Source organism: Neltuma alba, unplaced genomic scaffold (assembly GCF_004799145.2).
Source record: "Neltuma alba isolate B1F8T4 unplaced genomic scaffold, ASM479914v2 tig00006098_pilon, whole genome shotgun sequence".
Taxonomy (NCBI): Eukaryota; Viridiplantae; Streptophyta; class Magnoliopsida; order Fabales; family Fabaceae; genus Neltuma; species Neltuma alba.
This window is the reverse complement of record NW_021634348.1, coordinates 1-68,270: the sequence shown is the minus strand read 5'-3', so window position 1 is coordinate 68,270 and position 68,270 is coordinate 1. Positions and strand designations below refer to the sequence as shown.

Below are 68,270 nucleotides of genomic sequence, written 5' to 3'. Positions count from 1 at the left end.
TTTAATATTTAATTTAGTTCTAGATAAATACCCCACCCACTTTATCTCTTATAGTTATCCATTTTTCCCAAGGTAGCTTTATTGTAGCAATTGGATATATTAAAAGTTTCATCAAATGATACTTTTAATTAATACACATGATTAACAAAGTGTATTTTAGAAAATACGATACCTATTTATTTTAAATAACTAACTTAACTAATGTTTTTAATCTACTCAAATCAGTCAACTAGTTATTATATTAAGGACCGAGTGTGATTATAATATTGAGATTTTATATTTAAAATTATATTTAATTGTTAAATAGTTCATATACTAGGGACTGAGAAAATAATAATAATTAACACACGCACAAACGCGCCTTGACTTGCAAATATGCTGCTTCGGTTGTGGCGGAAACATCCATGGTTTGGATGGTCACCATGTGATTCATGGCGTGGAAAGCGAGAGCTCAGAAGGAAAAAGGGGTTTGGAAGATGAGTTAAAATATTGTGATAAATATAATTTGCGTATTATATTCTTATATATAATATTATCTTTTAATTCAATTGCATTGTCAGTATGCCTTAGATTGATTCGGATGCAAGCTGTAGAAATCAAATTCAATTATAATAGGTGGTGATACCAAATGGAGTTTGAATCTAATGAAAAGGTTAATTAATCTTTAGTTCTTCACATTGTGATAAAATAACATTCAAAATTTTTAATGGAGGGTGGTTTTTAAGGATAAATATGAAAATATATAATACTCCTCCGGTCTTTAATATAAGACTCATTTAACTAATTTGATTAGATTAAGAAAGCTAGGTAAGTTAGTTAATTATAATACATGTGACATATTTGTCCTAAAACACTATAATCATCTTTCTTAATACTCTTATCCCTCTTCTACATGATTATAGTTGAGGGAGTATCCATAAGAGTAATTTAGAAAAAACTGATAAATATGAGAAATGGGTCTGATATTTAGAACCAAAACCAACTCATCAACAATTGGGTCATATATTAAAGACCAGAGGAGTAAAATATTATGAAAGTAAAATCTATTTAGGGTTTTCTTAGTAAGTTACTTTTCTAGTTGTAAAGAATTGATGCCTATAAGTTTACACCTTTAATTAATTAAACAATACGACTTGTGCTATTTGTGATTAGTTAAATGTCATAGTGTCATACTGATAGTAAAGTTTTTTGTTTTGTTTTGCAGAATAAAAATTCCTATTATTATCATTTACTTATTTAGATGTTTCCACACACACACACGACCCAGAGAGTTTAGATCACATTAACCTAGTCTATTTTTATGGCTCGCATTCCCTTCATTGTTTTTTTTTTTTTGCCAACCATTGTTTCACGCCTTTTTAGTTATATGATATATATATATATATATGTGTGTGTGTGTGTGTGTGTGTGTGTGTGTGTGTGTGTGCAGTTATACTATGAACTCTTTTATCTATGACTGGCGCTTATATATAATACACATATTTCTCTAGTGCTATTTGCAAGGGAGATAAGCTTTTTGCCATATTTTAAGACATGTATAAGTAATATGATTTTTTTAGTGAAACACATTGAAAGTGAATTATTAAAAAAAAAAGTATAATATTACTTATAGTTCTAAATATAAAAGCGATCCCAATATATTGTGTCTATGATATTTATCTATTTGCCCTTAAACAATCTTTATGATGATTGCAATAATTATTTTAATACACATGATTTATAAGGATATTTTTAAAAAAAATGATACCGATTTGTTGTTCATAATGAACAATTGACATAACTAATTTTTCTTAATATTGAAAAATTATTTATCTAGGTTTTATATTAAAAATAAGACACGATGCTCCGTACAAAACAAGACAGGCGAGGCCGATGGGAGGGTGAAGTTAACATTTACCTAACAGGAGTTGGATTAATTGATTACTTGAAACAAAAAAGTTGGATTAATTAATAGAATGGGAGGAGTCGGTTGAGGAGAGTAAACATGTATGGCTAATAAATAAATTAGTCAATAAATACGGCACAGCATATCTTTGAAAAAAGAATGGTACATATACATTTGTGTGTCAATATTTTGTGAAGGGAAGCATCTCCAGATGCATTCCATCTGCAAAAACACGTTCCAATCCTCGTCCCCTCTGTGGTAGTTGGGATGTTATGTCTTGAAAACATTTATGAAGGACGATTTTAAAATGTCATAATAATTTTCATAAAAATGAAATATCAATAAGTTTTACCTACGTACTTTTCTATATGCATATTTGATATGATTTGATTAAATAAGTGTGTAAAGACAATAAAAGCATCTATTATGAGTACGGCTAGAAAGTTAACTATTTACCTTCCTTTGTTTAATATAAAATTCAGCTAATTAATTTGTAAAGATTAAAAAATTAAAAAATTACTTAATTATAACATACATTACAAGATTTTTTTAAAAATATTTATGTATATGATCAGATTATACTCTTCTGGTTCTAAATGTAGGATCTATCTTATAGTGTGATTTACACTATAAAATGAGTCTTACATTTAAGACTGAAAGGAATATGTTTAGTTTATAGAATATGTTTAGTTCATAAGTTAGGCAAATAATTTTGAAAAAAACGATAAATATAAATATTTTAAAGTAAATTTTAGTTTTTTTAATATTTCTAAATTAATCAACTGATTGAATTTGTGTAACATAGAGATGACACATAGGTATTAGTCCTATTCAGAGGGGTTAACTATGAGATGGAAATGACACGTAGATATTAGTCCTATTCAAAGGGGTTAACTATCACAGAAGTGGCACAGTGGTATTGGTCCTATTGATGGTATTGGTCCTATTGAAAGGGATTATCATTTAATCTGAGCAAGCGTACATGGGGGGAAAAAAAAATCAATTCGAGAGTTATCCCTGTTAAACTAATAAGATTAACTCTGGGTTTCTGCTTGGTATAAGGGGAATGAACAAAACAGGAGGGAAATTTTTAATGAGTTTAATTAAAATAAATAAATTTAAAAAATTTTAATTAATTCTTCTTACCTTTTTTGTTTTACATATTTTTTTATTAAAATTTTATAACTACACTCTTCCAATCTTTCCAATTCATTAAAATTTTTCTTTCCTTGCTTTCTGGCTTTTTTAATTTTCCTCACACCAAACACAAGATAATAAAAAGCGCGTGACAAATTAGTATTTAAATTATTTGAGAGATATGCTCATTTATTATCATGTTGTACCTCAAACAAAAAGTTAGACGAGTGTGCAAGGAAAATAGAGGGCTGAGAATACCAGAATTTGACTATTATTGAGAATATGAGCCAACCCAAAACTTGCAGTTCGGGCGGCGAGTTGGAAGACAATAAGATAAAGGATGGGAGTCAGACTAAATACAAATTGTTTAAATTAATTCTAAAATTTGCAAATACAAACGTATAATTTAATTGATATAAATATTCCAAAAAAATCAAGTATAAAATAATGTTTTTAAGTTAGCTGGCCACTGCAACTCATATTATAACGACCAAAATAAAAGATAAGAATGAACGAGAGCCAGACGTTGCAGTGCAGATAGGCGGCGTTCCATCTGGAGAAGGAGCCAATTTGACACTGCTGGGGATAATTCTGTTTCCGATCTTAATTATAAATAAGATCTTATAATTAAAAACGGAGATAATATATTATAAATATTTTTTTTTGTTTAAGACAAAGGGGCAGCTAGGGGAGCTTAGCCGGTAGGAAGAGCCCACGAATGAGCAGAGAAGCCGAAGATGACCAGTAAGGTGAGAGGATGAGAAGCATGTGCAGCGATGTGGATGGCACGTGTCAACGTCAACGGGAGTTGTCTTCACGTGAACGGTGGGTGGATTTTAAAAATGGGAAGAATAGATAAGAAAGGCAGAAACAGCATCTGGAGCTACCAGGAAAAATTGGGGCAAAAAAAATAGTAATAATAATAAAGGCATCTAGAAAGCGGAAAGCTGTGGTCCCCACTCCACGTGTCAGGATTATGGACATAATTGGCTGCCCTTCACTGAGATGACACTTCGTGTCTTTTACCGGAGGCGCCGTAACGGGGCTGCCTCCTCCATACACCACCATCTTATAGTTATTTATAGTTTCATTATTATAGAGTGATAATATTTAACAATTGTAAAAGTAATTATTATTTATTTTTAATTACTCCATATAATTATATTTCACAGACGTTATTATTATTTTTATACATGTTTTTTATAAGATTATTAAATTTAAAAAAAATAAAAATGCGGTTGAAAATTTCTAATTAATTTTCTTTTTTATTTTTCCTTCTGTTAAAATTTTATGATGTCTATTTTTTTAAAAAAAATAAAACTGACTGAAATATTCCTATCACTCCCTTCAACTTTTCTCAATCAGAATAGAAAGTTAATATAGGCCGTGGACCTATTTCATCTCATTTATTATTACTATCAGGTATTAAATAAATATGGACACATTTTTTAATAAAAATTTGGATATTAATTTATTATGTTCAGTTTGTCTGTCTTGAATATTTACTTCATGTATGTTAAGTCAGGCCTCACGTATCTGAATGTCCGGACCAAATTAAATTTTTATTATTAACATTTTACACTGTCCATTTTATATTTCCACCACACATTTTAAAAAATAATAATTAAATTAAGTTATCTATATTCGTTATTTTATGTTTTCTAAATATACACAATCATATGTTTTGTGTTTGAAATATTATGATTTAATTAGAAATTCACATAAAAAATAATACAAATAAGTACACAACTATATATAATTGAAAATTTTGATATAAGACTACACTTTTAAAATTCCAGTCCTTGAAAAGTGAAAACACTCATTACTCATTTTCATATATTTAAAAAAACATTAAATTAATAAAATTTTTAAAATTTTTCTCTGTATTCACAAATGATTCTCACTTTTAACCGAGAATTAAATAAATGTAAAATTAAGCAAATCAATAAATACCTTACAAATCATTTATATTTAGGACAAAAATGTTTTTATAATAAGTAATAACACCGGAGTGGTCCCTTTTTTTTTTTTTTCATTTTCTTCTTCACCAACCAGTAATGTTCAGAATAAACTTACAAGATTATGAGAGGATCTGAACGCTTCGGAGGAAAAAAATGGGGGAGGGAAAATTGCAACGACCTCAGGACTCAAAAACCTTTCAAAATAGAATGGAGGAAAAGTTCTGCTCTTTTCTGTAATTTTGAATTTTAAATTAAAAAAATGGACAAGATAAAAAAAGAGAAGGTAATGGGAAATCACATGATCAAAAGAGGCTGATAGGAAAATTTGATTACGATACGTGGAACTATATGATGTATACGCGTTTTGGATATGGTGTTTTCAATATCATAATACCCCTGGCATTTTAAGAACAAAAGCAAATAGAAAGCCAGCCAACAATCATGGCTTTTTGTGACGAGCATGAGATGTTCTAGTTGACGCTAAAAATGTTTAGATAAAAAAAAAAACTATAATTTTAAGAATAATTTTATAATAAACGAAGTAAATATCATAATTTGAAGCTGTATAACAAAAATTTGGTTAATCCGTGAGAATCACCGACATTAACCCTTTTTATAAATTTATTTGGGTAAAATAAATGAAACAAATTCCCTCCCTCCCTCCTGTATATATTTTTGTATTTCATGTCCGATATACTACTTTCGGTCTTTAACATAAAAATTAATTAGTTAATTTAAAAATATTAAAAAAATTAATTAAGTTTATTATTTGTAATAAAAATATGTTTTTTTAAATAGTCCTGCTAATTATGTGTATTAGCTAGTATTATCATTTAATGAAATTTTTAACATTTATAATCACTACAAGGACTATCTTGAAAAAATAGATAAATATGAGAGACAAAAATGATTTGAGTCTTATATTTAGTATCAAATTGGATATCAAATTAACTCGTATACTAAGGATCGTAGGTAGTATTAAGGGTTAATATAATTTTTGACCGCTCTAGTTTGTCCTCATTCCTGCTTTGTCTCCTCAAATTTCAAACTATAGTTTTTGGTCATTCAATTTTTTTTCATTTAAAACATTAGACCACATAATTTAATAAAAACCTGGACCACTTGACACGTTAAATGACTAAAATCTATAATTTGAAATTTAAGAGACTAAAATTAAAATAAAGACAACTTGAGAGAGGAAAAATTATATTAACCCTAAATACTAAAATAAAAAAGTACAGTATATATAAAATTCTGCTGTTGAATAAAACGTGTTATTGCCGGCCCAAAAAGAATGAAACATGTGATGTAATGCAATAAACATCACCTACGCATCCAAAACCCCCCCCCCCCCGGGGGGGCCTGAATCACTTACCCATCCAGTTAAGTATTGCGTCTTCAATATCTACTAGAAATACTTTATAGTCTTGAATCTGTTTTAAAATAGTTCTCACTCTAAAATTCGAACGAAGTAATAATTATTGTCAGCTCATTTTTTTAACTCTTTATTATTGGAAATAATATATGAAAATATCTAGGAAAAAAATAAAACGACAACGACATTTTGATGAACTATTTAATACTCTAATTTTTAATTTTTACGCGTCTTTCTTGTCCAATAGTTTTTCAGACCCAATTGTTTGCCTGTCGGGTTTAGGCTTTTTTCTATACCACTCGTTTGTATCTGCTTTAATTTAACTTCATGCTTGTAATCATTTTTAAATACTTTTTCTGAATCTTATTATAAAGCATTTTCAATTAATTCTCATGTACTAAAGACGAAAAGTCTAAGTGTTAAATTTTTTCAAGTTTACTCCTATTTAACCGCAGTGGATAGAAAAGCACGAGGTTCCGCGTTTATTGGCACTGAACCTTGATTGACAACAACGGCAAAATTGAAAAATTACAGTGAACAAGCTGGTTAATGTTTTATATTTAGAATCAAAAATTGCTTTCAAAAAATACCCAATAATAGGTGTTAAAAAAAGTAAGTTGAGATAAAATTCCGTTCATACAGTTATTTTAAATTTTATAAACTATGATTAAAAAGTTACTTCTCCGTCTCTTATTATAAAACCAATTTAATTATACTATGTAATTAAAAAAATTTAAAGTTAGTTAGAAGTAATAAATATTTTAGAAATGTACATTTTTCTTAAATATACTCTTATTTGTAAATGGATAGATATAAGTAAGAGAATAAATGCGAGAGAATGTATTAGAAAAAGATAATAAGTAGAGTATGTTAATTAAGGGTAAAATAGGTAAAAATATATTTATTATTTAGATAGATGAGAATTTTATTATAAAATTAAACCAATTTTTTTGGCCGGAAAAAGAAAAACCAATTCACAAAATTAAATTTTATAATAAAAAATGGAGGTAGTACAGTGCTATTCCAAATAAACCCCTAAAAAGGCAAAAATGCAGCCATTTGGCAGCAAAAAACCACATCATTTCTTTTCTTCGATGTTAGTGGGCCCCATTGCGGACTTCACCATCTTCATTTAAATTTAGTTTAGTTTTCCGCTGCCGGTCTCCCATCAAAAGGGTGTTAAAAAAAAAAAAGGGAAAATAAAGAAAGAAAAAAACCAAATGAAGTACACGCCCAAAAAAATCCATTCTTCTCGAGTTCTCCCGGTAATCACAAAGGATATCTGGGGTGTTTGTGCTCCGACAATCAGCTAATTTTATTTTTTTCCGTTTTATTAAAAAAAATTTTCTTACATATTTATTTACTTAATATAATCAAAAATTATTTAAAATAATATATTTGGTATTTTCATTTGATATGACATTTTAATTTGGTTTTTTATTTTTTTATTCCTTAACTTTAAAATCGTTAGAATTAAATTATGTTTTTTAATTATTACGATTGCATTAAAAATTAAACTTCATATATTAATATTTAAAAATATCTTATTACTATTTATATCTCCATGTTAGATTTTATTTAAGATTTTTACATTACAAATTAAAGTAACAGTGAATAAGCTCATCGACCTATCCTGATTCTAATGATCAGGATTCAGGAAATTTCCATAAACATTAAATTTTTTGTAATATAGAAGCAGCAGGATTAACCTGAAACTTTTTTATATATAAGAAAGTATTGTCGGAGCTTTAATATTTTAATACACGAAAAAGTCTGGCAAAAAAAAAATAATACATGAAAAAAGTAAAAATAACGAGACTTTCGTGAAGAGTCTTTTTTTTTTAATTAAAGCCTCCCGCTCGACTCGACGCCTCTCTGTCTCCCCCCACTCCCCTCCTTTTCCCACCACTATATATGCCCCCTTCCTCTTCCTTTCTCTTCCCTTCCATCTAAGCGCGCTTCCCTTCTCTCTGTCTCTTCACTCTTCTTTTCTTTCAATCCAGCCCATAATGGAGCTTGCCAACCAAAAGAGCAAGCGACTCCGCCATGACTCAGAACCCCACTCGCCCGAGTCCAAGATTGCCAGAGTTGACTCCCCCTCTGATGTCAACCCGGAAGACCCAGCCATGGACTCCTCCGTCGCTACGGACATCCATGACGACCTTCTCGATATCCTTGATGAGACGGATAACTTACCCGAGCGAGACCCTACCATGCAGGGCCTCGACTCCGTAATCAAGAGCTTTGAGGAAGAGATCCTCGCTTCGGGTCCGGGCTCCGTCATTCCTGACCCCACACCCGAATCCGGCGAGTTCCCCGTGCAGCTGGGATACCTCTTGGAAGCTTCCGACGACGAGCTAGGGCTGCCGCCGTCGGTGACGCCGTCAGAGGATACGAAGCCCGAGAGCGAAGAATTGAGCCAGGTGGGCTCGGACGGAGTTGATATGGGGGAGTTATTGGGGTTTGAGAATGATATAGAGAAGTACGAGTCGGTAGGGTTAGGAGACGGAGAAAACGAGAACGGCGGTGGTATTGTGAGCTTCGACGACGGGTTGTTGGATTACCCGGACTTGTATGAGGTGGTGTGGCGGTCGGAGTCGTTGCAGGCTATGTGAAGGAAGGAGGGTTAGGGCGTAGCGCTAGGTTTGGTGGGCATCATTGAACTGAGTACGGCAACATGTAAACTGGGGAAGACGATGAAACCACAGAAACATGGACTGTAGATGGTAGGTGTGAAAATTTGGCGAGATGTTCTTTGTAGCGCAGGAATCAGATTCAGATGTTGTGCCATTCGTGATTTTTTTTTTTTTTGAGACTTCGATGGAGCGCTGATGTCTTTCTTTTTATTTGATTTTAAATTTTAAATTGAAGGAACTTAGAACTTGAGTTAAACAAAGATGGGCCAGTTCAATAATCCCATATTTGTTTTAACACATGCTGCACCGGATTATCAATGGCCCAAAAAATCCAGTGGGCGATCAAAGTGTAATGCTCTGACCACCAAGCCGGGAAACCATAAAATTAAGTATTTGATAAGTAACCAAAATTTGAAGATGTGTATATGTACGGAAGAAAATATTGATGTGTAACTATTGTCACCTATAAGCTGTAGTTTAAGTTAAATGTTTGATGTTTGATTTTCTCATACGTTCCTACTCATCATCAATTGCTTATTTTTGAGAATCAACAGAGCAAACGCAAAGAAACACTAATTGTCAAAAGCAAATTTGGAAAAGTTTTCAATTTGCATCCAAAAACTATCTCTAAACAGAGTAAAGTAGATAATAATGAACTGTGTTTGAGACGGAAGATGGCGCATTTCACTTCAAATGCTCTGCGAATTGTTTGGCTAACTTTTGGTAACATAAGATGCTGCGCTTCTCAAAATAAAAGGAGAAGGAAGTCTTATCCTGTTTCTTCAAGACGAGGGGATTTGCAGGCATAACTAAAATCCTCCTCCTTTCCCCTTCAAACCAAATTTAGTGAGACAATATTAATCCCTCTTCCCTTCCCATCTCTTCCCCTACCCTTTTGCTTTTATTAAACCAAACACTGTGTAAGCAAGCTTCTTTTATAAAATATCAAGTTACTTGTACACTATAACTTCAATGAGGTGGTATTTCCCGAGAATTTTAACTGAATTTTCCTATAAATCCATTTATGATATATGAATGTTTTTTATTTGTGCAAAATTTCGTTAAAAGCAACCGTTTGAAAATTTTATCCGCGAGAGGAACTTGAATTTAAGTAAGTGCAACTCTTTTTTTAATTATGTACACCATGTTTCAGTCATGTGCAAAAGACTTTAATTTTTAAAACTTTTACATGCACCTGAGGACATTTTTGTGTGATCAGAAAAAATACTTATACATTTAGAATCTTTTGACTCATGAACTTTTTAAACAAATAAGTTTAATTTTACACATAAATATATTGTATATTAGATTATTAGGCATAAATAATACTACTACATTCTGTTCTTAATATAAAACCTAATTAACTAATTTAAAAAAGTAATGAAGTTATTAAATTATTTAATTATAATATGTTACATGATATGACTAAAATATTTATATACATCATTAGAATATATAAATTGACAATAAGTCATATTAATTTAGGAAAAAAAGAGAGATAAATATAAATATTTAAAAATAATTCAGCAATTTTTTAAAAGTAATCAACCAACGGTAAGCTTAAATTTAAAATTTGGGAAATAACTAACGTACGGACGGCATCTTGTGATGTGATGAGATTAATGGTAAGAGGCTTTGTACAATGGACAGTAGAATGGTACCACCCGACTACAGTAGTGGTGATAAAAGCAGACTCTGTATGGTCTATGCCTTGGGGATCTTTAAAAGTTCTTTGCGCTTCAGAAAAATATCCGCGACCTGTGAACGCGAAAATGACAATTCAGTATGATTTAAATGCACGCAGACCATTAATCGTCAACATCCTCGACATCGAACACATGGGAACGAGGAAATGATCGCCAATGTTCGTACCTTTGTAAGAGTATTATTTGATGATAATTTACTTTATTTTTAATATTAATTCATTTTATCTTTACATGGCTATATTCCCTCCAGCCTTGTATTCTACGATTAATCACTTCATAAATTAAATTGGCGGCCATATATATATATATATTAGTAATTTTGAGACAGAAATACAAGGAGGGAGGAAGGGGCTGATTTCCCCCCATAGCAGCACTATCACTTTGTCGGGGTCAATAATTTTACTTGTAACGAAATGCTAAAATACATTCTTGGACTCTCGGTTGTAAAATTCTAGATTCATCCCTAGTTATTTTACATGAAAAGTTATTTTAATAATTTCACCGTCTCTTTAACTTTGGTGGGAAAATTTAAAGCGTCTTGTATGTAGAATGAGATGAAATAGATGCGATGAAGGCCACCTGCCGGCCCATTCATATGCATGCCACAAAGAGTTTACTTATTTGAAGATATAGGCCGGAATACACACGCACACATACATATATTCATTTCTTATAAAAAATAAATATTAATTATAGTGGGCCTTAAAAGCATTTCGATTCATTTTTCTCAAATTTGTGGAATATAACAAGATATTACATGTTTATGGTACTTCATCAATATCAACATCGGTATAGTCAATTCTTTATACTACATCCAGTACTTAATATAAAAACTAATTTGACTTTTAATTTCATTCTAAATATAAGATTTTTATTTATTTTATCTCTCATATTTATCTATTTTTTCCACTATAATCCTTGTAATAATTGCATATGTTGAAGGTTTCTACACATGGTAGTTCTATATAATACACATGATTAGCAAGGATATTTTAAGAAAGATAACACCTATTTATTACGAATAACTAACTCATTAATTTTATTAATCTACTTAAATTAATTAACTAGCTTTTATATTAAAGACCAGAAGTGGTGTTATCAATATCACACATCAACATGTGTGCGTGTGTGTATCAACTATCAACGCAAAGTGTTACGTGATAACACTACTAATTAACAGGCACTTTTTTTCCTCATCTCCACCCATTGGATCGGATCCACAGCCCTCTAATAATCTCTCCCATCTATCATCAAACTGACTCGTATGTTCAATGCAGAGATATCAGATATCAAAAGTATCCATCGTCATATAAACATATCCTCCATTCTCTGAAGTCTGAACAGCCTATAACTTATATGGTACTTTAGATCTCCTCTCATAAAAGAGTTTCTGAATTCTAGATCATGTATTATCAAAATAGGGGATTGATGTGAGGGTTTTCTCCTGTGCGAGGGTGTTAAATTGTTCAAATCAAAAAGCCTTCCGGTTCTAAATGTAAGATAATTTTAAGAATTTTGTCAGGGCTCAATTCATTTCATGTCCACTACCTGATTCATCTTTTTCCTAAAATAGCCCTAATTAATGCTCCGCCTTCCCCGCTTAAAATAAACGTGTTAGGATGACTCCAAAAAAAAAACCACAAATTTTTTATATATTAATAATTATATATAATTAGTTTATTTTTTGATAAGTTTGTTTTTCAGGTAATGACTTCTGAGGTCTGGCCAAAAAAAAAAAAGGTAATGACTTCTGAGGGAAGAGACGCATGCAATACAAATCCTTCATATATACAGGGACACCACCACCGCCTTTTTTTTTTTTTCCCCCTTTGGGTATAACTCAAAATATCATCAAGTTATTTTGGGTTTGAAACTAATTTCTCTCAGGTAAAAAATGTTAAGGTTAAAACCCTCTCAACAAGTATACATCTTAGGATTCAACCTAATATTTTTCTTTTTTACGAGGATGAGACTTGTTGCTACGCTACCACCACCTTTATTTGTTCGTCTTCCAGCTTCTTCTTCTTCCAGATCCAAACGCATGATCGCTTGAGACTCAGAGAATCCAAAATTTGAAATTTGAAACACGGAGATTCAATGTTAACTAGTAATAATGATGTAATTGGCTTAACTTAAAGGAATCAATTCAGTCTGCATAAAGAAACGAGAATCAATGCGCGAAGCCACAAGTAGAAGGAGAAGAGATGCTCGTTCCATAAAGAAGGCATGCACTATCTCTTTGTTTCGTTTGCATGGCATCTATGCATAAAGAACACAAAAGAAGAGGCCAGAATAAAGTGTTCATCAACTAAGCTGCATCATTGCCTTTGTATAATTCATATGCAAGAAGAATTTGATTCTGTGATGAGAAGGGAGAATCCTTTTCAACTAAAGGCAACGCTAGCCTTCCCATTTTGCAACGCTAACTTGGGGATTTGAAGCATCTCTATCTCTCTCCACGGTCCCAGCTCTCTGATAATTGGTTTCATGACAGTGAAGGCAAGCTCCAAATCATCATCTTAATTATTAATTCCTCTCTGAAGTTCTGATAAAGCCATTTGTATTGAATTCAGAAACCATATTTGAACCAGTTCTAGTTCTGCCTTCTGTTTTTGCAGTACTTGTACATGGTGATGAGGATAAATGTAGATTGCAATGGCTGCTATAGAAAAGTAAAGAGAGCCCTTCTTAAGATTCCAGGTTAGCCCTTCAAATGAATTAAACCCTTTATCTTATTTCATTAACTGGGTCTAATGCAGTACAATGATTCCTGTGTTGAATTAACTGTACTCTATAGAAATGGAGTCACATCTGATAGAGAAGAAGCAAAGCAGGGTAATAGTGTGTGGGAGCTTCGTCCCTCAGGATGTGGCAATCAAGATAAAGAAGAAGACTAATCGCAGAGTTGAGATATTAGAAATAGGAGACATACATGAGCAATAGCAATAGTGTGAGCGAGGATGAGAAGCCTGTGATCAATAATTCAAACCTTCGACTGAAGCCACAGTTAACCACTAGACACCTGGAATGTTGTTGTACGTGTTATTTCATATGCTAACACCCATTTTGTCAACCTGTCTTCTCGTTTAGGTTTATATTGCTTTGGTTCTCGATCTAAGTTCTTTACAGGAAATAATATATTTATATATATAAAAGGAAAATTATTTAACTCAGATTATTCAGTTCAAGAAATCTTAATTTTTTCATGAGTGAATGAAAATGTTCATGCTGTAAGTAATGTGAATTGTGGTCTTCTCGTTAACCTCTGGAATTTTGTATCATTTTGGCATATTTTGCTAAGTTTTTGATACTTTTTAGTGTATTTGTGAATATATTGAATACTCAAAAGATAGAAAAATGTGCATAATGTTTGTCAGTTGCGCATTAGCTGGTTATGAGACCCTGTAATAATTAGAAATTAATTTTCTTAAAATTTTTAGATGTGCACTATCTTAAGAATCAACATCGTTATTTATAATTCAATGATATAAAACTAGCCTTAATAAAATTGTAGCAAAATGAAAGTCAATTTTTTTTCTCGGTAGTGTCTCTATTTTTCTTCTTCTTCTTCTTTTTTTTCCTAATTCAAAAGCACCTTTTGTAACAAGATGAAACTACAAGTATGATCAAATTCTGCTTTTTTCTTTTCCTCCAATTCAAAAGAACATTTTGTAACAACATGAAACAACAAGTATGATCAAATCTATGACGTCTTATTCGTAAGAGAGCTTTATTTATGTTATTAGATACTACCTCCGGTATTTAATATAATAGCTCGTTTGATATTTAATTTGATTCTAAATATAAGACCCAAATTTATTTTGTTTCTCGTATTTATCTATTTTTTTTCAAAGTAGTTTTTACAGTAATTACACATGTTAAATGTAATGTTTTATTAAATGATAGTTCTAACTAATACAAATTACTAGAAATGATATTCTAAGAAACACAATATCTATTTATCATCAATAACTATCTTAACTAATTTTTTTAATTTATTTTAATTAATTAACTAACTTTTATATTAAGAACAAGAATCAGTATAAAACTCAAATTAGTAAAAACACGAAGGGTTCGCGTTTGTCGCTTGTGACAAGTGAGATGTCCAGGTTCAGGCCATAAGCTAAGGTTGGCAGATTCCTATAGACCAGATCCATTCCCTTAAATTAATACAATTCAAAGTAAACCAAATAGCCTTCCTTTAATAAGCTATGTTCCGTGTGGTCAAAAAAATATGCCGTGTTCTGTCAGCTTCGTTTATAATTATTTATACTTGATACTGATGAGGTCATTTAATTAATTTAAAAAATAGGGAATCTTGACTTTTGGAGCTTATTAGTTTCATACTGATACCAAAACGAAGATGTAACCCAATTACGAAAGGGGTAACATTTTTCAATTAACAAGGGAAACCTGGCCGTCCGGCAGCCAGACCGCCACTTGACGCCTGATATTTAAAAGGGCCCTTTTGATAAAAAGAATTGATTGGAACGGAAATAAATAGAAAAGAATGCTTCGAAAATTTTTTGAATAATGACATATTTGATAAGTACTGAAACAGAAAATAGGTTGATCGAAAATTTTATGTTTGATTGGATAAAAATGGGTTGAAAAATTGTGCAATTTTATTATGTTACCCTTAATGAAAGAGTATAATATTATTAAATAAAAAAACTTTTTAACCTTATAGAATGATAATATTATTTTTTTAAAAATCGATGATTAGCAAAAAATAAATAAAATATATATTATAATTTAAATAAATACAAACATTCAATATTAAATATCAAATTAACTATAGATGTTAAATAATTAAAAAATAATTAAATACAAATTTAAATAAAATATAACAAAGAACTTAGTCCAAGGAATAAAATTAAATTCACAAGGAAAAAAAGGAAGGAAGGAAGTACAACCAAACAATTTATAAACTTGAATGGACATAAATAAAGTCAATTAAAATGTAAATTTTTTGATGACATACATTTGTTCATTTAATTTTAAATGGGTTGAATGATTTATCATTGGAAACCCTTTAAGTTTAATTTTTAATGCAACAAGACCCATTCAAAAATACTTTGTGTTTTAAAATTTATTTTCAAGCAAATTTGATGTAGAAAATTTGAAATTCCTTACATCAAATTTAAATCTATTCAAAGAAATTTGAATTTGACGCAGAAATTCAACTTCTTTGACACCAACTTTGAATATACTCATTTCTTTCAAATTTGAATCCATTGAAGGAAATTTGAATTTGATACAGAAATTCAACTTCTTTTGCATCAACTTTGGATACACTCATTTCTTTCTCGTAGCTTAAAGTTTAGTCATGGGTTTATAAATATGAATTAGAATTTTTTTTTATACAAATTCCAATTTGTTTTTTATGCACAATACATTCCAATTTTTCTCAAAAATTTAACTTCATTATGTCTCTGTTACACTTTGTTTTTGACATTTTAAGCATAACAACTTTTGATTCTATATAACTTTCACTACTACAAAATAGGTCATTTTTGTCTCTCATTTTTATCGGTTTTTTAAAATAGAAAAAAGGTTACTATACTCATTTGTTATGACAGAATAGACAAATATGTACACACATACTCGTCTGTTACGCTCTAACTAACAAAGTAACAGACAAAAAACTTTTTGCTTCCAAAACACAATGCTATTTTTTCATCAGATCAGAGCGAACCCTAATACTAGTTTCTTTTTTTCTCCTCTTCTCCTTCGCTGCAAGCTTCCTCTTCTCCATCTTCCTCTCTTCTCATGTGACAACCAACGTTCTTCTATCTTCTTCTTCTTGGTTGACAATAGCTTCTCCTCTCTTCTCTTTCTTGGCGATGCAACAGCTTAATGACATAGTGAACTCCACAGCTAGCCTGTCTTCTTGATGGCAGATAGCTTCTCCTCTCTTCTCTTGCGTGCTTGACAATATCTCTCATTCTTTTTCCACGGCTTTAGCTTTGCAAGAAGCAAGGCAAGTTATGTGATCTGACGTTGAATGTTTTGGTTATGTGAGACTATTATATGAGTGTTGAAAGTGATTGTTTGTGTATTTTGGTGTCAAAAATTTTCTATTTAAATTGATTGTTGGTGAATAATAGCTTTTGGAAAGCAATGATAACGATTGAAAAATATATTAAGATTAAAAGCATATTAAATTTGTTTAAATATCAATGTACATAAGGTATTTGTGAAAATATCCATGAGAGAAAATTTGTTGGAATATGATAGTTAATTGAGTGTCCTCAATGTTTAATCTCCATGTTAAATTTTAGAAAAGTATGGAATCCTAAAAGTTAAAATATCTATTTAAATAAGTTAGGATGTTATTAGATTTTCTAGTTTTAAACTTTCTTGTGTTATATGACTAAGTTAAGGTGTTTAATTTTTTATATTAATTAAACTAATTTAGATGTTATTGTTGTCATTTGCTTTGACCACTCTAACCCAGAGCTAGCTAGTTCTCCCCCTTTGAAATGATTTGTATGGAAAGTGCAACATGATTTGGTTATGTTGAATTGTTTTCATTGTTGCTTTGTTTTTGTTTTTCTTCATATACTTTAGAATTACGGGTTATAGTAAAAACTGACAATACAAATAATTTTTTTTTTTAAAATGACACTATATCCATCTGTTTTGGCCAGAGTAGATGAATATGTGCTTTTTTATTTGTCTGTTTTCCCAAAACAGATGAATATATGGCACCACATTTGTTTGTTTTTCCAAAACAGACAAACAGACGAATATGCAAAGCACATATTTGTCTATTTTTTTGAATAGAAGAATATGTGCCTTACATATTCATCTACTAGAAACAGACAAATATCTAACTTCTATCTACGTCTTTTTTGTCTACGTTCCCCTTTAAACCGACAAAAAAAGCCTCTAGAGTATACGAAAATGAATATTTTTGTAGTAGTATTTTTCAATTTAAATTTAAATTGGACAAATAACCTATTTTTGAAAAGCTCTCTGAGTTTCATTTTTAATGCAATAAGACCTATTCAAAAACACTTTGTAAATATAAAGTTATGATCAAAATTGTAAGCAAGGGTCAAAAACATTTTTCTCACTAGATTTTGAACCAGATTTGAAAAATCATATCTGTTTTAGATGAAAACATTTTTATTGAGGTAGATGTTGTTAAAAAGCTATTGAATCTATGTTTATAAATAACAAGTTTCACTTCAAAAGTACTTATATATAAGCCATGAATGTTAGGCAAGTTTTACATTTGATGAATGAACTAAAAAGCTCATGGGTCAAACCTGGGTGATTTTTTTCTTTTTGGTGATATGGGTGATTTTTTTTCCTCTGTTAATAAATGAAGCAAGATTTTGCTTGTCAGTAAGGGTTGATGAATATCAACATGAAGAAAGAAAAGAAAATGGAAAGAAAGAAAGATAAGGAGAGAAGAAGATGCAGTAGGTGAAGAAGAAGAAAGAGAGAGCAGTGACCAGCGACGTGTGTTTTGAGGGGTAGATATGTCTTTCAAATTTGCCTAACTGTGTTAGAAAGTAGCTTGCCGCCAAAAAAAGTGAGAATTAATTTTCCTTTATGTAGATGAAAATTACCCCGCCAGTAGGTTTGCCTGATGAAGACTTTAGCCTCGCTTAATTATTTAAAAGAAGTGCATGATTTGACATTTAGGGGATTGCGGGGCCTATTTCTAATAGCCTAGATCCCACATTCCATTTCAGTCCCAAAAAAAGAGATCCTACATTGCATATAATGACCTATCTTTTTACATCAACTTCGAAGTATGCTCATTTCTGTGAACATAAATTAAGCGCTGTTTAGAAATACCTAAAAGTATTTTTTAGAAATATTTTTTTATAAAATGAGATAAAATTTTTTATATATTTATCTTATATACTGTAAAAGTATTTTTAAAACTATAGTTTGGTTTATATCCAAACACTCTCTTAGAATTTGTTTAGAAAAATTTTAATTTATGCATAATAATTCTAATTTTTCTTACAAAATTTGAATTTGACATTTTGAGCAAAATAACTTTTGATTAGAGATAATTTTTTCAATTTAAATTCAAATTAGGCAAATGACCTATCTTTAAAAAGCTCTCTGAATCTAATTTTTAATGTAATAAGATCCATTCAAAAATACTCTATAAATTTAAAGTTATGATCAAAATTGTAAGCAAGGATCAAAAACGTTTTTTTCACTAGATTTTGAGCTAGATTTGAAAAATCATTTCTATTTCATATGAAGACATTTTTATTGAGACAGATGTTGTTAAAAAGCTATTGAGTCTGTGTTTATATATAACAAGTTTTCACTTCAAAAGTATTTACACATAGGCCATAAATGTTAGGCAAGTTTTAAATTTGATAAATGAGGTAAAAGGCTCATGCGTCAAGCATGGGTATTTTCTTTTTTTGCTGATACGGGTGATGTTCTTTTTTTTTTTTTAAATGAATGAAACGTTTTGCTTGTCGACAAAGAATGATGAATATCAAGACGAAGAAAGAAAAGGAGATGGAAAGAAAGAAAGAAAGATGAGGAGAGAGGAAGAAGTAGCAGGTGAAGAAGAAGGAGCGGGCAAAATAACGTGTTTTGAAGGATAAATATATCTTTTACATTTGCCCATCTGTGCTGAAAAACGAGTTTCTATCAAAAGGGTGAAAATTGATTTTCTTTTACGTACATGAAAATTGCCCGCAGCCCAAAAAAAATTGATTCTCAGAAAATTATCCAACCATACGCACCAAGTTCTTGGAAATTTTGATTTTGATTTTTTGTTGTTGTCAGAGTTGGATCTTCAACGTACCAAACGCGCTGTGAAAGTCTTTCATATTTTTAATTTGGGTAGAAATTCACTTTCCCAATGACCTAACCCTAGGGTATTCAGGTAAAAAAAAAAGACCTAACCCTAGGGTAGGTTTGATCATGCCGACTTCAGCCTCGGGCCTCGCTTAATTATTTAAAAGAATGCATGATTTGATGTTCAGGGAAGTGGGGGCCCCATTTCTGATAGCCTAAATCCTACATTCCATATGATGGGATTCATTAGGCTTGATAGCAAAGATGATTAGAGTGAGGGTGGGGATTTGAATGGAGGCACCTGAAAAAGGAGCCACTCCCATGTTCATCGTAGAAATTAGAATATTTAGTAATAAAAAACATGATAAAGTCAACTTTTAAGTTTTTCTTTTTTGGCTTATCTGAAATAATCAACTTTTAACAAATAACGATGAGGGTGGACAGAATGAAAAAGTTGTCACCAGATATGATGGGCATTTTCATCCAACGAATGAACATAATTACTTAGTTTTGTGATAAATGTGATGGACCTTGATATTTCAGGGAAATGTCATAATTAAAAGGCTTCTCTTTGCACTTGGTAAGGCGTAATAAGGGAAAGTGCTATGCTTATCTTCAAAGTTAAAAATTGAAACTTGAAACCAAATCCCACTTGCTCCACTTTTATCACCGTCTCCATCTTTCTACTTCAACAAGATCATGGCCACTCCTTTTACTTTTTATTTGATTTTTTTAAATCTAATTTTTCATTAAGCCAGTCGGCAGGCAGATCAACTACGATGACGAAACTCTACTCACCGACAAGGAAACATGAAAGGAAAACAAGACGGATTCTTTTCTAATATTCTTTTTTATCTTGTATTACCCCGCATCTAAAATGCTCTTTCGGTTTTAAATATAAGATTTATTTTATAATATAAATCACACTATAAAATGAGTCTTATATTTAAAATAACAGTACGTAAGGGATTTCTTCGGTCCTGAGTCAAGACCCTGTTGTATTTTAATCTGTCTCACAAATTTATTATTCTTTTTCTAAACTGTTATTTAAAGGTATTCATCAAGAGATAGTTTTTAATACAAATAACGAAAGGAATACTTTTAAAAAAATCAACACCCAATTTTTCTAATCTTTATAAATTAATTAACTAATTTTTATATTTAAAGAGCTAGGACCGAATGTATAATAAATCATATCCTATCAGCAGTATCTCAAAAGTCGGATCAAATATCAACTTGAAAAGGCCAACAATGCATAGTTCTAAGTTCTCGTGGTCCGGTAGTCAAATTTGTGATGTGATAATTAAAATAAAAATTTGATAAGAAATAATATGGATATATAAAAAAAATATGAAATAAATTTATAATAAGTCTAATTGTTAGTATAAATTTTTTTTGGCCGGCATAATTATTAGTATAATAACACTATGATATATAAAATTTTGGCTAATGTATATTTTTAATTCTTTAATTTTACATAAGATTTCATTTTGGTTTCTTAATTTTAAAAAGTAAATTTTTAGTCCTTTAATTCTAAAGCCGTAAAAAAAAATTATGTTGCTCTCTTGAATATTGATAAAACATTATTAAATGTTAATATATTAAGTTTAATATTAAAAAAACCATAATTGTTTTAAAAAATATTATTTAAGACTAGTAATTTTAGAGTTAAAACTTAAAAGACTAAAAGTATACTTTTTAAAGTTAAGAAATCAAACTAAAGCCTTGCACAAAATTAAAGAACCAAGTATATATGTTAGCCTAAAATTTTCAATAAAATAACAGTGTAACTATAAATAATTTGAAAATATATTAGGCTTTTTAAGATGACCCGTTCCCCGCTCAGGAGATGTCATCGAAACTGCTCACGTGGTTTGCCCCCAAAAAAAAAAAATTTCTTGTTCAGGTCTAATTTATTAAATAAGTAATAATTTGTTGTGGCCAAAAAAACCCAGAAACAATTTGTTAATTAGAAAAAAATTACAATTAAGAATAAGCATTTTTTAATCATTAATAATTAAATAATTTAATTATCGCGATTTCATTCAAGATAATAATAATTTTTTTCTCAATTAGCCTGACATATATATATATATATTTATTTTTTGTTATAATTTAATAGCTTAATACTTATCAATATAAAATATAATATTTATAATACGTCCCATCATTAATATCTTTTTTAATCATAATTTAATAATGACTTGAATAGAATATTTACTATATGAAGCGCTTTATTTTTCGTTAATTACGTGAAATATAAATAGTATGTGTTATTGAAGGTCAGAAATACCTTTTTTTCTTTGCCAGAAAGGTCAAAAACACTATTGGTTGTTAGGATGATTTTTTTTTACTACCTCTTAAATCACCTATTTTTTAATTCAATTTTTATTATTTATATCTATTAATTTCTTAGTTATCAATATCTTTCCATTGAAAATAAGAATAAATCGACAAATAAAAATTTAAGGACAATTATCCTGTTATCCAAACTCTTTCCTCGCTGCGAAGGCATTTTATATTTGCCGGCAAAAATTATACTATATGTTATTAAAAATTCAAGCGGACTTATAATTTTTATCGATCAAACTTATCACCATCTTGGTTTTATCCCTCAACTTTTTAAATATTTTTTAAGTTTTTTATAAATATTATTTCTTATAATTTAATAAAAAATAGTCTATTTTGAGAAGCTAAAATAGATAATTTTAAATTTGAGGACTAAAATCAAAATAATTTATAAAAAGTTATATTAACCTTATAAATTTAATTTTTAATATTATGATAATTGATAATTGATAATTGATACTAATAATAATAACAAGCAATGCTGGCGAGGCATGCCGGTTTTTGGATAACGTGTCAGGTTTTTATTGGCAAGCATGGTGGGCCACGAGCAGATATAAAGACAACTATTTTCGGTCCCCTCTCTGATCCGGAGACACAAAAGCACAGTAGATTCTGCAGATACGATTTCCCGTCCTCACAACCTCCGATCTGATTGGTGGCGGTATTGTTCTTCCCCCCGCTACCTAGAGCACACAAATTATCAGACTGTCCATCATTGCGATGTTGACGTTTCCCTCCCAAAGCTAGAGATACAAAAAAAGTTACTGTCCCAATTGGCTCCTCTGCTCAAATCTGGGCATACAGTTTGCTGATTTTCGTCTCTGTTCTCATCTCAAATTGGTTGGTCAGAGATGACTTCAAAATTTGCAAAACACGGCTCTTTCAGGCACAGTTTCGCTGAGAAGAAGGAGAGGCTGTTGTCTATGAAGGGTGGGTATTCCCAGATTAAAATCAATGTATACGAATCTGATGAAGAGACTCCGACGAGGTGTGGCTGCTCCTACCGAGCTCTCTCCGATGGACTTAGCAGCGGCTGGAAGAGAGTACGCGGCGTTGCTGTTAAGGCCTGGGAGATGGGCCATTCTGATCCCAGGAAGGTTATCTTCGCTGCCAAAATGGGTCTTGCTTTGATGCTTATTTCCCTCTTAATTTTCTTGAAAGAGCCCTTCAGGGGAATGAGTCGCTATTCCGTCTGGGCCATACTAACTGTCGTGGTTGTCTTTGAATTCAGTATAGGTACGCTTGTTTTTAAAATCTTCCCGAATCTGGGGCTTCTGTTTTGTTTTTTTAAACTTCTTTTTGAGATCCTATTAAAGTTGTCTCCATTTTTCTCCGCTTGCCTGGCGCAAATCCCGGGAATTTGCCCTTTCGCTTGGTTACTGCATAAGGCTTGTCCTTTCACTCACCTAATGGCATGTTTATTGACTAGTAAGTACAGTGGGGGCTGTGTGGGGGCTTTAGTCAAGTCTCCTTCCGTGGGAACATGTCTGAGTTTGAAGAAAGTCAATTAATTGTTAATAATGACTTGAACTGGGAAATTGGGGATGGGAAATGTCGTGTATTTCTTCGTATTGGATGTTTAATAAAATAGTTGACCAAGTGGACTTCAAGTCAACAACTTTTGCCACCAACTTTACTAGTTCCATAATCCTGCCAGCTAATGCCTCTTCTTTTTGATAAATCCACGGGTAAATCATCTTGTGCTGCATGCTCCAAAGCCACTTTAGTTTCAGTTGTCTTTACTTTTGTTCATGTATTCGACTTGACGAAACTGGTTTAATTATATCAATGTTACTGGTATTAATTATATCCATATTTTCCTGTAATGACTTGGTCTTTAATCATGTTTCATTATTTTACCATAGAATAAATTTTTTGAGTACCTGTGGTGAATTTTATCTTTTTCATGCTCTTCTTGTAGTCAACCCAGGCTCATGTATCAACCTTATAGTTAATTAAAATGAAATTCTACAGGGGCAACTCTTAGCAAAGGGTTTAACAGAGGACTGGGGACTTTGTCAGCTGGGGGACTAGCTTGGGGAACGGCAGCGTTATCAGCATTAGCTGGACCATGGGAAGAATTTATAATTATCGTCAGCATCTTCACTGCAGGTCTTGATTTTGCTCACTGGGTTCCTATTTTGTTGGTTTATTCTCTTTTTTTCCTTGATCTCTTTGGCTTATGCGGAGTTTTCTGACAAGTGCTATGCGTTGTTAGGGTTTTGTGCCACCTATGCAAAACAATACCCAACATTGAAACCTTATGAATATGGATTCCGTGTGTTCTTGATCACATACTGTTTCATCACTGTATCTGGATATCACACTGGGGAATTTATCCAAACAGCTATAAGTAGATTTTTGCTCATTGCCCTTGGCGCTGGTGTTTCAATGGGGGTAAATATGTGCATATATCCAATCTGGGCTGGTGAGGATCTGCATAATCTGGTGGCCAAAAATTTTTTTGGTGTTGCAACATCTTTGGAAGGTTGTCTACAACATTTTCCTTATTATCACGCTGACAGCGTATAGATTTATTTCTCAGCATCATTGCCTTGATTGAATAACTTTGTTGAACTTATTTTCAGGAGTTGTGAAGAACTACCTTAATTGTATTGAATATAAGAGGGTTCCTTCAAAAATTCTGACCTACCAGGCAGCTGATGACCCGGTTTATAGTGGTTACAGATCAGCTGTTGAATCTACCAGCCAAGAGGATGCATTGGTAGCATCAATGTCATTTTTCTACTCATTTTAACAATAAATAGTTATATCAATTCTCTTCTGACTCACTGTTGCGTGCATGCTGTTGAAGGTGGGTTTTGCTGTATGGGAGCCACCTCATGGTCATTACAAGATGTTTAGATATCCATGGAAGAATTATGTGAAAGTTAGTGGAGCACTAAGGCATTGCGCATTTATGGTTATGGCTATGCATGGATGTATACTTTCTGAAATACAGGTACTTCTTTTGTATATAAATTTTTTCGGTGGATTATCTAATGGAGTGTATATGTATTAAATTTTCATCTTGATATGTAGGCTCCAGCTGAGAAAAGACAAGTTTTCCGTAGTGAGCTTCAGAGGGTGGGCAGTGAAGGCGCCAAGGTGTTGCATGAACTTGGAAACAAAGTTAAAAAGATGGAGAAACTAGGTCAGGTAGACATTTTGTATGAAGTACATGAGGCGGCAGAAGAATTGCAAATGAAGATTGACAAAAAATCCTACCTTCTCGTAAATTCAGAGCGCTGGGAAATTGGAAACCGGCCAAGAGAAGAGGCTGAACCCCGAGACCTCTTGGATGTGGATGAAGAAAGGAAGTTTCTGGAGTACAAGTCTCTCAGTGAAGCTGTCCTTGATCTCAGATCAGTTCAAGTTTCAGAAAGTTGGGATGGCCACATTGCTCCTAATGGTAACTCTGCTGTGCCTCCTGCAGTTGTTGCCACGGAAACCATGTTCAAGAAGCAGATATCTTGGCCTCCTCCTATATCCTTTAAAAAAGATGCAGTGACCGAAGAGGAAGGATCAAACACCTATGAAAGTGCTAGTTCACTGACTCTAGCCACTTTTACTTCCCTTCTGATTGAATTTGTTGCAAGGCTCCAGAACCTTGTCGATTCATTTGACGAATTGAGTGAGAAAGCAAACTTTAAGGACCCGCTCGAGCAGCAAATACCTGTTGCATCTTCTGGTTTTTGGTCCCGATTGTGCAATTGCATGAGATTTAAAGACTGAGATAGAAGCTTTGACAACCCAATAATCCTTCCTTACAGCCCCCTAAATGTGGGACCCTGAAAAAATGGGATACGATATTTGGTTACGAGCAATGTATCCCACATTAAAGAAATGTTCTATGATCCGATCCCTAGGTGTCTGCATTTTGTTTACTCGGTTCAAAGCCTCAAAATCAAATGACCAGAGTGAATCTGTAGCCAAAGGTAAAATCGGGAGAACATATGGGAGTCCAATGATATATGCTCTGCTGAGGCCATCAGAGCTTGTTCTCAATCTTAGCTCGGTTTAGGATTGAACTATTTTTCTTAGCTATGCCAGGCCAATTCACAGCTGCTGTTAAATGAGATAGTTAGCTGCCTCATGCTCATCGCTGTAGCTGTAAAATGGGTAATCACCTAATGGTAGGTGACTATATATTTTTGTCAGTTTTGGCAACTAACTATGGAGAGTTAAACCACTTGTGAAGTCGGAATCTGATAAGAACTTGTTTTAAACTTCATTGTCATTCGTAGATCGTAGATGAATGGTACCATTTCTTATTATTCCTGCCACTGAATATGTTGCGGTATCACCACATGGCACTGCATGTCTGGATTTTGCTTGTCAGCTTGAGCTGAGGGGGGATCACTCCATTATTTATTTCATGAAATTTACGTATCTTGTACGTTGGCTTAATATATTGTCCTCTGAATGTCGTTGTCTTTTAGTTTAGCTGCATGGGCTTGAGTAATCTAGGATTTTGTATGGAATGACTTATAAATAGCTTGACAATAATTTACGAGATAAATATGTGAAAGAAATTTTGTCTCAGTTTATATAAAAGTATTTATAAGCATTTATTCATCACATATCCGAATAGGCCCTAAATTGTTATCAAGCATGATTTCACAAACACTTCAAGGTTAATCAGGTATGAACTCGATAACATTCTAACCTCTAGTCATTTATACATAAAAAGATTGTATAATGAAAATTTGGGGGATTATAAACATCAATATGTGCATTGCAAGAAACATCACATGGAATGTAGGTACCTCATGCTCCCTTCAATTATTGTTATGTAACATTTTTTTTATTACTCACCGGAATAAAGGTAAGATTGTTGTTAAGTCGGTATATGTGAACAAGGTTTACAACACTTCGCCTATACTGAAATCATGCTGTAATGAGGAGAAGTCAAATGAGAAAGAAAGCATTTAATATTGAAAATGAACACTATTGAAAAACTATAATAAATACTTCTAGAGCCTTATAATAAAAGCCAAGTATCCTTTTCAAAAGGTTTTCTAAAAAGTTAAAAGCTACAGAGGACTGAAGGCAGTACTTGAATTAATGCAGGTCCCGCTGTGGGGTCAAACTAAGTACTAGCCTCTAGGATTAAGCCACTTGAATGCCTCAACCCAACATTAATTTTTTTTTTTGGTGAATAATTTTTCCCCAACTCAACTTTTATGCCTTTCGACCTTCCGCATTCACGGTGCCAACCATAAATAAGGTAACACTATTTAGGGAGACGAGGGCCATGGTATTTCCTCTCTATTTATTTATCTTCATTTGGATTTTTTTTTGGTCTTCTAGTAGATGTCTTGTTCTTTCAAGCCAAAAAAAAAAGAGTAGATGTCTTGTTCCAAATTCAAGATATAATTATAACTTGTTCTCAATAACACTCTTATTAAATACTCTTTCAATCTTATTTACAAGAAAAAAATTTTTATTAAAGTACTATTTATGAGGAATGTACTTGAGCTGTTCTTATGAATTTAGCTATTTACCTCTTATTAAATGTTGGTAGATGTTATTAAAATAAGGCAAAGTATAAGTATTTAATTAGGATAAAGCTGAAAACTTATTAAATTTTAAGAAGATTAATGAGTTTTAAGGTTTTTTTTCGTTATGATAAAATATGCTAAAAGTGATCTATAAATAAATCATAAGAAAAGATAATATTAATAGAAATATCTAAGATTTAAAACAGCAGGATACTAAATAATACTATGGGAGAATGTGGTACATAGATTGTTCTTTCTCCTTGATATACATATTATTTTATGAGAACAAGTAAATAGCGATGGGTGAAGTATTTTTTAATCTCTCTTGTATATGATCACCCAACCTTTGAAAAACATGTTTTTGCAAAATTTTCCTTGAAGAATCAGACTTTTAGGTCCCATTTGATGCAAAACATTGAAAACAAAAAGTAAAGACTGAGACTCAGAAAATTTATTAAAAGAACATTCAGCATGAGAGATTGTTTATTATATGGGATTAGATAAACCCATGTATATTGGATTGAGAGATACTATGGAAGAAGGTGGTATTCGCAATTCGCTTCTATGATTTTATCTAATCCCATAAAATAAATAATTATTCATACTAAATACTTTTTTAATTATTTTTCTCAGTTGCAATTTAAGTTTTTATTATTCATTTTTAATGTTTTGTATCAAACAGAAGCTTAGTGTTTTAGGATTTCTAATTGAATTCACCTAATCACTGAAATGCAAAGACTCTGGTTAATCCTTCGGCAGAAATTTCAGTTGAAGGAGCTGGACGACGCAAACAAAAATGTAAGACAAGAGGTTTGCAGTAACATTGGCAGAAAAAGGGGCTGGTGGCAAACTGCTTTATTGCAAAGGACAAAATTGCAAAGACCCTGAATAATAGGCCTAAAGCAGTGGGGGTTCGTTTGTACGGTCGTACAGGGGAATGAGGCCATACGAGGAGGCAGTTTGGTAAAAAATAAACAAAATAAAATGAGAAATTCTCCATAAATAATTTTCTCTCCTTCCCCCAACAACTGATCCGCGGTATTTTCATTTGTAACCACCGTCTCTTATTAGATCCAGTTCCCAGTTCCAGCAAACAAGCCCATCAGGTGCAACACTAAAACCGTTCTCTTTCTCTCGCTTTTTAAGCTTACCATTGGACTAGTTCTTCCTCTGCTTCCTCTGTTTCTCTCATTGGTGTCACATAATTTGGTTTTCCGTCTTTTCTTTCGTTTTCCTGGTAAACGGGAGTTTCTTTACGTTGCCTGTTCTCGTTTGATTATAATATTCGCTGGATTGGTGGCTATTGCTTGCGATCAAGAGGTAGATTAATGATTTCGGAACCCCTTGCTGTTTATGAGAAATGATTTTTTCTTGCAAGCATTTGATTGCTAAGAATTTAAAGAAGAAATGTGAAGAAAAAAATTGCATCTTTCTGAGGGAGGTGAACGATCAATTAATAGCAAGCCAAGTGATTACTTCACACTTCGTAAAATGAATCATTACTTTTCATGAGTGAGCATTAAATGAACTGTTTAATAATCTTCTTTTGTTTGCAGTTTTAAGGATATTAGGAGACAAGATGGCTACAATAGAAGAACCTCTGTATCCCGTAGCGGTTTTAATTGATGAGCTGAAGAGCGATGATATCCAGCGTAGGCTAAACTCGATCCGCAAACTTTCCACAGTTGCACGTGTACTTGGGGAGGAAAGGACCAGGAAGGAATTGATTCCCTTTCTCAGTGAGAGCAATGACGATGATGATGAGGTGCTTCTAGCGATGGCAGAGGAGTTGGGGGCTTTTATCCCTTATGTTGGAGGCGTAGAACATGCCAATGTGCTACTGCCTCCATTAGAAGCTCTCTGCTCGGTTGAGGAAACTTGCGTGAGGGACAAAGCAGTGGAGTCACTATGTAGAATTGGAGCTCGAATGAGAGAAAAAGACTTGGTCGAGTACTTTAATCCTCTGGTTAAGGTACAAGGTTGCACTACCTCTTTCTGCTTCTTCTTCTTCTTCTTCTCAATTAATTTTTACTGAAAAGAACTTATTGACAAGAAGAGGTAACAGTACAAAGTTGGTCAATAATCTACTTATTGACAAGAAGGCACAATATTACAAAGTTGGTCAATAATTTTTGAATGATTGTTCTTTTTTTAATTTCTTAGCTTGGATTGCCTAGGAAATGCATCAGCTCTCTATTGGTGCTTAAAAACCAAGTAATGCGGGCCACAACTCCTGGTGCCATATTGATTTAGGTTGGAGGACCTGACTCAAGGGACCAGTGGTGAAAGATTACGTTAAGTTTCATTCATGGTATCTTTGCCTGGGTTGTCATACTTTGAGGCTAGTCACACTCTTATGGGTTTATATTGAATACTACATTCTAATTTCTCAAAAATATATATGCTGATGAGCTGTTGATTTCTTTGCTTATATCTAATTTCTCAAGTGTTGGTAGAACACATAAAGTGCCACAAACTATAGGCTTCAGGTTCAGAGTGTATATTTACTTCTATATTATTGTTTGATGTTACTACCATATGTGCGTCGATTGTCTTCCTTTTCAAAATTTTCATCTTCCTTGTTGATATAATGTACCTGACTGTAGTTAGAGTGAAAGTGCACTAACCATTCACTTGGATCCAACATGTAGAGGCTGGCTGCTGGTGAGTGGTTCACAGCGCGAGTTTCCTCATGTGGTTTGTTTCATATGGCTTACCCTAGTGCACCGGAGGCCTTAAAAACGGAGCTGAGAACTATGTACGGTCAGCTGTGTCAAGATGATATGCCAATGGTTAGGAGATCTGCTGCAACAAACCTGGGAAAATTTGCTGCCACTGTTGAAGTTACTCATTTGAAAACCAATATCATGCCCATGTTTGAGGATCTAACACAAGATGGTATGTCAAATTTATGTACTATTTCTAGCTTTAACTGTGATAGATAAGAGGGGAAGGGGGGCTGAAAATAGGAAATATGAAAAGAATATGCAGTTCTACATATGCTGTGTTAGTCAACCTAGCACGGGATAAATGAAAAGTTGAGTTTGTCATGCTTATGCATGTGCAGAATCTGTTATTATTTTTGAACATGCACCGCTGGATGAGATTTAAATTGATGATTTCTTTTTCTTTCAGAACAAGATTCTGTTCGGTTACTTGCTGTTGAAGGCTGTTCAGCTCTTGGGAAATTGGTGGACCCTCAAGATTGTGTGACACTTATCCTTCCTATCACTGTTAATTTCTCCCAGGTATATTGAGCATTTACATATATTTTGAAGTTGTGGATTCTCTGGTTTGGTTTTCCAAGAAAGAAGCCACTTCACCCTCCCCTGGTCTCATTTGGAAATTCATGAGGATGGAAATATTTTTTACTAGTGAGAGTGATTTTCAGGGTGAGCAAAAAGTCAAGTAGTCATAAATAACAGTTAAAGTGTGGGATGCTGGTCTGTATAGGTTCTGTGATTTCTGTTTTTTCTTTATATTTAGTCAGTTGTCATGTTCCAAGCTCATACTCCCACCAGCTTTCCACTTTGAGAATTTTTTCCTGGTTATTCTCAATAATGAGATAATCATGGAGATGGATTAAATGGAATTTTTTCACCAGGATAAGTCATGGCGCGTTCGTTACATGGTTGCTAATCAACTATATGAGCTCTGTGAAGCTGTTGGTCCTGAGCCCACCAGGTAGCCTTTCCTAACTGTTAAATGATTTTATTGTTTTCGATTTGTGCGCTTTCTTTTTTTTGCCTTCTGCTGCTATCTGACAATCTGTTTGGGAAATGATGATATTTTTAGATATGCATTCTTCAATCAGCCAAAAAAAAAAAAAACTGGGATTTATGAAAGAATGTATGTAAATTGTGACAAATCTAATTTGACCGTATGTGATGATGGTAATTCTTAGGTCAGACTTGCTTCCTGCGTATGTTCGGCTACTGCGTGATCATGAGGCTGAAGTACGTATTGCTGCTGCTGGAAAAGTTACAAAGTTTTCTCGCATGTTAAATCCAGAACTAGCCATCCAGCATATTCTACCATGTGTGAAGGTAAACATTCCTAAAGAAATCTTTAAATGTGTAGAAGTTATATGTTGACATTTTGTAGATTTGGTCTGTTATGATGTCTAAATATATTTACAACTGATCAAGTTTTCCTGCCATAGGAGTTATCAACTGATTCATCTCAACATGTTCGCTCTGCATTGGCTTCAGTTATAATGGGAATGGCTCCAGTATTAGGGAAGGTAGGGATCTCTCTCTAGTTTCCAACATTAAGTAAACTATTAGGAGCTTTATACATTGTTCTTAAATATTTTGTGTAGGGGAAAAGCTAGCATAAGGCTATTTTAACTTCTAAGGATCCGCAATCGAACATATATATTTAGTCTTTCCAGGAATGGTGATGACATTGATGTATATGCGAGATGGTTCAGTAGGTTCATCTTGGAATGGATCAACTTTAAGACTTTATATATTTTAGCATCATATGAAATATATTACTCAGTGAAATAGATGTACTAGGCAGTTTACTTGAATCAAGATGGGAGTATGAATTTTGAAGCACGTCGGCTATCTCTATTGTAAACGAAACAGAAAAACAAAGAAAGATTGACAAGGTTGAGCTTACTTGAATCAAGATGCTAGTCCAATGTGAATTCTGTTGTACTTGGATAGATTATATATATATTTGATGTCTCATTTAGTTACTATGCTCATGTATTGATTGTTCCTATGTCATTGCCTATTTTCTTTTGCTTTACCTCATGGAACAATTCCCTTCATTTGTATGTCTTTTTACATTTACTTTATTCCTGGGCGGGTTGCAGGATGCAACAATTGAGCAGCTTCTGCCAATTTTCCTTTCACTTTTGAAAGATGAGTTTCCTGATGTCAGGCTGAACATTATCAGCAAGCTCGACCAAGTAAATCAGGTTTGCAGCTTCAAACGTGAATATCTCTAAATTGGTGATTTAAGTTGAAAACTTTTACTTTTTGTTTTTTTAGTTATTGATCTCCTCTATTAAGCTTTGTAAGTTCCATGTTGATGCAGGTAATTGGCATTGATCTATTATCTCAGTCTTTATTACCAGCTATTGTTGAGCTAGCCGAGGATCGTCACTGGAGAGTTCGACTCGCAATCATAGAATATATACCTTTATTGGCAAGTCAGTTGGGTGTAGATTTTTTTGATGACAAGCTTGGAGCACTTTGCATGCAATGGCTAAAGGACAAGGTTTACAAGACATTTAAATTAAGTTCTACATTCAAATCCATGGTGCTTTCATTTTTGAAATGCATATTATTGACCTTAACAAATGACTGAAAGACTTGCTTCGTGCTAATGCTGGTAATTGTAATCTATAGCCTTCACTGCTTTAAACTGTTAAGCTTCTGTGCTTTCTTTATCATCTTTTACTATTTATTAATTCTTAGTGGATTGGCTTCTTTTTAATGTGTGCCTATATAGTTTTAATGCATTAGCAGTGTGAGTTAACTTCTTTTGCAGCAAATTTTTTTAAAAAAAAAGGGTTTTCTGTAATGCATGTGTGTGCATTTTTTTAATAAAAATTTTAGACTAGATAGCTAAAACAAGGATTGTTCTTCGAATCAAATGATAGTCATTTATAGTTTACAAGATGCATTTTGTGTTGTTTGCATTTTGTTGGTGTAGTCTGCAAAGGAATTGAATTTGAAAAGGAACCTGATTTTGAAGATCTAAAGCAAGTTATGTGTTTGATGAAAGGTTTATAAAATTTTCCATTTGCCAAAATTTCAGTCTTATTTTCTTGTCAGGAAGCTGACAATTTGGTGGATTTTTTAATTTAGGGTCAATGAATTATGCTGACTTCTTCAGCTTTTTTCATTGTTTTAGGTCTACTCAATTCGTGATGCGGCTGCTAATAACGTGAAACGCTTGGCAGAAGAATTTGGACCAGATTGGGCAATGCAGCATATAATTCCTCAGGTTCATTCTGTGTTTCTGCTTTTTTTTTTTATTACTTGATTAATGTTTTTCTGTTTTCCCTTCTGTTACTTGATTTATTGATATGCATTAAGATGATGTTGACAAAATTCTGCCATCTGATTTATGAAATAAGCCCCCTTTAGTACAGTCAACGTTTTATTTCACCCTGCACTCCGCTGGTTTGGTGTTGTTTTGCTTGTGACAAAGTTCTTTCTAGGAAACTGATGTCTTAAAATTTTCTTCATGTTTAGTGAACACTAACGCCCTGTTTATTTGATTCCACCCTCACTTTCACTTCCTCTCTCCCCTTCTTACGTACCAAATGGGGCCTATGGTTTCTTAAAGATACTATAAATGGTTAGGTTGAACATATTTGGCCTGGTATTCATCCAATAACGATTTTGTTGCAGGTTTTGGAGATGATAAACGATCCAAACTATCTTTATCGAATGACCGTTCTTCATGCAATCTCTCTGTTAGCTCCTGTTCTGGGCTCAGAGATTGCTTCTTCAAAACTGCTCCCTGTAGTCATAGACGCATCAAAAGACAGGTAATATTGATGAGCCCTCAACCTCATGTCTTCATCAGAATCATTGCTGATAGTTGGTCTTGCAGGGTGCCCAACATCAAATTCAATGTAGCTAAAGTTCTTCAGTCCATCATTCCAGTTGTAGCTCAGTCTGTAAGTAGCTGTGATTTAAGCCTTTTCATCTATAATGTACTTCAAACTTAAATTTTGAATATGCAATTGCAACATGCTACTGATCAAAACTATAATAACTTGGAAATTATTCCAACGTAAATTTGGTGATATTAAGAAATTTATTGCGGATTGAATTCCTTTCTTGCTAACAAGATCAGACTTGTGACTTGCTGAATTGGCTAAACTTATAATAAACTAGGCAGGTAGAAGCTAATTTAAATATTGGATAAATGTATCGTGGACAACACTTATTTTTGCATATAGGTATAGCTGATGCCAAATCTTTAATTATCAATCTTTCACAAGTTATTGTAGATAGTATCAATCAGTGGTGTTTATGCCTACCGCTACTGATTCCTATTCCTTAGACTCCACTTCCTTTTCTTTTGGATACGAGCCCCATTCTTTTTACCTACTCTCCCCAACCCGTTTAATTCATTTTTTCATTCATGCTTTTTAACATATGGAAGTGATGCATGTTTATTTTAATTTCTCATATTCCAAATACCATTCAAACAATGAAGGTGGTTGAGAAGACTATCCGTCCCTGTTTGGCTGAACTCAGTGAGGATCCTGATGTTGATGTTAGGTTCTTTGCCACCCAAGCACTACAATCTAACCATCAAGTCGGAAACCCCAGCTAGATCAATCTGATTATTGTTATTAGTTCTTTCCCCTTGTTATCTTCCCTGTTTCCTTTGTTATTGAAATCAAGAAAACTTGCATATTTTTCTGTAGCTCACATTATTGCTGCTGAGGCTCTGTTTTAATCATTTCCCCCTTGAAATTTATAGCAGTTTCTTCTTTGTAGCACTGTAAAGTTGTCCAGAAGTGGATGGATTTTGATGTATACATTAAAATGTCAGAGTATATATAAAAATCTAAGCATCAAAATAAGATGAGCATGTTTTGTACGTACATGCCAGATTCACCATGATGTGTCATTGGCTGCAATAATCGAATAATCGATTCAGTTTCCTGGATGTTTTTTTTTGGGGCTCTTTTTCTTAGGCCAACCAGTTTTTCCTGAGTCATATGATAGCTTTGTAGGTCAGTTATAAGAGCCTTACTTGTAAATCAATTTGTAAAATTTGAAGAATGAATATAAAAAATTACGTAAATTTAGTTGCAAGTCTATGAGGTTGACTTGTAAATCTAAGAAATTGATTTATAAATATTCAACTGCTTATATTTTAAGAAGTTGGCTCGTAAATTTTAGAAATTTATTTATACATCTAAAAAATAAGTGTAAATATTAAAATATTCACATTTTAATAGAAATATTTAAAGAAAGATATCTTCTTTAACAGACTGTTCACTGGTCAATGCTAGCCAGCCAGTAGTCAACAGCCAGTGTCTCTGATGGTAATCGGGTGTGTGGTTAATTTCCCTGATGTATGTGTTATTATACATGCAAATTTGAGGATGGCAAAGAAAATAAAACGGTAAGAAATTTGAGAATATTTTAACAGATTTGTTTATATTTATTTATAATGAGTCTGTTGTTTAAAAGTGATGTATAATCTTTTGTTCATTTCCAAAACCCGACAATTTTTGGATCTCCTCCCTTCTAGCCGCCCCACCCAAAAAAAAAAACACTCCCACTGTCGGTGCGATTTGTCAGTTTCACAGATGAACTCATGAAATAACGTATTTAAAAAATCTTCATCATTTGACAGATTGTAATCTCTTTTATCTTAATAGTCGTTCTAAATATAAGACTTATTTTATAACGTAAACTATGTTATAAAATAAATTTTATATTTATAACCAGATGGATATCATTTTGTAAGTAAAACCCGAAACTATGCCACGTGTCGTGGATGAAACATGGAAGTAAATAACGGTTAGATTTTGGCGAAGAGGAGGGAGCCATAACAGAGGGGCGAAAGGGAGAGGAACTTGTTTCCTCTAAATATTCTTGGGCAACATTCAATGTGTTCCCTCCCAATTCAAAATCATAAGGTCAATTCAAAAACATGAAAGAAATACTTAGGTACTCTCAGAGTACCAGCTCATCCATACTCTAGTCAATAAGAATGCACCAATTCAGATAATTGTAAACATACGTGGCTGCCAACTATTTCTTAATTATTTTGGTTTTAAAAATTAAAAATGGCAAATTCCTCAGCTATCCTTCCTTCCTTCTTTCTCTCCATCCCTTCTCTCTGCCTTTCCCAGGCCGCCGTGGAAGCACCACGCATAACCTTAATCTCAGGCTGCTTCTCTCCTCTTTTTTCCTAACTCTCTGCCTTCTTCTTTTGTTCCATCATAGATTTCCTCACTTTCTCCATATATTGACTGCCTTTGTTCAAGAACACCATTGAAGCGCGTCCTCAATCTCTCCCCATTTTATTTCCAAATGCTGAAGACTGCGGTAGATCGACAAAATTGCACCAGAGAATGAAGCACTGTCAAAACCTATGACTTCGTCGCTCTTTGTTTTCTTCTCAAATGTTGATGGCGATGGTTAAGATGTTAACAATGGCACATGAAAAGAATGCTCTTCTTCTTCTTTTCTCATTCTTACTCTTCTACTAATATGGCATCCTCCATCACCCTCAATTTTATTTCGTGCATTTCCTTTTGATGGATCTGGGTAGATGTTGTAGTTTTAACAGTTATTAAAAAAAAAAACACTGAAAGGTAGAAGCTAATAACACAGGGACCTTTCTGCTTGATTTGAAAAAGAATGGAGATTTACATGAGAACAAAAAAGAGTCTCATTTTTTAGAAGGTGATGGAGGTTGGGCAGCGTTTCAATGGCAGCAAACCAAACCGAAGGATTTGCTGGCTACCTAATCATTTTTCAGTTTTTAAAAGAACAAATAATAAAAATAGTGGGCTGACACATAAATTTAAAATTATCTGACTTGGTGTATTCTTATTGGCTAGAACATAGATGAGCTGGTACTCTAAGAGTACCTAAGTATTTCTCCAATTTGAACATAGCTTCTATTGAAGCATTGACTCTAACTAAGAAGGAGCATTTGAAAAATTATCTTCGATAAATATAAATTACATCAGATAGATTTTGATCCATAATTAGACATATAATTAATTAATGTATACCAACACGTTTTCAGATAATTTAAGACATTGGCATTAGGATAACTGATTTTGTCAGCAAGATGAAAAAAATTTATCATGTACTAACATGGATAGCTACCTCAATGATCTCAATCATCTATTTTCTTGACAATATATATATGTATATATATATGACTAATGGTAGCACTATTTATCATTCGAGTATATATATTTTTTAATTAAAATGACAGTTACTAATGCTTTGCGATTACAAAGCGGAAATAAAAGATAATGTTTACTTCCAGAAAAACTTATATCCCCTCCTGTCCAATATACAAGCTTCACTTTTGAAAGTGTCTGGTCTAAAATATAAGTTTTATTTATGAGTTTGTTTGAACATTTATTGCTTTTTTTTTCCTTATTTTGTCCTTAGTTGACCATAATTAATATTCCTTCTCTCTCATTAATATTATTCACATATATTCTTTTTCATTATTTTTTTATTCATTATCTCTCTTATTTGCTCTCTTAATAAATAAGAGCAAATTTAGAAAAAAATAAATAAATTTCTGACCCATTTATTATTTTTAACTAATTTTAACTGCTAATTCGTTAAACATAATTCAGTTATTGACTATACTACTACCTTGGGTTTTTAATATAAAAACTAGTTAGAAATTAAATTTGGTCTTAAATATAAGACTTTAATCAACTTTATCTTCCAAATTTGTAATTCATTTTCTAAAGTATTCTTATTAATTACACATGTTAAAGAATTTTCATTCAAGGGCAGCCATGATTAAAATGAGTATTTTAAAAAAAATTAACTCATATTTATTATAAATAACTAACTTAACTAATTTTTTGAATCTATTTAAATAAGTTAAATAGCTTTACAAACGATAGGTAGCATTAGATTACAAAAACATTGACTTATCCAAATATATTTTACAAAAGGCTAGATACAATTATTACGTGTTGTACCGTTTTGAATAATAAATAAATAAATAATATAAATATTTTCTTGGCATGTTCAGTTTATGCTATTAGTTTCAAAGGAGAATTGAAATAAAATCCCAATAAAAAATAATTACAAAACAAGTTTTAAAGGTTGTTATTTTTTATTTTAAAACTTGTAATTATAAGTTACTTAGATTATTATTAAGATTTTTTGATAATTATTTTTTTATTTGAGACTTTATTATAATTTTCCCCAGTTTCAAGAGTCTAAACCAATATGAACACAGAACGTGCTCCCAAAATTATATTGGCATATACTCCTCTCGAGTCTTATGGTAGTTTTAAGATAGAACTAGAAGCTTTTTCTCAATCTTATTTATAAGTTATTTTATTAAATTTTTAGTACAGATGTATTATTTTATCTTTTATTTATTATAATACAGGTAATTATTTTTTTGAAAAGTAAATATATTAAATAAGAATAAATCTAAAAAATTATTATATTTTAAAGAAGAGTTAATGTAATTTAAAGTTTTTTTTTACCTATATAAAATATGTTAAAAGTGCTTTATAAATAAGGCTAAAAGAATATATTGCACTGCACCAGTATTTGAGTTCTCCCACAGCTCAAAAATTGTTGTTGACCACCAAATCATATATTTCGGTCCTTAATATAAAAATTAGTTCACTAATTTGAGTAAATTAAAAAAATAAGTTAAATTAATTATTTGTAATAAATATACACTGTCTTTTTTAATATACTCTTACTAATTATACATATTAGCCAGAACTATTATTTTATAAAACCTTTAATATTTGAACTACTACAAAAGACTACTTTGAAAAAAAAAAGAAAGACAAAGTAGATTGAGATTTTATATTTAAGATCAAATTAAATGTCAAATTAATTTTTATATAAGTAGTTTTTTTTTTCCTTCTCTAATTAAAAAACCCACTTTACAGTAAACTTTGACTCTCCAGCAAGTACTTTTTCATGCACTCGAGTCCAATCGGATGATGCTGACTCTGCACATGTTGATGGCTCATAGCCTTGTCGCTCATCTTTTCCATTCAGTATGAAATGAACGAGATGCGTCCGTTCTGAGCAACACCTTTTGAAATTTGATTTCGGTATATGAATTTTAATACATTTCTATAGCAGTATTTACGTGCTGAGATGTAATCCTTGTAGCCAAACCAAACAACAATAATTGAATGTACTGAGACAGGCACAAGCAGATTTCAACTTGGTAGGACCACCTTATACTCATTAGTCTCATCACTTTTTCCCCCAATCACTCTTTCTTTACCAATTCTCTTCTCCTCTTCAAACCCATCCCTTTTTCTGTTTTACTCCAACACCTGTGTTTCTTGTTCTTCCTCATGGCATCTTCTTCTCAGTTTTCTGGTGCCAAGTATGATGTATTTATCAGCTTTAGAGGCTCAGACACACGCCATGGTTTTCTTAGCCATTTGAGAAAGGAATTGCGGCAGAAACAAATTGAAGCCCATGTGGATGACGGACTCGAAAGAGAAGATAAAATGTCACCTGCACTACTTGGAAGAGCCATTAGAGAATCACTTATCTCACTAATCATATTTTCAAAGGATTATGCTTCATCAAAGCGGTGCTTAGACGAGCTAGTGCAGATTATTGAATGTAGGGACAATCAGAACCAGATTGTAATTCCTGTTTTCTATAACACAGATCCCTCAGATGTGAGGCATCAAAAAGGTTCTTATGGAGATTCTTTAGCCAAACATGATGAGTATTATAAGGAAAAGGCGCCAATTTGGAGATCATCTCTGAATAAAGCTCCTAACTTATCTGGGTTTCACTATTCATCAAACCATGCGTGAGTTCTTTTTCCCCTCTACACTTTTCTTGATTAAATAGAGATATCATTTTACTTTCATAATCTTTTTATTTTCCTGTGAGTATAGGGATGAGGCTGAGCTCATAGAAGATATTGCCAAATGTTTGTCAACAAGGTTGAATCTTATGTACCAAAGTGACTTTACAGATCTTGTTGGAATTCATGAAAGAATTGCAGAATTAGAATCACTGATGAACCAAGGATCAGAAGATGTTCGTGTCATTGGAATTTGGGGTATGGGCGGTATCGGTAAGACAACTATTGCCGCTGTAATATTTAACCGATTTTGTTCTGAATTTGAAGGACATTGTTTTTTAGCCAATGTGAGAGAAGAATCAAAGAATCATGGAATCATTTGTTTGAAGAATAAAATGTTCTCTAAACTACTCAAGGAAAATGATTTACATATCGGTACACCAAATGGAATACCCCCTTATGTCAAGAGAAGGCTTCTTCGAAAAAGGGTTCTTGTTGTTCTTGATGACATTAGTGATTCGGATCAACTAGAGAATTTAGTGGGAGCACTTAACTGCTTTGGACTTGGGAGTAGAATCATTATAACAACTAGAGATAAGCAAGTGCTAGCTAAAAATGTTGATAAAATATACGAAGTTAAGCCTTTGATTCGTGATGATGCTGTTCGACGTTTTATGTTGAATGCCTTTGAGAATAATGATGTGGAAATGGGGTGGATTGAATTGTCAAGGAAGTTTATTAGTTATGCTAAAGGCATTCCGTTGGCTCTGAAAGTCTTAGGTTCCTTCCTTTATGGTAAAAGCAGGCAAGAATGGGAAAGCCAACTTGAGAAGCTCAGCAAAATGCCAAATGCAAAAATTCAAGATGTGATGAGACTGAGTTATGATGATCTAGATAGAGAAGAGAAGAACATTTTCTTATATATTGCATGTTTTCTCAAAGGATATGAATCACAACAGATAATTGTTTTGCTTAATTCTTGCGGTTTCTCAACCATTATTGGGTTAAGGGTCCTTCGAGACAAAGCTCTTATAACTGAAGTATCAAACTCCAGAAAATCAATAATATCTATGCATGATTTGATCCAAGAGATGGGTCGGGAAATTGTTCGTGAAGAATCGATTGACAATCCTGGAAAACGTAGTCGATTATGGGATGCTAATGATATTTATCAAGTATTAGCACATAACACGGTGAGAGTTGTGACTGTAAAATTATGTATTTACATTCGTTCGTTATTTAATACCTTTTTTTTTTTGGGTTTCTTCCCTTTACTTGCCACTTTTGGTTTCCAGGGCACTAAAGCCATTCAAAGCATTACTCTGAATGTAGCAAAAATTGGAGGGCTCTGATTAATTCCTCAAGTCTTTTCTAAGATGACAGAGCTAAAGTTTCTCAAGTTTTCCCAACATGATTTTCATGAACAAATCCTCCACCTTCCTCAAGGACTTGAATCTTTGCCAAATGAACTGAGATTTTTTGAGTGGGTTTGTTATCCTTTACCGTCCTTGCCTTCCTCATTCTGTCCCAGAAGTCTTGTTGAACTTAAAATGACTTGGAGTCGAGTGGTAAAGCTCTGGGATGGGGTTTTGGTACGTATCAATCTTTGTTTTTTTTTTCCCTCGTCTTTGTCTCTTGTGAAAATAAAAGCTCGAGCAATAAAAAATCTCTCATAAATGGTGCAGGATCTTGTGAATTTAAAGAAAATTGACCTCAGTAACTCCAAGCATCTGTTGGAACTCCCAGATTTTTCGATGGCGAAAAACCTTGAAGAATTAGAACTCTCCGGCTGCAAGAGCTTGCGTAAAGTTCATCCTTCTATCTTGACCATCCACAAACTAGTGAAACTAAACCTATCATACTGTAAATCACTCACCATCCTTAGAGGTGATGTCCATTTAAGATCCCTCAGTAATCTTTCTCTTAGCGAATGCTCAAGGCTCAAGCAATTCTCAGTGACATCAGAGAATATGAAGAACTTAAGTTTGACAGGCACATCTATCAATGAATTGCCTTCGTCCGTGAGGCTTTTAAACAAACTTGAAACATTATACTTAGATCACTGTAAGAATCTTAAGAATCTACCAAACAAGTTTTCTAACCTCAGTTCTCTTAGAGAACTTCGGATCATTGGTTGCATGCAGCTTGATGCATCGAATCTACACTTGTTACTTGAAGGCTCAAGGTTCCTAGAAACACTGTTGTTGCAAGATTGTCGTAATTTATTTGAACTTCCAGACAATATTAGATTCTTATCCTCGTTGCAGCATCTATCACTACATGAATCAGATATTGTGAAGTTGCCTGCAAGCATCAAGCATCTCCAACAACTTGAAAAGCTTACCTTGAGTAATTGCAGGAACCTTCATTCTGTGCCTGAGCTTCCACCATCCATTAAAGAACTATATACCACTAATTGCACTTCCCTGAAGAGAGTGATGATTTCTTCCATGGCTGCTGATCAACTGAGAGAAAAAATAAGAGTGGGTTCTAGATTTCAGAATTGTGTAAACTTGGATGAACATTCACTTAGAGCTGTAGCAATGCATTCTCATGTCAACATGAAGAGATTGGCATATGAACATTTATCAAATCTAGGACAAGGTAACATCCTAGGTGGTCCAATTGATGTTATTTATCCAGGAAGCAACGTTCCAGAGTGGTTCGTGAACAGGACAAGGCAGTCTTCAGTAACTGTGGACTTAACTTCTGCTCCGCCGCCTTCCGTGTCTCTGGGTTTCATCTTTTGTGTGGTTGTTTCTAGGTTTCCATCAAACGACAAGAACTTTGTTGGGTGTGATTGCTACTTGGAAATAAATGGTGAAAGGGACATGAACATGGGTGCATGGACGAGCATAAATACTTGTGAATTTATGTCTGATCATGTATGTATATGGTACGATGAACGATGTTGTCTGAAAACAAGTGAAAGCATGGAAGCTGATGAAAGCAATAATCTGAAGATATGGTTCGAGTTCTTTGCTCAGACTGGGAATACGTGGGAGAAGAGAAGGGATATTGCGGTTAAACAGTGCGGAGTTTGCCCCATTTATGACTCAGAATATCACAACTTCATTGAAGAACTGGAGTTGAGGCCGCAACTGGGATGGTTTGATGAGAATGAAGATGAGGAAGAAGCAATCCATTTTGCACAGAAATCCAATCAACACATGTTTCCACCTCTTCCAACTAAGACTAACTGGAAGACATCGACACACGGCTTGAAAGATCTCATCAACCTATGACTACTTCAAAGGTATCAAACTCTACCTGGGAAATGGTCATCTGAGGTTTACGTACTTTTACTGATGTTGCCCAATGTATAAATCAAACATATGTAGCGTATTCAAAAATATGGAAATCAAATACAATACTATGAAAAATGCATAAGCTTTGACATCTTGGGTAGGGAAAATGAAATTGGCAAAACCAATACCATTACTCTGTTTGAACCAAAACTAATAAAGAAAACATAATTATATTAAAGCTGATCAATTAACTGCTTGGCGATAATATTGGACAGGCCAAATTTCTCCCATTAGAAGACGTGTCGATCGAGTGCCTCTTCGTGCCCCTTTATGATTGTTTCAAGCCCTGAATCAAAATTTTCTAGCGTAGTTTCGATTTTATTGGTTACTAAAAATTAATTCGTGTCACTTAAAGTATTATTTATTCAAATTTATTTTGTATCTACATGTTAAAAGCAACCATGTAGTTTAATTCATCACATGCATAACTTTTAGTATTTTTTTTCAAGATGATATGAATTATACATATATTTTGTTTCGTATATACATGCGTGTTGTATATAAAAATGACAAAAATGAATATTGTATATATGGTGTTATTTTTTTGGCTTAATATAATCTTTTGGTCTATCAAATTTGTCCTTATTATAATTTTGGTCTTTTTAGTTTTAAATCTGATCCCTCAAGGCACAAAATGATTCAAGTTTTTATTAAATTATCAGGACTAATGTTTTAAATGAAGAGAAACTTAAGGGGTAAAAATTTATAATTTGAAATTTGAGAAGCCAAAATAGAAATGAAGGTAAACTTAAATGGCCAAATTTGTATTAACTTTTTTTTAAAAAAATAAAATACGAATTTCAAGGACCTTTAACGCCATAGGATGAGAGGAAGGTAGTGTGGGTTACTCACAAGTCTTGCTGCATGGCCCGCGTCTAACGACCTTTCTAATCAGTTTTATTTAAAAATAAATAAAAAAATACAACACGCTATTCAGCACTAGAACTCAATCATTTTCACATACTAAAATTTCAATTCGTTTATCTGCATCAAAACACGAAGTAGTTACAAAATCCGCAGAACGCAAGCGATTTTCTTACAAAAAAATTGCATGAACAATTGCTGAGGCAGAAACAAGAGGGAGCGTATGTAAAACCCACTATGAGCATCAATACAATGCGGTTGTTCTGTTCTTGATCTATTGTTAAGAAAATAATGAATCATTATATATGTAAAAACTATTCAATATATGTGTGTGTGTGGAAGGGAAGACCGAATCATAACACAAATTACATTGTCTTTAATAATATTTAAAGTAAAGAAAATTACATTGACATATGATTGACCACAATAATAGGCAATTATATTACTAACCGAATCATAACACAAATTACATTGTCTTTAATAACATTTAAAGTAAAGAAAATTACATTGACATATGATTAATCACAATAATAGGCAATTATATTTTCATCAGTTCACGCTGTTAGGCAATACGATGGAAGAGCAAGTAAGCGATTAGCTCTTGGAATTAATAGTCCAAATTTCTCAGTCATATCCAACTCATCGGGAGAAACACCATGTGGTAGTTCCCAATTAAAGCAATGCATTAATTGTGCTATAACTAGCTTAACGGTAATTAACCCTAATTGCATGCCAGGGCATCCTCTTCGACCTGAACCAAATGGTATCAGTTGGAAGTCTTTTCCTCGGAGATCTACACTGCTATTCATGAACCTCTCTGGGTAAAACGCTTCCACATCATTCAACCATATCTTAGGATCTCGTCCTATTGCCCACACATTCACAATCACCCGTGACTTGTTGCTTATATAATATCCATTGATAGTTATATCCTTGGTGCTAACTCGAGGGAGCAGCAATGGCGCAACAGGATGTAGTCTCAAAGTCTCTTTGATCACCATGTCCAGATAAGTCAACCTCGGCAAATCAACCTCGTCGACCAAATTGCTTTTTCCTACTAGGTTTTCCAGCTCATGTTGGAGTTTCTTCATTACCCTTGGATTCTTCAGCAATTCTGAGAAGACCCAGAGATTGACAGTGACAGAAGTGTCCATTGAAGCAGCAATCAAATCCAAAAGTATGGCCTTGATATTGTTTCGATCTTTGACAAGGTTTTGTTCGTCATCATGAGAATCCTGTGGGCATGAGAGTAATATGTCCATGATGTCCTTGTGTTCCCTTTTCTGCAGAACTGCTTGTGCCTCTTCATGCTCTTTGATGATTGTTTCTAACATCTCATCAATTTCCTTGCTATTCTTCTCTAAGCGTTTTGTAAAACCCTAAATCAACAATGCTTGGTCACCCATAATGAATTCTTTGTAAGATTATATTACTATTTCTTTTGCAAGGCATTATTGATCTAATCTACTTATTTTTTTGTCAAGCTCGCAAGTTATATTACTAAATTTTTTATGTGAATGTACTTTTTTTTTCTTCATTTATTTTTGTGTACGCCGTAGACTATATTTTAAGGATAACATTAAAATGTTATTAAATCTTAAAATAGAGTTAATATGATTTAATTAAAATTTTTCTTGATTCCAGTTAAACCCACAAAATTTGTATGTAATGCTCTGTATTTTTATGAGAACTACTACCTCCGGTCCTAATTATAAGAGCTAGTTAACTAATTTGAGGAAATTAAGGAAAGAAGTTAAGTTAGTTATTTGTAATAAATAAGTGTTATTTTTCCTAAAATATCCTTGCTAATCAAGTGTATTGGTTAGAATTACCATTGTTAAAAAGACTACTTTGGAAAAAAAAATATAAATATGAGAGATAAAATAGATTGAGATCTTATATTTAGGACCAAAATAAAAGTCACACAAAGTCTTATATTAATGACTAAAGGTAGTAATTTATTATTTAGAGATTTTGTGAAAAAATTATTTTGTAGGTATGATTAGTTTTAAAAACTGGGATAAAAAAAAGGTACCTGAATATCAAATGGGCGCAAGAAAGGCAAGAAGTCTGCAATATTGAAAGCTCCCACCAAGCTGAGCGTCTCTTGAACTATTCCCTTCACATCGAACCTATCGTCTCTCTTGCGCCCCAGCATCATTCTATATGTCATGTCCTCTATCACCTCCCCTACCTTCTCACTTACATCCACCACCTCATGCGCCGCCGCCGATATCTTTATTGACTCCACTGCCTCCTCCAACTCCTCCCTTCTTATAGGACGAAACATCTCCACTTTCGATGCAGTCAAAAGCTGCAAAGTACAGAGCTTTCTCATGTAGCGCCAGTAAGGGCCATATTCGGAGAAAACCATCCCCTTGGAGCCATAGCACAGGAACTCCGACGCTTGAGTCTTTGGTCGGCTCGCAAAAACGACGTCGTGTGTCTTGAGGAAAAGCTCGGCAGCTTCAGGCGAAGAGACGACAACGGCAGGCACCTGTCCCAGTTGGAGGGACATGATGGGACCGTATTGTTTTGCCAGAGAGTGAAGGGAACGGTGGGGGAGGGTGCGCAAGAGGTGGAGGTGGCCGATCAGCGGCCATGCCGGTGGACCTGGCGGTTGTTTCCGGCCATCCCTGGCTGGTTTGAGGTGAGAGAGTAGGAGCAGAAGTGATAGGGTGAAGAAGAGAAATGCTGCAAAAAAGAGAAATAGAGGGGAAGGTAACAATGGAGGCAACATGTTTAGAGTTTAGAAAAGTGTTTGTGTCAGAAAGAGAAAGAAATTGATTAAAAAAGGCGATGAGGTGGGACTGTATATATAACATTTCGCGAAGAGACATTGAGAGTCGCGGTGGGCGTCTGTACGTAGTTGTGAGTTGTGGTGGTCGGAGAAGAGAAGAAACAAAAACACATGCGTTTAGCATATTTTTTGTAGCTTACTTTTGCTATTTTTTCTGGTTCCGTATTAATTCTGCCACTGCCCATTTTAATATGCTCGATGTCGTGTCTATTCCTGCCAAAAGTTTATAACAAAGCTGCTCTACTTTGGGATCTTATAAATCCAAATCATGATTTGGAGAATAATTTTTTTAAAAAATAATTTTAAGAATAGATTTTGTGAAAAAAAATAATTTTGATAAAGTGAGAGTATTTGGATAGTTGATATCAAAAGCATTTTTAAGTACAAATTACCAAAAAGTACATAAGGAAATTGCAAATAAAGACCCCTAAATATGTAAAATTATAATTTGGAACCCTAAATTTGAAAAACAGCAAATAAGGACCCTATCTCACTTTTATAAATATGAAATGTGGGTGAAATGTCTGAAATGCCCCTCAACCAAATTGTAATTTGGTCTACTGAAGTTGTCATTTGCTAAAGTGAACTTGTCGTTTCTCATAGTCAACTCGTCATTTCACATACCCTCAGTCAAGTTGTAATTTGGTATACTGAAGTTATTATTCGCTAAAGTGAATTTCTCATTTCTCATAGTCAACTTGTCATTTGGCTGAGGGGTATTTCAGACATTTCACTAACAATTTATATTTGCAAAAGTGGGACTGGATCCTTATTTGTTATTTTTCAAATTCAGGATCCCAAATTACAATTTTACATATTTAGGGGCGTTTATTTGTAATTTTTCCAAGTATATAAGTTAATATGATAATTACATAAGAGATAAATTTTAATTTATATTTTCATTTGAACAAAAACAGGTCTTCAGTCATCATATCATCCCTAATCATTATGCTATAGAATAATTACAGCTCTTTAGTTGTCACAAGTTAATCAACCCAAACCAGCTAAAATAACAAATGTCATAGTTATCCAAATAAGCCATCGAATCCCAATATTATTATCATTTTTCTTTCCTTCATATATATATTTGTATGCTACACATGGATTTCAAAACAAACACGCAAATAAAAGGCCACAAAAATAACCTTCTTTTTTGGGATTGACCATCCCAGACCTTAGATTGACAAATAACAGGTCAAAAAGCAAATCCTCTGTCTCTAATAACATGCAAATCATGAGTTTTTTTGGTAGCAAAATAATTTCTAATTTTTTGTCATAGCCAAACAAGTTGAAGAAAAACAGGTCCTTTGTCTCCAAAAGTTAGATTCCATTTTATAAAATCAGATTATCATGAAATTGAACCAAATAACAAGATCACATGAGTTCAATAGAGCAAGCAACATATGAATGTGGGAGGAAAAACAGACGAAGCCAATACTGAAACAAACAAATCAAGCCACTAGTGAAAGCAAATTGTGGTTGGAAAAAAAAACAAAGGTGGTAGGAAATATGAGAACGAAACAGATCCTCTATCTCTAATGAATAACCACAAGCAGCTATAAGCAAGAATGAGCAAAATAAAATATAACAAGACTGGACAATGCAATGAGTAGATAATTATTAAAGAGGAAAGAGCGAACCATAAGCAAGGAACATATGAAGGATGGACAGATAGATGCAATGCATGAGGGAAAAAATGATTATTGAAGAGGAGAGCTTACTTGAGCTGCAGATTTGAGCCAAGTAACCAAACACGTCGACCTCACCAAATTACCACCGAATGATGTCAAGAACAAATATTGCAAACCAAGGATGGGAAGATTGGATAACGCAAGGCGTGATCTTCTTCTGCTGAGTCGAGACGCTTGTTCTCGCAAGCCCCTGACAACCTCATCTACAGCAAGGCGTTCTGTCGAGTTTTAGAAGGAGCAAAGGCAAATGAGTTTTCAGAGAAGAGGCGAAGCTTGTGATTCAATTCTAATGGATGTTTTTGTCAAATATCGTTGGGTGACTTCTGTAGGACATAAATCGTAGTCCAACGACAAAAAATTTACTCTCAAAAGCGAAAATTTCCTGCTTCTTCAGAAACCTAGGTTTTGGAGGCCAAAATCTTTCGTTTTGGGCCAAACCAAGGTTGTCTTAAAAAATTTGGATGTTTGAATGATATCTGGCTCAAACCATAGTTTGGGGTGAAAAATCTTTTTTTTTTTTCAAATTGCCAAATACCCCCCATCACCCAATCATTCTTTGTTTTCAAAGCTCAGAATTAGGGGTGTTTAAAGCTGGCCCGTCCCGTTCTCAGCTTTATTGGGGCGTGACGGGCCTGTCTTGAAATTTTTTGGAATAGGACAAACTGGAACAAGACCAAAAAAGGGGTTCGGGAATGGATGGGACACGGGACGGGGTTGTCGTGTCCTGGTCTTGTCCTGATAGGTATACTTTTTTTTTTTAAAAATATTTTGTATCATATTTAATTGTTTTATAATACATAATTATATATTATTATTAAATGTTAAAAACAAATAAAATAATAATATGAAGCCCTGGGTGGAGTAATGTTAATTGCCAATAGCTTGCTTGGGTCTTGTGTTTTGTGCATGTTGGCGTGGAATGGTAGCTTCTAGGAACTGATTTGATTTTATACATGTTCCAAAAAAAAAGAATGAACATCAGGAAAATAAATGAAGAATGCGGGGAATTCATAGAAGATGGACTACGCTTTTAGTTTTTATTGTTGAGGGCTACAAAAATATTTGAAGTAGGCCAATTGTTACAATAAAATGGAAAAATTTTGATTAAGGACCACATATGGGAATTAATTTCAAAGAGCCTTTAAAAAAAATCTGAAATTTCAGTTAAGGATTCTGAAATTTTACTGAAAGACCCAGGGGACAAAGTGAAATTAATTCCTGAACCCAATTTACTCAAATGCCCCGCAAAATTGTTGCCTGAAATTTGGAAATGATATGGCCGAAAAGTATGAAAACACCATCCCACTTTTCCCTCTCTCATTTTAGTCACATTCCCTCTTCCCTCTCGACACAATTGCGTTGTGTCTCTGAAAACTGTTAAAGATATTCAACCACCGAAGGAGACTGTGGGCATCGCTGTGGCTATAGTTCCAGCGTAGCCATTGCCGTGGATAAAGGAGGAAACTTGAAAGGCTGACTCTTTGGTGTATGATAGTCGGTAGAACAACAGGAAGAAGAAGGAGAAGCAAAAATCGGTTGGAAGGCGATCGAGATAGCACGAACGAAAAGTAGAAGAGACTTCAGGCAAATAGCAGAGTGAAGCTCGGTGAAGGTAAGACTCCTCATGTATCTTGAATGCTATTTTTGTGTGATTGGGTTTATTTATAAGTGAGAGACGCGAATGAAGTTCTATTTGTGCAACTGAATCATCCATTTATTTGTCAGGAGATTAAAGAAAAAACACTGATTGTGTGGGTCTATTATTGTGGTGGGTGCTCTGTTTTTTGCCTTTGATAAAGGTGGGTGCTGCATTTGTGTGCATTTGAAATTTTTTTATGAGGTGGGTGAACGAAATTATGAGGGGAAACGTTATGTTTGAGACAAGGTTTGGGCTTGAGAGAAGAACTTATTGTCTGTGATTGTTTGTGATTAGTGGGATAACGCTTAAAGTTAGGAAATTTTCCAGAAAAAGTAGTGCATTTACAAGTTGAAAGTGGTTAATTGATATTCAGTGGTGTAACAACTGAAGTTAGAGAATTTGCCAGAAGAAGTAGTGCATTAACAAGTTCATTGTGGCAACTTCATCTTCAGTGTACTGACAATTTATTCTAGGTAATTTACATGACGAATAAATGCATTTGCAACCTGACTGGAATAATGCCATGTGTCATCCTGTAACAAGTGATGTAAAGAAATTTTCAATCATAGTGTATTTACGAATATGGAGGTCATTGAACAAATGGAGCAGCATACAATCAATGTTGATGAACTGTGCACCGTACTGATTAATGAAACCATAATTATTATGTGCAGGGCTAGAAAAGATAAGTAAGAAGGATCTAGAAGTTACAGGGTGGAAGGTTATTAAGATTGAATTTTGGAGGAAGAATAAAAAGGACATATAAGTATGGGTGGAAATAGACTAGGCGGCTTGTGGCTTGGCCTGGCCTAGCCTGACTTATTTAGATATCAAAACAAGCTTAGGCCTGTAAAAAGGCCTGTTTACTTTATCAGGCCAGGCTCAGGCCTGATAATAAGCCTGTTAGGCCTGTCAGGCAGTCTAGGCCTGTTATCTTTTTTTTTAAAAGTTAAAATTGTAAATGGACAGGAGGGAGTTTGCTATTCTGATTGGTTAATTGAGAAAATTCCACCCACATAAACGTGTTATCCAGAGTTCATTGCATGCTTCATTTCATTTTCATTCTCCATAATAAAAATAATTGATATATGTATAATGACACATGTTTAAACAGAGGAAAAAACATAAGTGCATTAAAAAAAAAAAGCATCATTCATTTATTTGACCCATGCTTTTCATATTATTCTTATATAGAATTATATATATAATTGACCTATTATGTTTTAAACTACATATATGTGTGCTCAATCTAATTCTTATTATAATAGTTACTTAATTAATTTAAATTATAATAAATGTAACACATTTTCTTTAAAACAACCATGTGTAATAACATGATCAAATATCATTTTGTTAGCAAATTAGTTTGAACAAATGATAAATTTAAAATGTAAAGGGGATTAAGGACGTTTTATGTTTTAAACTAGATCAAGTCATCAACTAATTTTTATACCAAAGTGAAATTATGTTTTTTGATAATTTTTCATATTTGATTTTTTTGGGGCCTAAGGGTTATAATGTTAATTTGATAATTTTCATATTTTCTGTTTGTATTTTAGATAAATTGGGTTAAATTATTGTAATTTTGAATTGATTTATTTATGTTTGAAATTTGTTAAAAAAGTAGGCCTCTTAACAGGCCACAGGCCAAGCCAGGCATGATTACAGGCTAAGCTGAGGCCGAACAAAAGGCCTTTCACAAGCTGAATAAAAGGCCTTTCACAGGCTAGGCTTGTGGGTGAGGCCTGGCCTAGCTTGCTTCCACCTCTACATACAATGGATGAAAGCTGTGTCAGATGCAGCATCGAAAGTTTGGAAGAACATGACTAATGTTGAGAAGGAGCCGTATAAAAAAAAGGAGGAAGAGGCATCAGAAGGAAAGAAGAAGTACGTGACATCATTCTCGACCCGGTACTCCCCATCTAAATTCAAGGAAGTTGTTGAATTTGTTAAGGAGAAAACAAACTTGAAGAATAGGGTATGAAATTTGGGGTTTGGGAAGCTGTTAAGTATGACCCTGAACAAGATTCCAAGAGAATTATGTGTGGAGGTGATGCGTGCATATGATCCCCCATCAAAACAACTGACCATCAGGGGGAACACATTGATGATTAGACCAAAAGATGTGAAAGTGCTAATAGGATTATAGGATAAAGGTTTAAGAGTAAAGTTAGATAGCTTCAAAGATGAAGTGAAAGAGTTGAAAAGGAAATATCCCTATTGACATATGCTGAAGTTCAGGAAAAGCTAATGAGTAAGGAAGATGATGGAATGTTTGAGTTCTATTTTGTTCTCTTTACATTGGGAACTTTTCTTTGTCCCACCGAGAGTTCAAGTGTTAGTGAAAAAGTGTTGAAAGTAATGACCTACATAGAGAATAAGTGGGTAGAATTTGACTGGGCAACATTTGTACTTGATGAACTTAGTGATGAAATACAACGATACAACATGGGCAGCAAAGAAGGGAAAGCTGAAGGCTCAAAAGTCATTGGAGGTTGCATGTATTTGTTACTGGTACTTGTCTACATAATTGAATGGAAGATTTCACTAATTAAATTGTTCTCATATTGCCTTCTCTGATTAATAACTTCTTGTGTTTTTCTTTTTCAGCTTTACTTCTTACAAAGGTTCCCATTGGGAAATGTCGTACCAAAATCACCCCATGTAATGAAGTTTTAGGATGAGAACACTGTGAAGGAGAGGATTAAAATAGAAAAGGGAAGTAAATGTGGCCTCTTGTACAGCCGTAGTACTGCAGAAGTCAAGTTAGCAACACAACCGGGGGGACAAGTTTCGAAGACCCAGTAAGTAGTACTAATATATTAGTCTGATTCGCTAACAGTGAGTGTAAGTTTGCTAACAAACTTTTAAATATGCAGGACATTCAGGAATTTTGGCTGAAATTCAACAATAAATTAAATAGTGAGATGGAAAGGTTTAAAAGTTTTGTTTTGGAAGAACTAATGCAGTTACAAAGCAAAAGGCCTTCCAGTGGGGGAGATGAAGGAATGCATGCTATAGAGGTAGGAGAAGGTGAAAATGAAGATGAAGAAAAAGAATAAGGAGAAAATAAAGAAGGAATAGATGCACCCTGGAAGAAAAAAATGGGAGAAGATGCTACAGAGGTAGGACAAGGTGAGAATGAAGATGAAGGAAAAGAACAAGAAGAAGAAGATGCAAATGAAGAAAAAGGTAAAAAACACGATAAAGCTGAACATGAGGAAAAAATTTGCCAAAAAGATGAGGAGGAAGAAAAAGATAAAGAAGAAGAGGAGGATGAAGAAAAAGGAGAACAACAAGATAGTGATAAAGAAAAGGATGAAGAAGATCAGTCAGAAGAAGAAGAAGATGAAAATGAAGGAAAAGAGAAAGATGGTGAACCTAGAAAAGAAAAAGAAGTTGAGAAAGGGGAGAAAAAACAAAAAATGGTGTAACTACCGACAAGGAGGTAAAAAAGACGTCACAAACCAGCTGTAAAGTCACCATACCAAGTGACGTACATGAGAAAGGTCAAACTCAGTGAGAAGGAAGTATTTTATAAACATTGTTGTGACTGGTGTCCACAAGAGGAGGCTAGACAGTAAGTAGAAAGACTGGTTGGAGTTGTTTATACGATGGGAATAACAGCACTATACTCATTTTGCTTCCATGTCTGTTGTGCAGGGTTTTGGTGGACATGTTTGGCCATTATGCAACACGGCAAGACCTGCAAGTCCTTGTTCCAAGGCAGTAGATAAGCAACCGGGTATGTGCGATGATAAATTGATTTTGTACAGGCAAATATTGTGAATCAATCCTAATTTTCATGTTGCATAAATGTGCAGATAATGTCATTGATTGCCCATATTATGAATGGTGAACATAAGGAACAAGCTTCTGTGGTGAAGAGACACATATTTGATGCTGATTTCATGGTTAATGCTAACTAGTTTATATCTAAGAATGCATTTAATAACATTGTCCTGTGACAACAACAATTCATAAATTTACATACAGAACTAGGATATTTACACTCAATTTCAGATATTAACAACTTCATGGTCTTCATGTGTTTAACAATACATAGAGTTGCACTGTCCTGTGACAACAAAAATTCAAAAATTTGCACACAGAGCAACAATGTTGACTCTGAAAGTTAGGATTTTAACAACTTCATGGTCTACTTGTATCTGACAATGCAAAGTTGCATTCTCCTGTGACAACAAAAATTCAGAAACTTGCACACAAAGCAACAATGTTGACACTGAAAGTTAGGATTTTAACAACTTCATGGTCTGCATGTGTTTGACAATGCAGAGTTGCATTGTCTTGTGACAACAAAAATTCAAAAATTCGCACACAGAGCAACAATGTTGACACTGAAAGTTAGAATTTTAACAACTTCATGGTTTGCATGTGTCTGACAATGCAAAGTTGTACTGTCCTGTGACAACAAAAATTCAGAAATGTGCACACAAAGCAACAATATTTACACTGAAAGTTAGAATTTTAACAACTTCATGGTTTGCATGTGCGTGACAATGTATAGTTGCACTGTCCTTTGACAACAAAAGTTCAGAAATTTGCACACATAGCAACAATGTTTACACCTGAAAAATTTACACACAATAAGAATTAGGGTCTTTTCCATGGAAGTTCAGATTTTAACAACATCATGGTGTCCAATGTTTTCTGTCATAGACAAGAATGGTGCAGCAATAGAGATTGTGGGAGGTAGAGAAACACCTAAAAGAACTACTGCCAGAACACCTAGGCTATAATTTAGGAGAATGCGACTATCTGTTTGGACTCCTAATATTTGCTATGCACTGGTTTTGCTTTGTGTTTGAACTAAGCACGCTGAGGTTTTATGTCTTGGACTCCCTTCATGGTGGCGATAAGGTTACGGACAACAAGAAAAATCAAAAGAAGCGAAAAGCTGATCCTAAAGACAAAGGCCAGCGCATGATGGCTCAGATTTGTGTTAGTCTAATAATTGTTAATGCACTAATTATGTCACCGTTGAGTGAAATTTGTATTTGATAGTTGTTTTTTGTTGTCTAGTGGGCAAACTTTGTTAACATACCAAAGAGAGTTAAGCCTGATCTGGAGTCATTGACCAACCCAGATGAGACCAATGAGATCTTCTATCCCGTTATTCATCTCTAACATAACACGTGAGTTTTGAATAACGTTTATGTGCTGTGTTTCTCATTTTTAATACAACCTAATTGTGTAGGATTGTCAATTCTCCAGCAACAATTGTGGGATTCATGTCATCACATATCTGAGAGAGTGGCACTACGAAGAAGACAAAGATGGGATTGAATAAACAATTCCTTATTATACAGAAGTATGAGTTCATTTAGTGTTTGTGTATGAAAGTGTTATTTTTATATTTCAATCCTGTACTCCATTGTGTCCCCTTGTTTGATGCTTGTTTATGTTGCGCAATAGGAAGAATTCAGTTCCATGAGGGCAGAGTTGCTGTGGTGGCTTGTTACTTATCCAAGAAATACACGGTCTGTAGTTGTTGTGGAACTACTTTCACAGATACAGACACAACTGAGAGGAAATTGAAGACGGAGCTGTCTACTCAATATGTGTTTTGGACAACCATAGAATGTGTCAAAATTTACCATATGAGGATTATCAACACTTTCATTTTATGTCATCAGATTGCACATATATATAATGTATTTATTACATATCTAGTAATGGAATGCTATTTTCCCCTAGAAATATGACACTTTGATTGACAATCTTCACTACTCGAATTAGGAAATTTGCAACAATGATAGTTTAGCCTACAATAGGGACTCATGTTTTCGCAAGTGGGTTTTACTTGATATAAAGAATATCAAGCTACGGACTGTCATGTGCGTGAACACCTGGGTTTGGACAATTTGCAACTAGAGTTATAAATATGCACAACAAGGACTCGTGTATTCGCAACCCCAACTCTGTCCTCATATAACCATTTTCTATCTACTCTTACCCTAAGGTTTACTATTCGGGTTAACAAATTTGCAACTAGATTTAGATTGTTAACAAGTGAGACTCATGTATTCGTAATACCCATTTTTGCACAAATGCCTTCATTTTGTACAAGTCTTACCCCACAGTTCATAACAACATTTAAAAAATTTGCAACTGGATTTAGATTATTAACAACTGAAACTCGTGTATTCACAAATCCTATTTTTGCACAAATGCCTTCATTTTGTACAATTCTGGCCTCATAGTTCGCAACACCAATGAACAAATTTGTAACTGGATTTAGATTATTAACAATTGGGACTCGTGTATTCTCACCATCCATTTGTGCACAAATGCCTTCATTTTGTACAAGTCTGGCCCCATAGTTCACAACACCGATTAACAAATTTGCAACTGGATTTAGATTATTAACAACCAGGACTCGTGTATTCACAACACCCATTTTGCACAAATGCCTTCATTTTCTACAAGTCTGACTCCAGAGTTGACAACACCAATTAACCAATTTGCAATTAGCATAAGGTTATTCATAACAGAGAATCGTGTATTTGTAGCACCATTTTTATCACAAATGCCTTCATTCTCTATCTAATATGACCCCAGAGTTGACAACACTAATTAACCAATTTGCAATTAGAATAAGGTTATTCACAACAGAGACTCATGTATCTATAGCACCCTTTTTTTTTTGCATAAATGCCTTCATTATCTATCTAGTTTGACCCCAGAGTTCATAACAATGCTTAACAAATTGGCAACTGGATTTAGGTTATTAACAACAGCAACTCGTGTATTTGTAACCCCAATTTTGCACAAATGCCTTCATTTGCTTATCGGGATAACGTAATTGTTTTACATTTTGTGTAGTTAACAACACAAATTAGAGAATGTGCAATAAGAATACACTAACTAATAATAGAAATACATCCACTCACAAGTGGGCAACATCTTCTATACATTTACAGTGTAACCAGCCAATTTCAGTGTAGTACTTAGGATACCTTATCGTCAAGTATCATCCTGAAATATTTTAACTATCATGTCACTATACAAAATATATTCCAACCCACCACCAAAAATACTAAATGCGTTGTTTTAGCTACTTCCCCACCCTATCCAAAAAATTACATATTGGGGTTTATTTATGTACAAAAATAGCTGTATATTAAACCAAAACAATGCTATTGTCAGTAATAAAGTCACATAGGGTTCAGGTCACTGCAAGTCTTTCTGGTGTGACCACCTTCACCACATCTTAAGCAACGATACACTTCCTCGTCCTGAAATTGTGACTCAATCCTCCTAACTCTAGGCCTTCTAGGATGCCGAGTAGTCATTGGTGGTTGTAGAAAGGTAGTTGATGAGTATTCTTCATACCAAAGGGAATCTGTCCTAGGAATGTCGTGTGTCTCAACTGGGATCATAAGTCTATCATAAATTTTTTCTTGAGCTGTGAGTAAAAAATAATCATCTACATATGCATATATATTACCATATACCTTCTTGATTGCGGCACATGCATATGGGCATGGCAATCCTGACATTTGCCAACCTTTACAAGTGTATTCATGTAATATCAGATTTACTTGCACATCTATGTTTCCCCGCCTGACCCTAAATATGTTCATTCCATAATCTTGTATATCCATTCTTTCCGATCTAACCACATGATCCATCAGTTTTTTCTCTATATTTGGTCCCAGACCATCAGTCGAATCACTCATCTCCAGTTTGCTACGATACATCTTATTTGCTAATTTTTCCCTATGATCATGTATCAAAACAGTAATGTTGTGCTTTCTCTCACGAACAATCTAGGCATTGAAGGATTCAGCTAGGTTTGTCGTGATATTGTCCCACCTCTTGTAAGGAAATTTGCTTTGTGCCCAATATCTCTATTCTTTTGCATCCATTCTCCCAATTCTGGACAAAATCCCATTAGCTTCTTCATACTACAATCAAAGTCCCTATCCAGTCTTGCATATGCAATTGAATCAAGTAATTTCAGAGCACCTTCCTTTGTTTGTCCATTGGTCTTCCTCTTTCCCCTTGCTATTTTAAGAACTCCACACTGTAATTCTCTTTCAAATGACGATAAGAAAAAACATGCCAATCTCCCCTAAACACAGCTTGCACTGTACTTTTGATTGAGCTGTGCCTATATGAAACTATTACTAATTGTAATGATCCAGTAACATCCTTTATGTTACCCAAGAACCATGCCCACTCCTCGAAAGTCTCACCCCCCACAATTGCATATGCAAGCAGAAATAACTTGTGGTCTGTATCATAAGCTTATGCTTCCAACAAAGTCCCTTTGTACGAACCACTCAAGTGGCATCCATCTACATATAGTATGGGTCTACCACCTTCTAAAAACCCTTTTATACAGCAGCCATACACAATAAATATAGCTTGAAATCTATTATCTGATGATGCAACCCACTTTGCTATAGTCTTTGGATTAGTTTGTTTTAGCCTTTCACATATACAAAGGATTAACATATAAGAACCCTCTGGACGACCATGAATCTGCGCAAGTGCTTTCTCTTTCACCCTGCATGCTTGTTAGTAGTTAAGGCTCAATCTATACTCTCTCTCCAGATCCCATCTAATGTCATTAGGACATTTGTCTATGCTGGAACTCAACTCATCTACAATCACTCCTGAAATAAGTCTGTACTTCTTCTTCCGGAGAACAACTAGGTTGTCTTGTGCATAGTGTAAGTGTTCATCATCAAATCTTCTTATAACTAGGAATTCATTCTTCTTGTCTACACCATATGCTAAAACTTGCCATGGACAACCATCCACACAGCAATTGATAATAATTTTATGCTTATCATTCTTCACAAATAGGTATCCAAACTTGTGTGCCAGGGTATACTTATATAATGCTTCTCTGAAATGTATAGTATTAACAAAAGTTTGACCTTTTGATATCAACAGATCTGTCCACTTTGCAGAATTCATCACTGGCATTAGGGTTGGCAACATTTCCGCACCTAGACTTCCAATGTTTGACTGTCTTCCCCCTCTTTCAATCCCTTACGGTGTTGCCACATCTTCTGTTGGAGATGTGTCCAGGTTACCCATATCCTGATCGTATACACTTGGAGATACTGACCTTACAAACGAAGGCCCAACCAAATCATCTATTCTGTATACATAAATACAAGTTGTGAGTTTTGCAATTCAATTCTTTAAAATTATACCAAAATCTTAATAATTCCAATTAAAAACAACTTACTCTTGTGCACTCTCCAACTGTGACGCTTGTCTCAACTCTTTTCATTATTGGATATATAAACATGTCCACTGTTATTATTGTACTCAATTAATTGGCCAACTCCAATATCATCGACAAGGTCCAAAAATGTTCCTCTGTCAAATCTAACTGTGTACTTCATTTTATATTGACCACTCTCTGGCCAAACATCATCTGCTGCCATTCTTTGTAGTTCTTCGTATATCATCCCTTCTGTGATCAATCTTCCACTTACAATACCCCCTTCATATATCAATTTTTCATCTGGGGTCTTCACAAATTCCTCTCCCACATGGAAGAAGCAAAATAATTGTTTTCCACCACTAGCAGCCATTTATAATCCATTCCTGCACATCCTTCAGCTTTCAATTTCAGTCACCTGTAAACAATAATAGACAGTACACGTTAACAATACGAATTTGTAATTTGACAATAGAAATACGGGTCCTTTCAATATTAAATTGCCATTTTCCTACACTACTCTAGTTTCCCATATCACAATCCGAATATATATTTTCACAACTTCAGGTTACTATTTCTCTGCACTTTTACCTTTCACATTACCCATTTCCCTTTCATCCGTCCCCAAGTTCCTTCAAACACGCATTTCGGTCACTGTTCACCCCTCCTCACCCATTCTCACCTATTCTCACCCACTTTTCAAAAAGTTTCAAAATCACTAATATCTCTTGTTTATTAACTTCAAACAACAACACAATAACAGTCTCTTCCTAAAATTTAAAGCACTATCAAATTTTCCCCCCTTACTACCTATTTACCCATGCATTTAAACACTCATTTCTCCATTATTTAGGCACCACAACCCAATTGTGCTCAACAAGTTAGCTCAACAAAATGAAAATTTGGAAAAAAAATTTTACCCTCGCACACCACGTACCAGAGACAATCACGACACCACACCGTAAGCAAGGGATTCGGTTTCTCTCACTACCACAAACATTGACAGTGACTTTCCACAGACCGCCAACGGATGCACCTTCAGATTGATCATCACCCACTGTATTTTCTCAACTCATTCTCATCGATCACTTCCCTTCATCACTGCATAGGTATAGGAACAACTGGTGCCAACTTCTCCCTTTTCCCTCTTTCTTCTGCCTTTTTAGCTCAGCTCATTTCGGAGGCTATTTGAGTAAATTAGATTCAGGAATTAATTTCACTTTGTCCCCTGGGTCCTTCAATGAAATTTCAGAATCTTTGACTGAAATTTCAGATTTTTTTTGGACTCTTTGAAATTAATTCCCATTTATGGTCCTTAATCAAAATTTTTCCCAATAAAATTAATATTCAGTCCATTACATCAAAGGCCCAAAATAGTTTTCAGTTTAGGCCTAAAAAAAATCAAGAAGAAATTTAAAACAGGTCCAATAAAAAATAAAAGTCCAAAACTGAAAGGGGCAAAAAAAAAAAAGAGGGATGGGACACGGGACACGGGACACGGGACAAAAGTCCTGTCTCGTCTCGTCCCTATTCACCGGAATGGGACTAGGACGAGCCTGTTCTGGTCCTGTCCCATCCTGTGAATACCCCTACTCAGAACAAGTTTCAATGATAATCGCAAATTTGCAATGATAAGTACACCATACTTTATTATTGTGCATTCAAATATAATTTTAATAATTTTAATTTAAAATTTTTAACTAATAGTTTTTAAATAAAACATGAATCTTTAAAAAATTGATAGTTAATAGAATATTTTTATTTTAGATTCTCTATATATTAAAATAAATTTTTAAAAGAATAAAAATGAAAAATAAAATCCAATTTAAAACATCTAAATTAAATTTAAAGGATGTATCACGTGGGGGCAAATGCTGAATACATTGATTGAGTCCACACTCGATTAGCACCAGAGGCTCATCTGTGATGCGGCGCCGAACTGTCGCGGTCCCCTCGGCCCACCAATACAATTCCAATTTCTCTTCCCATCTCACTTGAGAGTCGAGCGTTGGGCGGTGTGACTATGACCCCTCATCTCCCCTCTTCCCTTTTTAATGTGTTGGAAGTCTTTATTTTTTATTTTAAACATATTTAAAATTAAAAAAATTAAACATTGCAATTAATAATTGGATCAAGCAAATTTTTTTAAGTAAAATGAAAGATTTAAATGTACTAAATAAAAATAAAAAGTGTAAGTAACATTTTTCTAGCAATACTTGGTGTCATGAACTAATTTTTAGTGCATTTATCATTTTAAGTATTTTTTTAATAGTATTCAGTATTCTAATGTATTAAATAAAAATAAAAGGTTTAAATAACATATACTATCCAAAAATATTTTTCTAGCAACATTCAGTCTCATAACATTTCAGTATTCCAAAACAATTTTTGAGGTACTTTTATTTTTAAAGTATTTTTAAGCAACATCAAACACTTTAAATTTATGATACTTTAGGGTGTTGGGTATCCTCTATGTTTTAAATTTAACACCTAATATATTCTACATCTAATGCTTTAAAGTATTTTTGGAATAGAACTTAATATCATTTTTAAGCCGAAAGACAGCACAAGGTATCATGAGTTTAAAGTGATTGTTGCTAATTAGAAAAACAATTTAATGATAAGATTATACCAAAAAATTATTTTAAATTTTACAATATTGATACTATTGACAAAAATATTTCAAGGTACCATACGTGCTAAAAATTAGTTCATGATATTGAGTGTTGATAGAAAAATGTTACTTAATAGTTTATGACACCAAGTGTTGCTAGAAAAACGTTGCTTAAACATTTTATTTTTTTAGCACAGTTAAATCTTTCATTTTACTGAGAAAAGTCTTACTCGGTCTAACAATTAATTGCGCTGGCAAAAAAAAATGTAAATGCTTAATTTTTATAATTATAAATATATTTAAAATAAAAGTTAAAGACGCCCAACAGGTTAAAAAGAGAAGAGGGGAGATGGGGTCACAGCGCACGGGTGAGATGGGAAGAGAAATTGGAATTGTATTTGTGGAACAATGGTGCACGGGCAGCACGACGCCGTGTCACAGATGAGCATTGGGTAATACGGACTCTGCATAGGCAACTGGCCGATATACGTAGTTGTGAGCTGTGATGGTCGGGTCAGAGAAGAAAAGAAACAAAAACCCATGCGTTCAGCATGTTTGAAAATTGATGTTATTTTGAGTTATTGTCAACAAATTGCTTTTGCCATTTGTTCTGGGTTCGGTATTAATTCTGCCGTTGCCCATTTTAGTGTACCCGATGCTGTGTCTACTTCTGGAGTGAGTAAAACCGAATTATAATTAAAAAAATCAAAGGAATCGAATTTAATTTTGGTTTTTTCAGTTTGATTATTTTGATTTTCAGCTATATATTTAATTTTAATTTTTAATAATTTAGTTTTCGGTGTTCGGTTTGATTATTAGAAAAAAATTCGGTTATAACAAAAAACCAAAATAAATATATACTATATTTATATTTATTAAATATTATTATAATAAATACATATGTGGATGTAACGGAGCTCTTTAAATATATTTATATTTAATAAATATGGTTATAATGAATATTATTATAATAAATCACATTAAATAATAAATATAATTATTAATGGTTGTAATTATTTTTATTATTATTTTTTAATTCAAAATCACTTTTAACATTATGTATTCAGTTAACCGAATAACTGAACTGAAATATTTTGGTTAATTCGGTCTTGGTTGATTTAGTTGATCAGTTTTAGTTTGGTATTTAAAATTTGTTCTATTCATTTATTCGGTTAATTCGATTATTATGAAAACTGAACTGAAAAACCGATAGCTTATTCTTATTTATAATGAGGCTAATCTACTTTTTGTCACACTATCATTTTCGCTTTTCAAAGCTCAGAACAAGTTTCAATGATGATCGAAAGTTTAATTTAAAATTTTTAAGTAATAATTTTTAAATAAAAATAAATATTTAAAAATTAATAGTTAATAAAATATTTTTATTTTAAATTCTATATATACTAAAATAAGTTTTTAAAAGATTAAAAGTAAAAAAATAAAATCCAATTAAAAACATCTAAATTAAATTTAAAGGATGTATAATGATAATGAGTTATGCGTGCTCATTAACCGACATGCTTGAATTCACCCAAAAAAAAAGATAATTAATCTCCAGGTCCTTATAGTTTCATCTGATTTTTAATTAGGTCCTTATAATTTTTTTTCTTTTTATCAGGTCCTTTTAATTTCACAAGTTTTCACTTAGGTCCCTCTATTTTTTTTTCTTTTTATTAGGTCCTTATAGTTTCACTTATTTTTTAATTAGGTCCTTTGTCATTTTTAAAAAATTATTTATTAACTTTATTCTTTAAATTTAATTTCATTTTAAACTAATATTATATAATTGGACAAAATAATTAATATAATCATTTAGTAATTAATAATTAATCATAATAATTAATTATACTTAACTATAATTATTTATAATTATATTCTAATTTTAGAAAATTTTATTATTATAATTTGAATTTTATAATTATAAAACAGAATTGAAAAATAAATAATATATTTGTTTAGTAAAATTTAAAGAATATTAACATAAGATTTTTATAATAATTTAGTATTTTTAGAATATTATTATTTATAGAATAAAGAATAAAAACTACAAGACCTAATTAAAATAAAGTAAAACAATAAAGACCAGATAAAAGAAAAAAAATATAAGGACCTGATTAAAAACATGTGAAAGTACAAGGAGTTGATAAAAAGAAAAAAAATTATAGGGACCTGATTAAAAACCAATTAAGACTATAGTTTAAAATGAAATTAATTTTAAAGAATAAAATTAATAAATAATTTTTTAAAAACAACAAAGGACCTAGTTAAAAAGTAAGTGAAACTATAAGACCTGATAAAAGAAAAAAAAATAAAGGGACCTAAGTAAAAACACGTGAAAGTAAAAGGACCTAATAAAAAAAAATTTTATATAAGAACCTAATTAAAAATCAGATAAATTATAAGGACCTGGAGATTAATTATCCAAAAAAAAAAGGTACTAAATACATTGAATATAGTGAACTGTCATTTTCTTGCGTTATTGGCCGCTGCTGAGTAGTCTTTTTCATGCATCGAGCATAGCGTTTGTAGCTTTTAAAAAATGGATTTTGAGGGTATTAATCCCATTTTAAAGAGTTATCCAATGAATTTTCTAAACTATGATTTTAGACCCAAAAAAAAAAACAAGTTTTCTTTTAAGTTTTGGAAGATGTCATATACGAACTACGAAGAAAAGCCTTCCAAACACCCACTAAAGCAATACGATCTAACTCAACAAAAGGGGAATTACAGGGGAGGCATTTTTCGAACTCTTTTGGAAGTTTTATAGGCACTTTTACACCTGATATAACATTATATGATGTAAGGCATACATTACACAAAAAAAATTATAAATAAATTTGTACTTTAACTTTCAAAAAAAGAAAAATGAAACACCGTCCACTGCGATTGTTTAAATAACTGCTAGTGCCGGGTTTGTTTTCATGATATTCAAACAACTAATTAAACAATAAAATTATACTTTTCGTTTAAATCACTATAAATATCTAGAATTATCTCTAATCTAAATATATATATTTATATCTATTTCTTTATATCTAAGTTCTCTTTTTACCTCCTAATTCATCAAGATTACTCATAGATTTTATTTAATAATAACTAGTCATAAAATCAAGATGAAGAGTAAGATAAATATATATAATATAATAGGAAAAAAATAAAATATATTTCATAAATAAAAATAATTAAAAAAGAGTCAAACACAAATTAATACAAATTAGTTTTTTCAATAGGCTGCATCCCTCTTCCCATTGAAAAACTATAAACTCATAAATAAATAATAAATATCACCGTTCTAATAAAACTCAAAGCGTGATAAACAATAACAAAAAATAAGAAAATTAAGAAAATTAATTAAAAAAATTAACTCAACATCAAAACCTCTTACTTGGTTTAGAGTTGTTATTAGATAATTTAAAGTTTAAAGAGAAAGGAATCTCTCCACTTAGTTTTTTCTCCACTTCCTTTCCACGTACTATTTTTACTATTAAATCAACATCTAATGGTTGAGATTTATGCACTAAATATATATTATTAAACAATAAATATATATTTAAGCAGTTAGAAATTAATATGCATACATAATCCATAGATTTCTATTAATATAGTTTATAATTATTTTTTTGTGTTATTATTATATATTTATATACAGATTAAATTTATATATATGTATTTTTTATTTTTTTAATATTATAATAATACTACTATAGTGTATTAAATCTCGTCCAATTGCAACTCTTCTTTCTGATTGATTGATCACCAATGTAGGACTCTTTATATACTAAATTATCTTCTCAACATAAAAACTAAGTAACTAATTTGTAAATATTAAGAAAATATGTTAAGTTAGTTATTTGTAGTAAATAAATATTAATTTTTTAAAAACACCCTTGTTACTCATATGCATTAAAATGAAAATCTTTTGACATGTATAATCACCATGGGTACTGTAACATCCTTTAAAAAAAAGTTATTATTTCAAATATATATTATATTATATTTTATTACTATTAAATAATAATATTTTATTAAAACAAAACCAAAAAAAAAATGGGGGAAGGGGACAACACGTTCAGCTTTCCACCGAAAGCTGAACGTATTTAAGAGGAAGAGGAATTTAGTGGGGAGTTTTGACTGAAGGAAGAAAAATATGGAGGGAGCATTAATGAATGAAAAAATTGAGGAAGAACGATTGGCAATTTGAAGAATAAAAAGAGAGAGTGATCGCAAAGAATGGAAAGAAAGAGTGAGATGCGCAGAAGGAGAGATTGAGAGGAAAAAAGAGAAGTGTTAGCAGTTTGAAGAGTCATACAAGCTTTGGGGATCAATATAGGTACATTAAACACTTCTTTCTATTAAATTTTTCTCTATGAATATTTCCTATATATTTAGATATTTATATTAGTAGTATCATTATAATGTTTAGAGAAATTTTATGATCTGGGTATAGAGTAAGTATTGAGTTTTGAAAATATTTGATCATAGAAATTTAAAAATTTATTATTAAGAAATTTTAATCGGTTTAGATTTGTCCATTTATTACCTATGGTATTTAAAATCAAATTTATTTTGTTGAAAAATCTGTCATTTATGATATATATCATATTTATACCGATTAAAAATAGGTTAAATAATTTATTTGGGTTGTTCGATATATTATTAAAATTTTAATCGGTTTATATATTGTTTAGTGATTGTTTGAGAATTTTTAAACTAAGATTTTGATTGGAAAATGTATTATTCAAGATATATAGAATGTTTTTACCGATTAAATTTAAGTTAAATAACTATTTGGGTTTACTTAATATATTATTGATATTTTAATCGGTTTAAAATGTAAAATAAGGTTATGACTATATTATTAGAAAATTTTGAAACTGGAAACTTAAGTTATAAATTGAGATTCTTACAATATTAGATAAAACATATTTTTATAAATATTTATAATTTAAATTAGTTATTTGGGTAGAGAAAAAATTGTTATTTGAAGTAAGAATTTTCGGATAGTAAATATATGTATAGATATTATTAATAATAAATTCTATGTTAATTTAAGTTAATTATTTGTATGATATTAAATTGTATCTATATTATTTGTAGATTATCTTGTACTTCGGAGTTTGTAATTTGCGCTCTTATTTCTCAAGCTGTGAGGTTAAGCTTGGAGTAGAGGTAACCGGGGTTAATTTATTTTATATACACGCTTTGGATTGTAAGGTGTTTATTATGTTTTATTTTCTTAGTTAATTTGTAAAAGTATACCTGAAGTATTATATGACAAATTTTGGTGAAGTGGGAAGTATGTTGATCTAATTATTTTGAGTTGTGTTTTATTGGAATTGTGTTTTCGTGTAGTACTGAATTTAATATACTAATATTATGTTATTAAATGAAATGAAAATGTGTTATACTTTGTTTGAAATTATATCATCTTACTTTGAAGATTGTGATATTTTGATTTATATTGTGACTATGCATGGGGTTCATATGTGGAGGATGGGATTTTGTTATGTGGAGGATAATTGTTCTTGAAGCCCGCGCGGCATGCCTACACTATTGATCCCAGTGTTTGGCTTCTTTTTGTTAGACCCCTGTAGTTTTTCCTTTTCTTGGCCCGGAATTGAGAATGAACTCTTGGGTAGACACCTCTGCACCATAGTCCATTCTTAGGCGGTGTAGGTACAGGAGGGGCCCGTTGCTTGATGTGAGTGGGGTGACCTTGGCCGGGTTACTCAGCACAGAAAGCCCGGGTCCTTGTCAAGGAGTCATAAGGAGGAGCAAGGTGATGGGAGGGCATATTTTCATTGTATTGTTGCATATATGTACTTTTATATGAATTGTGTTGTGGATGGAGAGATATATTCTTTTATGTGATTATATCTATTAAAGTACCTTTTACTTCTTAAACTATATTTAAGCACTACTTCACCAACTTGTCATCCTACTTGTATATGTCATAAATTAATACTTGGTTATTGGGACTTTACGTCTCACCCCGCTATTCCATTAATGCTTTCAGGAGAGCCATCTAGTTTGGCTCGGCGTGAAGGGAAGCAACCAGAGGCATAGCGAGCATAGCCTAGTAGTCCTCTTTTGGTTTAAGCATGTAATGTTATGTATATATGCCATCTTAGGGCCCACAACTGTTGACATATACTTCTTTTGTTTGGATGACTGTATTTGATGGAATGCTGTTAAAAGCTGAAGCATAAGACTCTGCTGTATGTGATACTCTTATATGTATGACTTGTGGGCTAGATAGACCCCCTATGTTTCTTGTGCCCTAAGTCTTTGTG

The 68,270-nt window shown here is 32.9% G+C and overlaps 5 protein-coding genes and 1 pseudogene across 6 annotated transcripts; 5 read left to right on the top strand and 1 right to left on the bottom strand.

Moving 5' to 3' along the window:
* Positions 1-8,367: 8,367 nt before the first annotated feature.
* Positions 8,368-8,973, top strand: LOC114749556 (uncharacterized). The gene has a single exon (XM_028938058.1). It carries the CDS (start codon positions 8,368-8,370, stop codon positions 8,971-8,973), a length of 606 nt encoding a protein of 201 aa, XP_028793891.1.
* A 4,076-nt stretch (positions 8,974-13,049) lies between these two features.
* LOC114749559 (heavy metal-associated isoprenylated plant protein 25-like) lies at positions 13,050-13,774 on the top strand. Its single transcript, XM_028938061.1, has 3 exons — positions 13,050-13,199; positions 13,319-13,400; positions 13,498-13,774. The coding sequence occupies exons 1-3, from the start codon at positions 13,188-13,190 to the stop codon at positions 13,641-13,643; spliced, it is 240 nt and encodes a 79-aa protein (XP_028793894.1). The 5' UTR covers positions 13,050-13,187; the 3' UTR covers positions 13,644-13,774.
* Positions 13,775-22,660: 8,886 nt separating this feature from the next.
* Positions 22,661-26,125, top strand: LOC114749560 (aluminum-activated malate transporter 9-like). Its single transcript, XM_028938062.1, has 6 exons — positions 22,661-23,075; positions 23,814-23,951; positions 24,058-24,327; positions 24,428-24,564; positions 24,655-24,801; positions 24,882-26,125. Exons 1-6 carry the CDS (start codon positions 22,691-22,693, stop codon positions 25,572-25,574), a joined length of 1,770 nt encoding a protein of 589 aa, XP_028793895.1. The 5' UTR covers positions 22,661-22,690; the 3' UTR covers positions 25,575-26,125.
* A 2,272-nt stretch (positions 26,126-28,397) lies between these two features.
* LOC114749557 (serine/threonine-protein phosphatase 2A 65 kDa regulatory subunit A beta isoform-like) lies at positions 28,398-34,889 on the top strand. 2 transcript variants are annotated; one of them, XM_028938060.1, is made up of 13 exons: positions 28,398-28,449; positions 28,900-29,315; positions 29,995-30,241; positions 30,479-30,591; positions 30,948-31,027; positions 31,248-31,389; positions 31,506-31,586; positions 32,169-32,273; positions 32,393-32,575; positions 33,215-33,307; positions 33,718-33,857; positions 33,923-33,989; positions 34,535-34,889. In XM_028938060.1, exons 2-13 carry the CDS (start codon positions 28,923-28,925, stop codon positions 34,652-34,654), a joined length of 1,764 nt encoding a protein of 587 aa, XP_028793893.1. In that variant the 5' UTR covers positions 28,398-28,449; positions 28,900-28,922; the 3' UTR covers positions 34,655-34,889. The 2 variants fall into 2 exon arrangements, with proteins under 2 accessions (XP_028793893.1, XP_028793892.1); XM_028938059.1 differs by lacking the exon at positions 28,398-28,449 and adding an exon at positions 28,504-28,663.
* A 4,444-nt stretch (positions 34,890-39,333) lies between these two features.
* On the top strand, positions 39,334-43,215 carry LOC114749558 (disease resistance-like protein DSC1; annotated as a pseudogene).
* A 1,364-nt stretch (positions 43,216-44,579) lies between these two features.
* Positions 44,580-46,783, bottom strand: LOC114749555 (cytochrome P450 CYP736A12-like). The gene is made up of 2 exons (XM_028938057.1): positions 46,061-46,783; positions 44,580-45,404 (listed from the first exon to the last, which is right to left on the bottom strand). The coding sequence occupies exons 1-2, from the start codon at positions 46,763-46,765 to the stop codon at positions 44,580-44,582; spliced, it is 1,530 nt and encodes a 509-aa protein (XP_028793890.1). The 5' UTR covers positions 46,766-46,783.
* Positions 46,784-68,270: the final 21,487 nt, after the last annotated feature.

Bases quoted from the DNA above. Each gene is read 5' to 3' on its own strand.
- LOC114749556 (XM_028938058.1), top strand. From the start codon at position 8,368: ATGGAGCTTGCCAACCAAAAGAGCAAGCGACTCCGCCATGACTCAGAA.
- LOC114749559 (XM_028938061.1), top strand. The intron at 13,401-13,497 runs GTTAGCCCTTCA...TGTACTCTATAG, and splicing joins AGCCCTTCTTAAGATTCCAG to AAATGGAGTCACATCTGATA.
- LOC114749560 (XM_028938062.1), top strand. From the start codon at position 22,691: ATGACTTCAAAATTTGCAAAACACGGCTCTTTCAGGCACAGTTTCGCT. The intron at 23,952-24,057 runs GTCTTGATTTTG...ATGCGTTGTTAG, and splicing joins CGTCAGCATCTTCACTGCAG to GGTTTTGTGCCACCTATGCA. The intron at 24,565-24,654 runs GTAGCATCAATG...ATGCTGTTGAAG, and splicing joins CCAGCCAAGAGGATGCATTG to GTGGGTTTTGCTGTATGGGA.
- LOC114749557 (XM_028938060.1), top strand. From the start codon at position 28,923: ATGGCTACAATAGAAGAACCTCTGTATCCCGTAGCGGTTTTAATTGAT. The intron at 29,316-29,994 runs GTACAAGGTTGC...TCCAACATGTAG, and splicing joins ACTTTAATCCTCTGGTTAAG to AGGCTGGCTGCTGGTGAGTG. The intron at 32,576-33,214 runs GTTTACAAGACA...TCATTGTTTTAG, and splicing joins TGCAATGGCTAAAGGACAAG to GTCTACTCAATTCGTGATGC.
- LOC114749555 (XM_028938057.1), bottom strand. From the start codon at position 46,765: ATGTTGCCTCCATTGTTACCTTCCCCTCTATTTCTCTTTTTTGCAGCA. The intron at 45,405-46,060 runs GTACCTTTTTTT...TTGTTGATTTAG, and splicing joins TGCGCCCATTTGATATTCAG to GGTTTTACAAAACGCTTAGA.